Below are 72,089 nucleotides of genomic sequence, written 5' to 3' on the forward strand. Positions count from 1 at the left end.
GAGAATTTTACATTTTATTGAAGACAGTGAAAAGCAAAAAGACAAATGTTCAAAAAGGTCTCAAAAAGCACTTGAAGCAAACAAGAACGAGACCCATCAGAAAAATAACAAAGCTGATCTACCTAATACTCACACATTAGCATAGAATCATAATTCTGAGACATGCAGAGAGTGCGTCCTTCCAGGGACAGCATAACAAGACAAGAACTGAGTATAGCATCTCCTGAGAGGTAAGACCCTTCCAGACTGTCTACCAAGTTCCCTCGAATGTTCATGACGACAAGAGCACTTTATGCTCCATCCCTTCACAAAGCTGAAAACATCTTCCCATTAGTGCAGAACCAGAAATAAGCTGCAAGTGTTACTCCCTTTTCATTACTGGCCAAACATTGACTGCCAGCTAGCCTTTCCCAGGCATTTATGAAGAAGCCAGAATTTTCTAGATGGATTTTACATTCCATGTTCCCTCAATTACTCAATTTCTTCACAATAAGGATAAAGTGGGGAGGAGGAAAGCCATGTAAGCTTACTGGAGGAAAAACTGGATATAAATATAACCAATAATGAAATAATACTGAGATTGCTACCATTTATAAATAACTAGTACCACTCAATACCTTAATTAAAGGGGACTCCTGAGCAGATGCCGGAACAGATATGCATGGAAGTTTAGGATCGTAGCAGACGTTGGTGTTTCTTTCCTTGTATTTTCTCATCTGTAGCTTGTTTTGAAATTGGCAGAAGAAAAGCAACTGTGATAGTAGAAAGGGGAAAAGTCAGTTTTGCTCTCCATTGGGCAAGACGCCATGCATGCATTTTATCTTTCAAAACAACTACATAGCTGTGGTTAAACTGAATAATTATTTTTATCAAAGCCTGTCCAAGACATTTTGCTGGCTAAGACAACACAGCAAGTGGTACATGCTCACCCATTCACACAATAAATGCTTATTATTCCACATCAATCCAATTATTTCAGCATGAGGCAGAGAATCCCTCCCCGTCCCTGTCTGTAAAAATACACGAACAACCTAAACAACCTAGAAGTTAATTTTATGCCCTTGTTTGCCATCAAGCAACTTTGTAAGGGTGCAGACTTCAAAACTCATGTTACTGTATCTCACTAGACAAAGAATGCTTCTCATTATAGCTAGTTAACTGGGCTTATAATTTAGTATATACACTTGTTAAAGGTACAGATCTCTGTGATTAAAAATGTATAAGTACTGTAGTAGCCGTGTTACATGAATTTGACCCAACTCCGGGAGGCAGTGGAAGACAGGAGGGCCTGGCGTGCTCTGGTCCATGGGGTCACGAAGAGTCAGATACAACTTAACGACTAAACAACAAGCTGTGTTAGTCTGTGCTAGTATATCAGACAAAAACAAAATAGCAACAACTTTAACAACAGCACACATTCTGCACCGATATTTTACAGACATTTAAGTTCCTGAAGATTTGCACGCCTCTCTCTTAGAGAAGCAGATTATTAAAAGTCAGGATTTGGCTTTGGCCACTGATCAGCTTTGGTCATACAACCAAAGAGAGAAGCAGAAGGCTGGGGGGGCTGTGAAGTTCTGGAGTAGCTATGAACAGGGAAAATTTCAGGGAGAGGGCTGTTAAAAAGCTGGATGCTAGTAAATCTCCCCATCAGCCAGGCAGCGCTACTGCTTGCCTTCCTCCAGGCTCTGGAGTCACCCCGAAGCCTATCACTGCTAGTGCCCCTTACAAATGTTTTCACTGTGACACCTTGGCACATACAAAGCAGTTTTGCCTCCCATTTTCAAGGGGGAAGCCGAAACTTAAGCCTCTAGCCACTACTCCCCACCCCCATCCAGCCGACAATAAAGATAATCGATCAGTCTGCCAGGCCTGTTGCTCTACAGTCAACCGGAGAGGGAGACCTAGTGCTGGATCAGGATGACTACACAGAGGATAGTTCTTCAGGAGAGGAGAGTTTCTAACAGGTACAGGATTTACAGACAACGAGCTTGCAAGGAGTTAACATGGAGCCAATAGTTGGAGTCCGGAGAGGCAGAGGAGTGCAGCCAGCTGCATCTGTTTTGCACACCTACAACCAGCATAGGTTGTAGGTGTGCAAGATAATCTGCTTCTGTTCTCACAGCTGCTGCAGCCAAGCCACAGACTTTACCCCCCCCCCCCCCCCCCCAGGATTTCCAGGTAGTTGAATCAAACACTATCATTTAAAAGCAAGAGGCTGTGTTGGCTTTCAGGAAGAACTGTAAATATGTGAGTCTTTCAAAGGTGGTCCAGGAAGTTTGCATTATTGCTACTGTTGATAATGGGAGCCAATATTTCCTCGATTGCAAGGCGCTTAATTTCTGAGAAACAGATTGTGCCAGGACTGAAATATCCTATCCAGCCATATGATTGTAATGATAAACATAAGGTGCAGTGTGCACCCCTGTCTAATGCAAGGCTGCGTTATCAAGGCTGGGAAGGGAACAAATTTGTTCTGGTTCATGACTCAAATCAGGAACCCCATTTTCCTCTGGGGAATGATCTGAGATATCGACCTTAGCAATCAAAAAGAGCTAATATTTATAAAGTCCAAACTAGAAGTCAGATGCATGCAGCCAGACCTATTTCCAAAATGGTTAACAGAGAAACAGAGCAGTTCCTGGATGCAGAGGCTCCTCTCCCTGGTTCCCCTTTCAACCCAGCATTACTGGCCTCTGGTGGGGAGAAGAATGTATTGCCTTCAGAGAGTGCTGGAGTGAGTGATTTACATACAGAGGCTACTGAACAATTATCAAGTAATGTAAACCCTGAGACTGGAGAAGACGCAGTGAGTGAAACACAGGTGGCAGTTTCTGAACAAGCACAGCTTATTACTTTTAATGTCTGAATCTAAACAAGCACAGTTAAGTGATCCTTCATTACAACCCAACCACAGAGGGACCAAGCTGACAGTAATTTGCCTTTGTCTAAAGCTAAAACAGCCAGATGTTGCTGCTGGGATACTGAACTGTTGTACTGCAAATTTGCAGAGGATGCTCACCTTGACATAGCAACAAAATGCTAACTTGTTCCATAGCCTGACAGAGAAAAGGTTCTAGAGTTAGCTCATCAATCCCCTTTCTCTGGCCACTTAGGTGTTAAAAAGCCTTTGCAAAGAATTACTACTCATTTTCATTGGCCTAATGTGGCAAAGTAAGTGAAGAATTATTGTTCTAGCTGTGACATTTATCAGAAAGCCAATAATTTCAGAGCCTTTTGAAAAGCTGTAAATGGACGTAATAGGGCCTTTTCCACCTAGCAAGTCTGGGGGGAAGTACATCATTTGTTTTATTTGCACAGCAATCAAATGGAGAAAGGCAGTCGTTTTACCCAGCATTTCAACTACACAGATTTCTAACGAATGTCCTCTGTATTGCTGACAGGGTTGCTAGTATTACATCTGAATTAATGGCTAAAGTGTGTGAATTGAGTGGAACCCAGCAGAACTTTAATGTGGCTTATCAACCTCATGCTCGTTGCTTGGATGAAAGAGCGTAGAAGATGCTTCAAAATATTATCAAAGCCTGCATATTAGAGTATGGTCAGACTTGGTCCGAAGCTCTTCCCTTTATTTTGTGTGCTTATTGGAGTATTCTATGCCACAAGCTTATTTATGTGGTTTCACTCCCAGTGGTGTTTTGGAAAAACATCCGAGGCCCTTTAGACTTGTTGAAACTGATTTGGAAGGTTCTATACAGGACTGTTCTGTTCCTGTCACTGCATATGTTTATAAACAACTACAGAAAAAGCTCAGTGCAATACAGGAAATGATGGAGGAAATTGAAAAAAAAAAGATTCCGCTTATGCTTGATTTGGGAGTTATTAGGCCCAGAAATTCAGCCCGGAGCTTCCCAGTTGTTATTGTTAAGAGAAAACTCCCAAAGGAAAGGTGCAGGAGGAAGTTAGATTTTGTGTGGAGCATTGTAAGCTGAACTAGCTCACTGAGCTCTGTCTTTACCCTACAGGTGGTCTAACTGAGAAATTAGCCAGGACTAATTACATGTCAGTTTTAGTTATCAATGGGAATGCCAGAAACTTCTTTTACATGAGGAATCTTGTGGGGGAAAAACTATATCCATGACCCACTGTGGCCTTTATGAATGGACCTGTCTCCCCTTCGGATTAAAAAATGCATTAGCAACATTCCAGAGAAGGATGGATAAATTATTGGCAGGACTACTGTTTGCATCAGCTTGTCTTGAAGATTTGACTAGCTTTTGATACCCATTTGGAACTTGTGCTACGCAAGTTAAAGGAAGCAGATCTAACAGATCTACTCTGGAAACAAGAAAAAATTCAAAATGATCTAGATAGGCTTGAGCACTGGGCTGAAAACAACAGAAGGAAATTCAACATGGGTAAGTGCAAAGTACTGCTCCTCAGAAAAAGAAACAAAGGCATAGTTACAAGATTAGTGACAATGATCTTGGAGTTATCGTAGATCACATGCTGAATATGAGCCAACAGTGTGATGTGGCAACAGAAAAGGCAATTGCTATTTTAGGCTGCATTCAAATCCCATGAAATGCTAGTTCCTCTCTATTTGGCACTGATTAGGCCTCACTGTGTCCAGTTCTAGAAACCACACTTTAAGAAGGATGCTGACAAACTGGAACAGTTTTAGAGGAGAGTAACAAGGATGATTAGGAGACTGTGAGGAAAAGGCTGAAAAAACTGGGCATGTTTAGCCTTGAGAAAAGAAGACTGAAGGAAGATATAACATCACTTTTCCTTGAAAGGCTGTCATACAGAGGAGGGGCAGGATCTGTTCCCAATCAACCCAGATTGCAGGACACACAACAATGGGCTCAAGTTACATGAAGCCAGATTTCAGTTGAATATCAGGAAAATCCTCCTAACTGTTACAGCAGTACAGCAATGGAACCAATTACCTCGAGATGTGGTAAGTGCTCCAATACTGGAGGGATTCAAGAGAAACTTAGACAACCACCTGGCAGATATCCTTTGATTTATATTCCTGCATTGAGCAGGGTGTTGGATTTGACAGTCATATAGACCCTTTCCAACTTCATTATTCTATGATTCTATGAAGACAGGGAGGGATTTTCACTGCTGAGCAATGGCATGAATCCAAACCTTTTCAAGCAGCATGAACCACACCACCACATAACAAATACTCTTACAAAGGTGCTCCACCATTTCATACTGAATATGTTACATATTAATAAAAGGGCATGCTTTTTATGCACAGATGAATTTCGGGTTCAGGCAATAGCAAGGGAGGGGGACAAGGAGAGGATATAGGGCAGAAAATGGAGGGCATGAGAGGAAAGGAGGAAGAAGGGAGGGAACATTAAAAACTCAATCTGTATTACACTGAAATAAAACTGACTATAGGTATGGAAGTCTAGAGTAATTCAATCTGAATCAATAGGGGGTAAAATCCACAGCTCCAACACACATCGCTCTAAGCCACACAGCTTGTCTGAATAATCCCACAATTTATTTGTTCTTTCTGCTAAAGTCTAAAACTTTAGTTTCTGCTTCTTTGCTGTTTGTTTATAGTTTCTAAAATGGGTTTTGTTTTTACAGGCTGATATCCTGAAATGGCTTTTGAATCAAAACTGTGCCATCTTGTTGCGTCTTAGAAGACATACATGCACAAAAGTTTGTTTTGAAATAGCTTGCTTTAGTGAAGGAATGCATGTTACACAATATTTGTCATGAGGTGTTGCCAAGGAACACTTAATGGACATCATTTCATAGGGATGGCAATAGTTACTGCCTCAAACAACAGCAATGATACTGCAAGAAGCTACTTCCAGCTTAAATCATACTGTAATAGTTAAAGAAGCAGATTTATTTCTGGCCAACATCATACTGGAAACCCTCATGATATTTTCAAATACTGTATGGCTTGCTAGCACAATATTGTCCAAATAACTTCCCCATGCTACACAAATTCTAATTGTTTCACCGCTTATGACCCTTCATGAAAAAATAATAGTCAACTGAGGTACTCATTAACCTAGGTATCAAACTGCATATTTTAGCCCCCTCCTTTGCACAGCTGGAATTTGAAAGATTCAGTAATATCTGTCAATCACTGGCTCACCCCTGGAAGACAACAGGACTGATTCTTCACAAGATGATAATTAGATTGAATATCTCCAAGCGTCCATGATATCTTCCTGAGTTGTTGACAGTTATCCTAGCAACTGTGTGTGTGTGTGTGTGTAAGAGAGAGAGGTGGGGAAAAGGAGGGAGGGAAAGAACAAAATCAGACTTGACTAAGTGTCTGAAGCAACAAATAAGCTTCAATAGGGTGTCAAATTGCTTGTTAGTTTATTCATTTTGTTAAAGCATTTCTCACTAGCAAGGATTTGTCCATTATTGATTTGCTTTCGCCTAGCAATGAAACTTAACTATTGTCAAGCTTTTGTATTCTGAGCTTAAGATAATGTGTGCACAGAAAACTAAAGCTTATCTGAATGTGTGTGTGTCATTTGATGACTCAACCGAACATGATATTTGCATCTAGAAAGGAGAAGCCAGACACTGATAGTTTGGCCATAACTTTATTGAACAACTACATACATTGTTCCTCCTTGTGAAGACAGGAGAGAACCTGCATTGCCTTTTCTTACTGATGTTTGCTTGCATAACTAAGAAGTGTGGGTGGGGGGTGTCTGTCTGTCTATACAATATAATCCTTGGACCCCCAAGTATTCTATCAATTTAGGGTTATCCATTTAAGCCTTGGTATGTCATGAAACAGTTGCTCTTATCTGTCAGGCAGACACGTCTTCAGAACATCATACTAGGAGGGGAAAGCTGTGACAGATTTGATTCAAGCCCCATCTTTCTCGCAGAAGATGTTTTTTTTCTCCATGGGGTTTGAAAGTCATGACATTGAGGAATGCAAATACTCTGTCCATGGCACATGATCTGAGACTATTATTTCACACCTGCAAGTCATCATTTGATGTCATAATCATAAAGTAATGAGCATTAATGTGTAGACACCATAATGCATGAGTTTAGTAGCTTTTTCTAGCTCTAGCTATCTCACCCAGTGTGTATTTATTCTATCCACGTATATAGCATTCATGCTTCCTGACGAAGGGCCACTTTATAGGAAAGAATAAACTGAGAAATAAATTGGATTATGCTCAGGGTCAAACCCTTATCAAACTTGGAGTTTACACCTGAACTTCCCACCACATCTGATATTTGCACTACTCAGGTCTAAATTGTCTGAATCCTAATAGCTGCTCCTACTCAGGATTTCAAACCACATATGGTTGTCAGGCTGTGATTCTTTTCTCCATTCCCTCTCAAACATTAAAAGAAGCCATGGAGGCTATAAATGAGAGTGAAAGAGTGACAGAGAAAGGTCTGTTGAACCTTTACACACACACCCAGCCAGAGTGTTGGGGGGAGCCTCAGGGTACCTATATCTTACCTTCCACAGTAGAAGAAGGTTGGGACAGACAATGGCATGAAGACATAACTTTGAGTTCCACTGCCTGCCCCACTTCTTGAGTGTAGACATCAAGCCCTGCTTGCAGACTCCTCCTAAAAACAAGGGACGGAATCTCATTTAGTTTGGCTTTAAGATATTTTCCCCCTAGTTTTGTAACTCCAACCATGGACATATTAGAGTATTATGATGCCTTTCAAAAATCCTGCATACACTATGGATAGCTGGGCAGATAGCTCAGTGAGTGAGAGCCAGAGGTTGGGAGTTCAATTCTCCACTGTGCATTCTGGGAGAAAAGCCAGCCTGTGTGGCCTTGGATGAGCTGTACAGTTCCAGGGTGCCCCCAGAAGAAGAGAAGGGAAGGAAAAAGGAAAAGGAACCAAGAACAGTCCACCTAGACCCTTATCAGGATTACCATAAATCAGAATTGATTTGATGGTATACACACACACACACATACACACAGAGAGAGAGAGAGAGAGAGAGAGAGAGAGAGAATTCTTAATTGTTATACTTTCGGGATAGCAGCCAAGTAACAGATTTAGGAGAATTATGATGTTTGGAACTCTGAATAAGAATTGTAAATGAGCAGAAACCATTTTGAACCCAGATAGGATTGACATAGGAATCCTGCTGATTAGTTATTGGACTAACCATTTCTGCCCTTCAAAGTCTTGGTCTTCTGATTTTTTGGAAACTACAGCCAAGAAAGACTGAGACTTCAAAGGTCAGCAAAGAAGGTTACTAGAAAAGATAATAAAGTGTAAGGATATGTCACTGGAAACAAAGACCAACATCATCCGCACTCTTCTATGTATTTCCAGTTACCTTGTATGAGTGTGAAAGTTGGGGAGTAAAGAAAGCTGTCAGGAAAAAAATTGATTTGTCTGAAACGTGGTGCTCGAGGAGAGTTTTGCGGACACCCTGGACTGCTAGAAAGACGAACAAGTGGGTGCTAGATCAAATCAAGCCTGAACTATCTCTGAAAGTAACCATATTGAAACTGAGGCTGTTCTGTTTTGGACACATAATAAGACAAGATTCACTGGAAAAAACAATGTTGGAAAAGGTTGAAGGCAACTGGAAAAGAGGAAGGTCAAATACAAGGTGGATTTACTCCCTAAAGGAAGCCCCACACTTGAGTTTACAAGAGCTGAGCAGGGCTGTGGAGGACAAGACATTTTGGAGATCGCTCATTCATAGGGTTGCTATAAGTCAGGAGTGCCTTGACAGTATGTAACAGCAATAGTTGCAGGACTATCTTACAACTGAGAAATGAAGCTTAATTAACAAGGTGGGTGGAGGAGTGCAAACATATCTGGACTTCACCCATTAAATACTGGCTCCCTTCTGAAGAACACACAGACCAAAGACAATTTGTCTGAAATATAATTTCCTTTCCCTATTCATAACTGACCATATTTGGTGAGGTCTTTTTAAGTCCTTGTAATTTAATTGCAGTGACAGGAAGGCATTTGCACAACTGATGATGAGCTGCCCATATGCAGAACCAGATACGATTGTCAACATGAGAGGGTGAGAATCGGGAGAAAGCACAATACCCAGAACAGTTGTTTACCATTCTTGTACAACATTATGCGATAATCCTCCCAGTTAGGCTAGCATTCATCATTCAGCAAATATCAGCCAAGAATTTCTCATTGTATATACAGCTGAAGAGTTGATTTTATGGGAGCACAAGGTGCCTTCTAGTTAAAGAATTCTAGGCCTACTATGGCATTTACCTTCCCATGATTACCACGGCATTTGAGGAAGGACTGAGCTCTCCTCACTACCCTCCCACGTTGTAGGGATCTGTGCTGTGTACGTTGCTGTCTCCACATTGGTATGGGAAAGTATAAACATGTTACTATTTTCCTCCAATATCATTATGGGAAAGGCTGCTCTTTTTATCAGCTTCTCCAACTGATTTCCATATTTAAAAAGGGGGGGGGGACAGTGATATAGTGCACCACATGCAGTTATAATTGTACCTCAGCCCCTGAAATTCTTTAGAGTCATTTTAAAAGAACGTTTGGCTTTTCCTGAACACTTGTGAATGGCTAATCATCTACAGTAAAAAGAGGAAGATGCTATGGAATTGTTTCATAAATACAGCCACCTGATTGTTTGATTGTTAATTGTTCATCTTTGCAAAGCTGCCCAGATCTAGTAAAAAGAGCCTCGTGGTGCAGTGGTTAAAACGCTGTACTGCAGCTAAAACTGTGCTCACGACCTGGGGTTCAAATCCCAGGTAGCCGGCTCAAGGTTGACTCAGCCTTCTATCTTTCCAAGGTCAGTAAAATGAGTACCCAGCTTGCGGGGGGGGCAATGTGTAGCCTGTATAATTAAATTGTAAACCGCCTGGAGAGTGCTTGTAGCGCTATGGGGCGGTATATAAGTCCAATAAATAAATAAATAAATAAATAAACATTTTTAAGGCCAATGTGGTTCAGGAATGTTCCGTTGTTTAGTCGTGTCCGACTCTTCGTGACCCCATGGACCAGAGCACGCCAGGCCCTCCTATCTTCCACCGCCTCCCGGAGTTGTGTCAAATTCATGTTGGTTGCTTCGATGACACTGTCCAACCATCTCATCCTCAGTCGTCCCCTTCTCCTCTTGCCTTCACACTTTCCCAACATCAAAGTCTTTTCCAAGGAGTCTTCTCTTCTCATGAGATGGCCAAAGTACTGGAGCCTCAGCTTCAGGATCTGTCCTTCCAATGAGCACTCGGGGTTGATTTCCTTTAGAATTGATAGGTTTGTTCTCTTTGCAGTCCAGGGAACTCTCAAGAGTCTCCTCCAGCACCACAATTCAAAGGCATCAATTCTTCGGCGGTCAGCTTTCTTTATGGTCCAGCTCTCACTTCCATACAACACTACAGGAAAAACCATAGCTTTGACTATTCGGACTTTTGTTGGCAAGGTGATGTCTCTGCTTTTTAAGATCCTGTCAAGGTTTGTCATTGCTTTCCTCCCAAGAAGCAGGCATCTTTTAATTTCGGGGCTGCTGTCTCCATCTGCAGTGATCATGGAGCCCAAGAAAGTAAAATCTGTCACTGCCTCCATATCTTCCCCTTCTATTTCCCAGGAGGTGATGGGACCAGTGGCCATGATCTTAGTTTTTTTGATGTTGAGTTTCAGACTGTTTTTTGCACTCTCCTCTTTCACCTTCATTACAAGGTTCTTTAGTTCCTCCTCACTTTCTGCCATCAGAGTGGTATCATCTGCATATCGGAGGTTGTTAATATTTCTTCCGCCAATCTTAATTCCGGCTTGGGATTCCTCCAGTCCAGCCTTCCGCATGATGTATTCTGCATATAAGTTAATTAAGCCGGGGGACAATATACAGCCTTGTCGTACTCCTTTCCCAATTTTGAACCAATCCGTTGTTCCATATCCAGTTCTAACTGTTGCTTCCTGTCCCACATATAGGTTCAGGAATAACAAAACCAAATAATCAACTCAAAGCAACACTGAGGCCACTGCTCAGAGAAGAAATGGCAAGAGATGCCATTCCAGGGATCAGGTTGTTAACATAAACATTAAATAGAAAAGAAACTAGAATGCAGCCTTGTTTCAACCCAGTTGATGCAAATTTGTTGTGATAGAACACTTTGTAAGCCAGTTCTCACCTGCAACATATTATTTTGATGTAGTTGCTGTATAAGACAAAGAGCCTTTTGTCAATATTTGTTCTGGCCAATTTGTGCCATTAAACATTCTCAATCTATCAGATCAAAAGTGGATGAAATGTTTATGAAGACTTCAATGATGAACTCTTGGTGCAGACTCTTGGTATAGGATGAAGGCCTGACTTAACATGCTTCTGCCCTTTCTAAAGTCTGCTTGTTCCTTAAAAATGATAGATTGCTTACTATCCCATCCAAGGAATTTATTCACAAAATTTGGAAGCCACATCAAGAAGGCTAATAGGCAATGGTGCGGCTGGCAATGGTGCGGCTAAAAATATTGTAAATAAAGTAAATAAAATAAAATAATAGGTGTACAGTTACGGGGTTCTGATAGATTGCCTTTTATGAAGAGTAGCACATTGATACTATTTTGCCAACCTGGAGGGATATTACCTATGCAATTAATGTAGCTAAATGATTTGGCTAAAATTGGGGACCATCAGTAGAAGTCAATGGCAAACACCTGAGAGGGAATCATATCTTCTCTGGAAACCTTGCCATTATGAAGAGTTGAGATCAGGACCCCCATTTCTGCAGGAGAGGCAGGAGGCCATTTAAGGAGATTAGATCGAATCTCATTTGTATTCTGTGAATGTATGCCATTTCTGAAAATGCAGCTAAAATGAGATATATATATTTCCACGGTAATTGGGTTAGCAATCTCAAAAGCTTTCTAGGAGAAACCTCTCTATCCACTTCCCGAATTTTGATCCATTTCCCTCAATAAGGGCATGGCCCAAGGATTTTCAGTTATTATCAAAGAAGGCTTTCTTTTTCTCTCTGAGAAAGACTCTTTATTCTCTTCAGTTGTGTTGTTTAAAAAAAACATACCTGTACTGATGTGGCTTCATCAGTACAGGTATGTTTCACCTGTCTTGCCAGTTTAATCAGCTCCTTTTTCCTAGACTTTCAGTCCCTATCAAACCAGGCACCAGAGATTTGTTGTACAGCAGTACAGAGATTGACACAGGAAAATAGCTACATGTTCCCCAGATAGTCCACCCTTTTCTCATTAACTGAAACTGATCTCAGTAACTCACTCTGAGACATTTGTAGGAGAAAGAATAAAAAATATTTCATTATAGTTGTGAACAAATCAACAGCAAAGAAGTTTCTCTCTCACTTTCTCTGGCTCACTAGGCCACTTTGCAGTGTCAACTGAATAAAAGTTTTACAATCCAATCTCTTATTTTAATGAAACAATTTTTAAAAAGTTGTTTTTATTTTAAAAATTTAAAAGATACACTATTAAGACAAGGAGTGGATCTCTGTACAAATACTTTTCCTCCCTGAAACCGGAACTAGAGCAATTGAATTGTTTCATCCTTCTTGACAAATATTTGGCTTACAAGCAAATTCACTGTCTCAAACATATGAACAAACCTGTAAAGTGTTTTGTGTGTTTAATAGATGCCACCCAAGAGTACTTAATGACTAAAAAATTGGGCCTGGATTTAACCAAAGGGAATAATGAAAAGGATATTGTAGGTGTTTGATGGAGCTTGAAAGGATCACTTCTCACTGATCTTAAACATCCTGAAATAGAAGTTGTTTAAGAGGGTGAGAGTAAATATAGATCTGATCTTCTTTCTCTTTGAGGTCTATTTTTTACACGCGGCAGTTTTGCAAAGCTATATCTCAGCTGAATTTACATGGTGGTCCATATGATTTCATGTTTCTCATTCATCCATAAAAATGAGCATAACATGCAAACTAGCCCATCCTTCCTTCAGCCCTGTTAAAAGGGGCAAATTGCAGATCAAGCTGTGAGAGGATGCCTCCCCCCTGCACCTTTGCTCCAGTCTGGGCTACTTGCATTTGCTTGAATTTACTCTACATAATAACAATTTTTAACTGCATAAAGGAGTCATATGATCCCCCTCTCCCTAATCTTCAGTCCTAAGTGGCAGAGCCCAACACAAGTTTGGCATCTCAGTGAGAAGCTTGGTTACCACTTTTTAGGATTCTGGGTTGAGTTGCAGGGAATTGTTAAAGCTTGCTTAAGTATCCATGCAGGGAAACTACCGTCAGAGTGAATGGCACTGGAAAAGGAGACTTTATTTCTCTCTGTGAAATGGATAAAACATCTGGGTGCCATTTCCTGGCTCACTGACTGGTGCTTGGATGTGTGCTGCACATGTCACTCAAATGGAATTGGGACTGGGGAGAGAACTGGTGCATTCCAGCAGGGCGGGCCATAGGGCTCAGAGCTGAAGGAGGCTCAAGCATTGCTGAATGGGATGCCAAACTAAGCTCAGTGGCTCTGTGGGTGGGTAAACCCCTCTCTCCCCACATCTTAATGTACTATCTGTAGTGGGCTACCAAAAGGTAAAAAATGCTACAAAACAAAAACATATCAAGAGCAAACCTTGTGTTAGTTCTACTGTGTTGCCTAGAATATGGTATGAATATTTGATCTTTTGGCTTGTGTAGAGGCGTTGACCAACAACATTCTTGACAGTCATCTTTGAAAGCCTTACGCACACAAACAAAAGAGAGAATTCCCTAGGATCTTCCAACTGAAGAAGGAGTGCACAAAATGAAGAGCAGTGGATAAGGGACAGTTCACTTTGGACCTTCTTCACAAGCATTGGTGGGGGAAAGACTGGAGGTAGTAGTGCTTGCTTCACTTCTATATTTTACAATTCTGCCTGAGATTGTTCTAAAAGAAATGGGTGCACGCCAACATTTGATTGTCCCCAATGTGTAATCTACACTCTTGAAAGGAGTCAGAGTGGTTTATCTCCTTATCTATTCAATCTCTTTTCAAAATATGTTACAGACATCTGGATTACATTCAGATAAAGTCATGAAAAATGGTGACAATTAGCAAGTTGCTACCAGGTCAAGGTGGATTGCACTCAAGAACGGTCAAGTTATTTTGGCACCTGAAGTGGCAAACATCGCAAGCACCTCTCTCCTGGGAATAAAAACAATAAATGCAAGGAAAAAAATGGGGGGAGGGTCAGAATGCTGTTCTGTCATGACATCCAACTAATGGTGTGCCTGGCCCAGTGCACTAAACAAACCTGTTTCTGTGTTTCCATTCTGTGGCTCAGTATGATTTAGATGTCTGTTTGCAAAAGGTTTAAGAGATCAAGAACAAAATCAACAAGGGTGTCAGAGAGGATCCCACCCTCTTGGGCTGAAGGAAAGCTCATATAAAAATTGAACCCACTCTATTGGTCTCCTTATGCAAAGGGAGAAGTTCTCTGTTCACAGACATTAACTATCAATATTGTCCTTGCTGGTTGCTACTAACGAGACCACATAAGGAGAGGAACAAGAAAAAGATCTACAGAACAGGTATTTCTTCATCTGTACTCCATTTAAAAAACTTCCAGATAGCCTTATAATAATTTCTATTTATATCAGAACCACAGTGAATCTTCTACATAATACAGAAGCTTTAGATTTAGGCATTTGAATGAAGGTTAATTTGAGCTATCTGCCTGTCACTACATACACAATGGCAGTCTGTGGAGACCTTCTCCTACATGCGGAGCCTCTCTATGTGGTTTGGAATCCTGATTTTCCAAGATTTCATGTTACGCAGACAGTCCCCGTGTATAGCAGAAGCTTGTCTCTTCAGACAGACCCTCTTGCAGGGTGGTCCTTGTTCATGATCTCAGTTAACATCCTTTTGAACACCTGAGTAGGGCTTCAGAGTTCCATGCATCAATATTAAACTATTTAAGCTCTGCAAATAAATTCCTGAATTGTAGAGTTATGTAATTCAAAAAGAAGAAGAAAGGAAGGAAGGAAGAAGAAGAAAGGAGAGAGATGGGTCTCCTTTCATAGTTTTATCTACCCCAGCATGGCAGTGTGACAAATGCTTACACAAAATATTAAGGCAACAGTCATCTCTCGTTTTATCCCCCCAGTGTCTAGTATTCTAAGCTTTGTTCCTTCTGACTATGAAGGCTCCACTTGGCTCCTGTGGCCGATAGCTGATCTGTCCCTCATCTCATACTAGCCAATTCCATAAGTGAATTGTGCATCGTTATGAAGTGTCTTCTTTCTGCTTTTTCCCTTTTTGTTATTTCTATTCTTAAGTTACTGTCAATGTGTTTTACTGGGTGACCTCAATTTCTAGCATTATGCTAAGGAAACAGATCTTCACCCACTTAGTTCCAGGTCCCTCGTGGCACAGTGGTTAAACTGCTGTACTGTAGCCAAAACTTTGCTCACAACCTGAGTCCAATCACAGGTAATTGGCTCAAGGTTCACTCAGCCTTTCATCCTTCTGAGGTTGGTAAAGTGAGTACCCAACTTGCTGGGGGCGGGGGTGGGAATGTGTAGCCTGTATAATTAAATTGTAATTCACCCAGAGAGTATTTTAAGTACTATGAAGCAGTATATAAGAAGCACTCTTTTACTTCCCAATAGGTATCATTTTAAACTTCTGTCATCATGTCTCCATTTATCCATGTCTGTCACTATGCAATTTCATTCTCAACTTCAGCAATGGGAAGAACCAGTGTTCCCAGATACAGTAACAGAACTGGGGGTTCAAGTAGCAAGGTAGCATCTCCTCAGGGCTGGGGAAGCAGTACCCCATCAGAGCTGATACTACTGTACTACACGGCCAATATATTGACTCAAAATTTGGTAGTACGGCAGGCTCAAATACTGTCTTCATAGGCAGATGTGCCACTGTGAATAGCTGGAGGATCAATGTTCCATATTAGACTTCTTATCATGAAGTTTGAAGAGATCACCACATTGCATATATATGTAATTATTACAAGAGTACTTGTGATTAATGGTTCAAAATCTTGAACGTTTGTATAATAACACAATTGTATAACAGCTGTGGATGTCCAAGGAATTAGCTGATCGAATTACTTTGAAAACCTCAAATGCTAATTGTTTAATGCTAAATGTTAATTACTTGTTAAAATGAAATACAAACTGCATTTTAAAACATGAAGCTAATTGTTCACTGGTGATCTCCACGTTTTAGGTTGACGTTCTGCTATAACCAGGCAATGAAGCCACATACAGTTCTCTTGCTGTACCTGGGAACACTGGTTCTCCCCATTTCTGAAGGTATGAAATGCATAGTGACAAAAATGTGAGACTTCTCACCCAGAATTTCCCCTGCACTGGCAAGATTTCTAGCCTTCCTGTGAAAAAGAGACTATTTTTTTGTCTTTATTTTTTCATTGTACTAAATTCTATGCCCCTGAATACCCTTTCCAGGAAATCTTGCAAGGGCAACATGCCATTTTGCATAGGCATTGTAATATTTCTGTGAAGACTTGGGGGGTTTTGGGGGGGGCAGAAATTACCATGAAACCTTTAAGAAATCCTGTGAATTTTTCTGTGAGATTTTGCATGGTGGGAGGAGAAACTCACAAAGAGAAATCTTGCTAAGGAGAGAAAAGAAGTATTTCTTCCTCTTCATTTCTCATTCAGAAGAAGGACCTGCCGGATGAGGGAAGCTGGAGTGGTCTGGTTCACACTCAAAAGGTTCTTATCTTCAGTCTGATCTGATCACACTGATTCATAATGAGAATCCTTCCATTCACATTGAAGATGTCAATTCTCCCACCAGATGGGTCCAGACACGTCTTTGGACCACTGGTTTACTCATGAGAGAGTTCACCAGGTTTACTTGCGAGTAAGAAGGCAGCAGCAACGAGTGGTGGAGAATGGTGGCAGCAGTACAGGCGTGACAGGAAAACATTGGGATCGAGGAAATAGAAGGGAGGCAACACACACACACCTCTTTTTTTCATGCCTTTTTCTTCCATTGGGGCTGTGCTGAGACACTGCTTCCTTGTGAGGGCAGAGCCCATGGAGTCAGTTGGCAAGTCTTTCTCTCTCTCTGTGAGGTGGCAATGAGAAAACACTGGTGGCTCCTCTGGCAGACTCTAAAAACTCTAAAAGTCTGAATAGGTGACCCAAAGATAGCACTTTATTCTTCAGGAGTGTTTGTGTGGTCAAGAGAAGCCAGTCTACAATCCAGCTGATTTTCCCAGTGATGGATTTTATTTATTTTTCACACATTTCCCCCAACAAGCAACCATTAAGCCAAAAATAATGGGGGGGGGAGAGGGAGTTTGTTATCTATCAATGAATTGAGGAGTGGGGGCCAAATACCCCCCTCCACACTTTTTCCTGCAGCTATCATTCAGCAGGTCATGGTGAACTTCCTTTTTTAAATTTTTTGGTTAAAGTAAGTGAAACATCATTACATCTACTTAGCATGGTGCTCATAATACCACCAATGTATCTTGTTTAATTAGAATAGTGCTGTATCACAGAAAATTTTAAAAATCAAAGCAATAAAGAAATCGAAAATAAAAGAGGGTGGTTTCCCATTATTCATTAAAATGTCATAACCTACCTCATACATCACAGTGTTGTTACCTCAGATAACATAACCCACAGCTCCCTTTGGGTGCAAACTAACCATCTGCACTGGCTACCCAACAAGATAAACAGGAGCACTCTGAATTATGTCAAAAACACAGAATCCCTAGTGTTGTGCCAGAGAGGAGTGGGGCAGCTCTAAAAGGGTGCGGGAGAGAGAGCTCTAAGTCAAAACATGTATGGACACCGTAATTCAACTCAAACCAAACCGCACCAAAAGCGATCCAAATAGTGAGCTCTATAACCATCTGGATAGGCCCTACGAGCATTGAAGACACACATTTCTACGTTGTAATCTCATCTGTCTCCTGATACCATTTTGTTTTCTAGCGGTTTTCCCACAGCTAAATTTGGTGGGGCATTAGTCCAAGGAAAATCTGCACCTATAAATCTGAAGAAAGAAAAAAGGAGCTGCATCTTATACACTCATTCATTTGGCTTTCCCAGTTGACATGCAGATCTGTAACAGGATGAAACAAAATCTACCTGGGATCTCAGTCTGAAAAGACTGGATGGAAAGGGGAGCATGTGCATGGTGTTAATATAACACTGGATTGAGAATAGTCATGTGCGATTGGGCTAGCAGAAACAGACTTCTCTGTCCTGCTTCTCACTCTGATAGCCTCTGCAGCCCCACTACAACATGAGGCAGAAGACTGACAAACTCTGCTGAGTGGAGCTTCTTTGCCTCACCTGATCCAGATGTTGCGTCTGAGTGGACACCTGCTGGAAGAAGCGGCGCTCAGAAGCACCAAAGACCTGTTTGGCCACTGAACAAACCAGCACAGACAGCCAAATCAGCAGTCTGTGCCCATCTCTACTCCAACAGTCTCTGTAGTCTGGCTGCAGGGATTTCTGTGGGGAGCAGTGGTAGGAAAGATATGCCTAAATCTCAATACAACAGGTGCCCCCAGTAAGTGGCATTTAAATGTAAAAACATACAAAACTTATAAGCTGTGCCCCTACCCCTGTTTTCCTTGGCAACACAGAATGCAACAAGGGAAGCTTTGATCTTTTCCTCCCTAGTCATGGTAATAATGAAAAATATTATCGCCCACCTTTCTACACCTTTCTTTTCCCTCATCTTTTGGGGGAGAGCTTCCATGGGCAGCAATGGAGTGAGTTTTCCTAAGTATTTTAGCTGGTTAAATCTCTCTTCTTCACATCCTGGAGGCCCACTGAAAACTAGGGTGCCCCATGCCATTTCATTTTTTAGGAAATAATTTCATTTAAAAAAAAAAAAAACATCAGAGACAAAATTGTCACTCACACTTAAGAAAGCAACACCTGGTTTGGTTTGGCCCCAAGTTCCCTTACATCAGGGATAGGCTGTATCTGTGGTTCTTCAGACGATTCTGGATTATAACTTCGATTTGTTCTCCATTAGCAGTACTGTTTATGGCTGGCAGGACTTGCATTTCAACAACCTCAGGAGGGCCGCATGTTCTCTGCTATATTGAAGAGAAGTTATCTCCACCTGGTTTAATAACTGTTTTTTATTAGAGATGGTTCATATTAGTATTAGAAATGAAGCACAGCACCACAGGTGGTGCTGATTTCCATCCTGCAGGCCCAGAACCAGCCTGCCCACTTACCCGGCTCTGTGTGGTGCAGGGGTCCACCTTCAGTGCTGGGACACCAATCTGGGAAGAAGCCTGGCTAGCCATTGCCTCCTCCCCAGGCAGCCAACCATTGCAGCGCAGAGTCTCCCCACTCAGCCAATGAGTGGTCAGCCATGTGGGGAGGCAGGGAAGGGCCAGCCATACTCCTTCCTGGATTGGTGCTCTGGCGCTAAAGCTGGACCCCTGTGCCATGTGGAGCCTGGTAAGTGGTCCAGCCAGTTATGGACATGTGGGATGGGAATCAACACTACCTGTGGTGCCGCACTTCATTTCTAATATGAATACGAAGCACCCATCTCCAGTTTTTATAGCACAAACACTTCCTCCTTTTTTTCCCTTCATATTTATTTATGCCTTGTTTCCTTAAAATATTTATACCTATCTCTTTTTAACTTAAAGATGTTAGCTGCCACAACAACAAACAAACACCTTTGCAATGTTGGATACTTTTCCTTAATTAGGGAGATGAAAGATTTCAGTTCCTTTACTACAAAGGAGGCCATTTATATTGACCTGGTGATTCTGACAGCTGACGCAAAAGATCCTAAACATTTCATGACATGAGAGTTTACTACAGCATTCCACTATAGAATTTCTTTGTTTGTTTCAGGCAATGAGCTTCCCGAGAACAAATTTCGTGAGCGCCGGTTCTTGTTTGGAAACATTTTTGGTGGGGATAACGACCCTTCTCGTGTGACAGATAAGGTCCCAGTTTTAGATGACTCTTCTCTGATAGACTCAGAATCCTTTTGTCAAGGTGGTTGTCGTGATGGCTGGATCAGTTATAAGGGCCAATGCTACATGTATGTTCTGGATCAGATGACATGGGAAGAAGCTGAGGTAATGATAAAAATTAACTTGCTTGCTTGTTTGTTCGTTTCTCTGCCATATTTTCCTTTCTTGGACCTTGATACATTGTAAGGCTGACAGAATCCCACTGAATATTTGCAAATATTATCATCATGGACATGATTGAGCAAAACAAGGAACCTGCTTTGTAATACAGCACCTCTGCTCTAGGGCTAAAGAGTAGGAGATGAAATGCATATGTGTGGCACATTCAGCCTCCTAAATAATCCCTGCAGGACACAATTTGTATGCCTTTGACTCATTGCTTCCATGTCCTTTCTGCCTTTTGGCAATCCTACGTTGAATAGATGGGAGAAATTAGTAACTGAGACTTCTCTCTTAACTCTGCAATGCATGGTATATGCTATGAATACAATATTTTCTGAAGCAGTATTTCTGGCTGGACAAACATTTGTTATATTCACATATACTGGATATGTTGAGAACTCAGAAGAAATTCCCAGAAAGGCTGCTGAGATCTAGCTCCTTGGGATTTATGAATTAGTAAAATATTTGCCTCAGGCACAAAGAAGAATTAATAAAAGCCACAATGTAAGTTACAGATTACCCATCATTAAAAGCGGAAAACTATTCCTGTTCCAGAGGTATGGTTCAGGCACACACTCGTGACTGAGGAAAATCATATGTTTAAATAAAACTTGGGTTTATTTCCTAATGATTAATCACAAACCAAACCAAGATTATTTGCAAATTGTGAGAGGTGCGGATGTAGGAAATTGTGGTAACTGTATTAACAGAGGTAAGGTAAGATTTGAGCTATGACTCAGAAGTAGTCACAGGCTGTTCTTGGTAAAGCAAAAGGAGAATGTGTATCTATTATTCCAATAAATTCATTCATGATAAAACAGGATTACTCGACCTTTACAGAAGCCCTTAGAGATGGCTTCCATGTATGCAAATATACTGAAGTCCAATATGGAAGCATCTTCACAGTTAGCTTCCGTTACAGATGAAGGGAGAAACAAGAGCACACTTTTCCCTTGAAGAGGGAGGAAGTAATCTAAGGAAGCACACTTTTCCCTTGAAGAGGGAGGAAGTAATCTAAGGAAGAAGTGACCTAAGACACATGTCTTACAAGTCTACAAGTGGTCATTTACAAAAAGTCAAGAGAACTCAAGGTGCCCTATGCCACCTGTCTATCTGTCTATCATCCTGTCACATACACTGTGATGACTGTTATTATACCACTGCTACACTTATTTTAGCTATGTAAGTCAGATGCTCTTGGAACTTGAGGAATGCCCTCTTTTAATCAAAGGCTACCATATTTTTCGCACCATAAGACACACTTTTCCCCCACAAAACAGGGGGGTGGAAAGTCTGTGCGTCTTATGGAGCGAAGAAAACAGATATTTTCCTATTTTCTTTTCCTAAAAAATTGGTGCATCTTATGGAAAGGTGTGTCTTATGGAGCGAAAAATATGGTATTTGTAGTGTATATTGGCCCTAAGATACTGTTTGTCATAGCTGTCCATGTTATATACCATACTGCTGCTCTCTCAGGTTGGAGAGTACTGTGGTGCCAATACCACATTTGCCACCCAGAAGCATTCCCTTTGCCACTATCAGCAGCTGTGTCATTAAACCCCTCCCTGAAAAGGAGGCATCCAACCCTCATATATTGTTGGCAGTACCTCTATACTGTTCCCCACATCCTGCCAGCAGAGAAGGAAGAATCAAGTGGTGCATCATGGTCACTGGTTCAAATTTGAGCTGCCTTTTTTTAAATGCTAGGCTCTGAAGTGTCCTTTCAGAGCCAAATTAATCAGGAGGGATGTAAAGATAAATTACTTTAGGGGGGGGGGGAATCCAGGCTGTAGAGACCAATCCTCTTTATATATATATATATATATATATATATATATATATATATATATATATATATATATATATATATATATATATATATATATATATATATATATATATATATATATATATATATATATATATAAAGAGGATTGGTCTCTACAGCTTGGTCTCTATTATGCTTGCTTGGAGCATCTCTATTTCCTCACAAATTTAGTATTCCAGTAATCCAAGGAAGCCTTACATTGGCAAACCTCCCACTGCATCTTGTTCCACTTGATCTTCTCCTTCCATTGAAGTAGCAAGCTGATTCCTCTTCTTCTTTTCCTCCTTGCCCAATTTCTCCACCTCCTGCAGCCAGTGTTGACATTTTGTTAGTTCCCAATCTTGTAACAGCTCTAATCCTTGTTCCGCCTGTGTTATACAGTTTCCTATTAAATCGGACTTTCATGTAAACTGGATACACCCAGTTGTATTTTATGCTATTCTTCATTAAGACCACAGTAGCTATTTTTAGACTATGTCTCCAAACAACTGTTGGAGGGCACAAATCTTGATACACCTGAACTGAAGCATGTTTGTAAACCATCCAGCCTTTTTCTCTGGCTGATTTCATTGATAATTCCTTTTTCATAGAAATTAGGAAATCTCATAATAATATCCCTCAGGAACATCTTTCCATGTTTAGGATCTGACCTATGCAATCTCTGCAGGTCCTCATCAATCCAAATCTGTCTAGATGTTACTGATTGGAAGAAGATAAATTAATTTGTGATATATGGATTAAAGATAAGATTAAAACCAGTTTATTCCTGGATGATTCATTATTAACAATAGAAAACCTCTTAAGTGCGATGGATAGGGTAAAACTACATTTAAAAGAGTTTGGAGAGATAACAGGTAAATTGGAATTTATGTTTTATCATAATAAGGAAGAAAAAGAACTAATTAGGTAAAATAATATTAAGATTGAGAAATTAATTCATTATTTAGGTGTTTAAGAATTTAAGCAGATAAGGAGAAGAAAATTTTAAGAAATTGAAATGTGAAGTTAAGAACAAGTTAGGTGATTACAGGAAAATTAAGTTTATCATGGTTTAGTTGAATAGCTGTGGTTAAAATGAAGGTTTTACCCAAGACTAATTTTTTTATTAGGATGCTACCAATAGAAGAGATATAAGATTGACAGATTACGATTGACAATTTTTTAATGGGAATTAAAAGGTAAGGATTAATAAGAAGAGATGGTATAAGGCTCAGAAGGTAGGAGGGCTAGGACTTCCCTAATCGGAAGATTATGTTTATAATCAATTAAGACATTGTTCGATTTGGTACTATGGCTGATTTCCCTTTTCTCTGACATTAAGTCCATCAGACACAGACACCATTTGCAGTTGTAACAGTTGAACATTTATTTTGGAAATATTGAAGAAAACAGTTGTCATCAACTTGAACATAGTCTTTCTCTCTTCCCTCCAATGGGGTGGGAAGAGGCTTCCACTCTTCTAAACCAAAAAGATTCCCAAAACTCGAGTTCCAAAAGCCCAGCTGCTCGGCAGGTGACCATTCCTTTACTGTCTTCCCCGTCTGTATAGGCAACAAGGGCATGGATGCCTCTCCCAAGAAATCCTCCCACTTGGGCTGCTCCCCACGTTGCAACATCTCCCAGGTCCTCTTGGTTCTGACCTCTTTCTCATCTCCTATTCTATTCACTCCTTTCTCTCCTCTCCTCCTCTACCTTCTCTTTCTCTTCACATAATCTCTTCCTCCACTCTCTTCCCTCAGCTTCTCCCCAGGAGGATGGTTTCAGGGGGATCACTGCCCTGATCCCAGATATAAATTAACCTGTAATATTAAAGAAAGGATAGCTCAAAAGGCATACTTTTGCAGAAATTTGGGGAGACTTTATTGATCATGTATTAAGGGAAAGGGAAGTGCACCATGACAAGAAATGTTACAATTTTGGAAGAAGGAGAATCCTTGAAGGAAAGATAATAGCTTAGATCTCTGGTGGTCTCAGGCAGGGGGACAGGGCACATTATTATAATTTTTGAAGTTTTGTATATAAAGACTGTCTCTTTTTTTCTGTCCCCCCTCCTTTCTTTACATTTGGACTGTGTGAATTAAAATTAAAAAGAAAAAAAGCTCTGCTTTAAAGAAAGTAATAGAGTGACAGTTCTCCAGAAAGGGGGACATTTTCAGAGAATTTTGTAAGGCATATTCAGACTATTTCCGTTAAGGTGAAATCTTAGGAATTATGCACTTTTGTAAATTAATAAATTTACAAAAGCACATAGCAGTTATGTTTTGTCCAAGCACTTTCAGTAAGCATTCTCCAAGGACTTCTGTGACCAAGTAGTCTCCTGACATAAGGGGAAATCCGCTCTAGGTTGGGGGAGATCTGAACCTTTGAACTTGCCAGCCAGGACCTAATTAGCTGACTCTCAGTAGGAGAACATTTTAATTCCTTCCTGGCCTAACAGGCTGTTTGTGATTCTTTGCAAGAGGATTCTTTGTCTGGTTGTAAAAATGAAGATATAGATATTAAAAAACAAAGCAGAACAAATATTCAGAAGTTCAGTCATTTAAAATGTGAAATTACTAATTTTTGCTTTGTGGATGGGGATGGTCTTACTTGATGTTATTTATTTATTTATTTATTTATTTATTTATTTATTTATTTATTTATTTATTTATTTATTTATTTATTTATTTATTTATTCAATTTATATGCCGCCCAAACTACCCAGAGGTCTCTGGGCGGCTTACAATAATTAAAATTCAATATAGCAAAAGATAAAATAATTAAAATACAATTAAAATACAATTAAAATTGCCATCAGACCCACAGCTAATATAATTTCAATTAAAAGCCTTCTGGAACAGGAAGGTTTTGACCTGGCGCCGAAATGTCATCAGCGTCGGCGCCAGACGAATCTCAGTCGGGAGGGCATTCCATAGTCTGGGGGCAGCTGCCGAAAAGGCCCTTTGTCTGCAAGCCGTCCCTCTTACCTCCTTAAGGGACGGCTCTTTCAAAAGGGCCCCCTGGCTAGATCTTAACTGCCGGGTAGGTTCATATGGAAGGAGGCGGTCCTTCAGGTATCCAGGGCCCAAGCCGTTTAGGGCTTTATATGTCAAAACAAGCACTTTGAATTGGGCCCGGGCAGCAACTGGTAGCCAATGTAACTTATACAGAATCGGCTTGATATGTTCCGTGGCAGCTGCACCACTCACCAGCCGCGCAGCTCGATTCTGGACCAGTTGCAATCGCCGGACCGTCTTCAAAGGCAGCCCCACGTAAAGCGCATTGCAGTAATCTATGCGGGATGTTACCAGTGCATGTGTGACTGTCATGAGACTCCGCTCGTCCAGGTAGGGCCGTAGCTGGTATAATTTCCGCAGCTGAAGGAAGGCGCCCCTGGCCACCGAGTCCACCTGGGCTTCCAGTGTTAGACTGGGGTCCAGGAGCACCCCCAAGCTGCGGACCCTGTCCCTTAGGGGGAATGTAACCCCATTCAGGGCGGGGAAATGGCCCTCCAGCCTGTCCGGCGAAGCAGCCACTAACAGCACTTCCGTCTTGTCTGGATTGAGTTTCAATTTATTAACCCTCATCCAGTCCATTATCAGGTCCAGACACGAGTTCAGCACAGAAACTGCCTCACCTGGATTGGTGGAAAACGAGAGGTAGAGCTGAGTATCGTCAGCATATTGCTGACTCCTCAGCCCAAACCTCCTGATGACCTCTCCCAGCGGTTTCATGTAGATGTTGAACAGCATGGGGGACAGTATTGAGCCCTGAGGAACCCCATGACATAACTGCCATGGGGCAGAGCAACTGTCCCCCAGCACCACCCTCTGGACACGGTCAGCCAGGAAGGAGCGGAACCACTGTAAAACAGTGCCCCCAACTCCCAACCCAGCCAGCCTATCCAGAAGGACACCATGGTCGATGGTGTCGAAAGCCGCTGAGAGGTCCAGGAGTATCAACAGGGTCACACTCCCCCTGTCTCTCTCCCGGCAAAGGTCATCGTACAGGGCGACCAAGGCAATCTCTGTACCAAAACCCGGCCTGAAACCCGATTGAAATGGATCCAGAAAATCCGTTTCATCCAGCAGCGCCTGGAGTTGCCCGGCCACAACCCGCTCCAACACCTTGCCCAAATAAGGGAGGTTCGCCACTGGTCGGTAGTTGACCACCAGCCTTGGGTCCAGGTTAGGCTTTTTAAGGAGTGGTCGAATCACCGCCTCTTTCAAGGCGGTAGGGACCACTCCCTCTCTCAGAGAGGCATTCACGGCCTCCTGGACCCAGGTGCGAACCCCCCTGGCTGATCTTCCAATTAGCCAGGATGTGCAAGGGTCGAGCGGAGTGGTGGTAGAACGGACAGATCCAAGCACCCTGTCCACATCATCAGGTCTCAACAATTGAAACTCATCCATTAATACTGGACCTAAGCACGGCGCACTGGACACATCCTCTGATTCTGCAGTAACTGTGGAGTCCAACCCACTGCGAATCTGAGCGATTTTTCCCTCAAAATGTATAGCAAACTCATCACAGCGAGCTGATGAGCAGTCCGGGACCTCCACCGGATTTCCCGGTTGAAGAAGATCCCGGACCACCCGAAACAGCTCTGCTGGACGACATTCTGAGGAAGCAATACGGCTGGAGAAATATTGCCGTTTCGCCAGCCGTATTGCCACGAAATAGGCCCGATAATGGGCTCTAAGTCGTGTTCGATCGGACTCCCAGCGGGATTTCCTCCACCTGCGCTCCAGCCGTCTCCCCTCTCGCTTCATCGCCCGCAGTTCAGAAGTATACCAAGGAGCTGTCTGGGCTCAGCGAGCAGGGAGAGGACGCTTAGGCGCAATCGTGTCAACTGCCCGGGTCATCTCCCTATTCCATAGGGTGACCTGAGCTTCGACAGGAGCGCCGACCATATCAGACGGATAATCCCCCAGAGCATTCAGGAATCCATCTGGATCCATTAGTCTCCGAGGGCGGATCATCTTAATAGATCCCCCACCCTTGCAGAGGGAAGAAGACGCTAATAGACTGAACTTGACCAGGAAGTGGTCTGACCATGACAATGGGGTCACGACCAGCCCCTCCACATCCAAACCACCATCTTCCAGTCCCGTTGAGAAAACCAGGTCCAAGGTGTGGCCCTTCTCATGCGTCGGACCGATGACACATTGAGACAGCCCCATGGTTGTCATGGTGGCCATGAAGTCCTGAGCCGCCCCAGTCAAGGCAGCCTCGGCATGGATGTTGAAGTCCCCCAGCACCAACAGCCTGGGAGTCCTCAACATCAGGTCCGAGACTACCTCTGTCAGCTCAGGCAGGGAGACTGTTGGTACGCAGCAGGGTGGGCGGTACACCAACAGAATCCCTAACCTGTCTCGCGAGCCCAACACACAATACAGGCCCTCGAGACCTCCTCTCAAAGGGACAGGAAGCCTGGTCAAGGAGATAGAACTCCTATAGACTATAGCAACTCCCCCTCCCCGACCCTCTGAGCGACCCTGGTGCTGGACTGAGTACCCAGGCGGACATAGCTGGGAGAGGGGAACACCACCCTCCTCTCCCACCCAGGTCTCAGTAATGCACGCCAGGTCAGACCCCTCATCCAGAATTACATCATGGATGAGGGCAGTTTTATTTTGTACTGACCTGGCGTTCATCAACAGCACCGTATGGCTCGAGGGTTTGCTGATATGGTCGCCTGATACCATCTGGTTGGGGGTAGAACTAGAAGAGGGGATAGATGTAAGATATCTAACCTCTCTTCTCCTACGCGGGCATGTCCTACCCCCACCGCCATTCCTTCCCCTACCCAGCACCACCTCAATGGCTGCCCCCTCCAACACCCTCCCCCCTTCCTGTTCCATTAGATCCACTGTGGGTCTCTTCTTCATTGATGGCAATTAATAACAATTTAAAAACATTTAAAACATATATAAAATAAAATTACGGCTTTTGTGCTGATATTCTGCACTCCAACCATTCCAGCTGTCTAGTCAGTCTCTCAGGTTAGTCATGTAATTTCATGTCTGACTAGATAAAGCACCCACTTATTTGCCTTTCTAGTGATATGTGGTATCTGGAAGACTCTCTTCAAACACCATATCAATATTTATTTATTTTTAATCTTCTGAGGTAGAAGGAAAAAGATCTAAAAGAAAAGTGCCATTTATAACTACAGCTTGGAATTGCTACTATGAGTCATTTCACATCTAAGTGCACCAAAACAATTGGCTGGCTGTACTGCACATCAAGGTTACAGAATTTATTAACTTCTGTCAGCAGAACAGTTGTATATCTTTCATAGAATAATGAAGTTGGAAGGGGCTTATAAGACTGTCAAATTTAACTCCCTGCTCAATGCAGGAATACAAATCAAAGGATATCTGCCAGGTGGTTGTCTAAATTTCTCTTGAATGCTTCCAGTGTTGGAGTTGTCACCACTAGAGATGGGGACAACTCACCATTTTGGCGAGTCATCCAGCTTCGTGAGTCTTCAAAACTTGACGACTCACAAAGCACGAAGTTGCCCCCATGAAGCGATGAATAATGAAACTATTTGTTAATTTGTGGGGGTGTTATTTTTAAAAAAACACCACCGCTGCTGCCCCCTCCACTTTTTGTAGGAGAAAATGATCAGCCAATCTTTGCTAACTCCCAGTCCTCCTTTTTTTTATTTCAAAAGGCAAGAGGAAATCTTTTGGAACACATGCGGGCAACACATTTATAGAGCAAAGGGTTTTGAAATTGAAAGATTGCTTTCTAGTCTGCATTCTGTGGAATGAGCACAGCAACATTAGTTTACCTAAGAAATTTAAGGGTGTGCCTGTTCCTCCGTTGTATGTTTTACACTCATTCACACTTTTGCTTTACCATTTCATGAAGTCCATTAAGTCCAAAACAACCCTTTAAAATATTTTGGTGCAAAGGGACTGCAGCCACATTCCAGCTATTCTTGGTTCAGCCCTCCCTCATCAACCTCATACTATCATCTCCTGGGATCCTCTGGCACTAGCTAATCCTGTACCACTGGTTATCTCTATGTGAGATAAGTTGCAGTTGGAATTTGTGTGTACACAAATTTAAGTATACTTAAACATCTGTTTTTAAATCCCAGGAATTTTTTTTTTCAAAAAAACCCACCCTCTGATTTATGAATTTGGGGTATTGTGCTTCTCTATCCAAGATTCAGAATGTCAAGAAATGGACTGATATTGCTGGACAATAATATACTTATGTTTCTAACAAAATAAAATGCCAAATTTTACATAGCAAAAGGTAGCTTGAATGTTGATGACACCAATGTCAGCAATCACAATGGTCTACAGGATATCATCTTCTGCTCAGTGCCATTCACAAAGTGACACAACACAAAGGAAAATACCAGAAGCTGACTACTTTCTTCATATCTAGAGCACTTGTTGAAAAAATAGCCCTCATAAATGCTTTGGGTTTAGATGAGAAGTTAACTGATGAAAAAATGGAGTTTGGTTCTGGGATTTTCCCTTGTTTGGTATCGGTTGCAACATTGTGCAATAAAATGGCATGTCCTTGCCATTTTAAATCATAAATAAACAAAACACTCCACAATCAAAAATAAGAGGTTTTTTTAAAAGAATTGAATTTTAAATAACCAACCCTGTTGAGTTAAATTTGAAATTAAAAATAGATGTGAAAGCAGACATGAGCAAGGAGATGGCAAAGGGGGAGGTGGAAAAGGCTGGTCAAATGACTGGCAGGAAAAAAGATGGTCCTGTACCTCATGAAATTGCAGAGTATCTGTAAAATGCAAGGTAGAAGAAACCAGACTTAGTGCCTTTTAAACCACAGTAGGGCTTGAGGTCATGTGACATGACAGGAGGCAGTGAGAATTCAATCCAGTTTTAACCTGCGGAGCAGTTAGAACCTACATAGCATCCAACGGTCTCAATTTGCATGGCTAGAAATTTGATGAGTTACACCCTTGCCGCTAACAATGCAATAATTCAATATACCAGTGGACCCTTGACTTACAGACTTTTTGAGTTACAGACTTCTCTGGCCGCAAAATTAAGGTTTGACTTGCAGACTGAGATTTGACTTACAGACCAGAAAAAACCTGAAATGGAACAAAAACGGCCTGTTACGGGATTAATCGGTTTTCAATGCACTGTAGGTCAATGGAGACTTGACTTACAGACTTTTTGACTTGAGAACCGCCTTCCAATATGTATTAAGTTCTCAAGTCAAGACCCCACTGTAACTGTATATGACAGTCCACCTATTTCCTGATTAGTTGTTGCCCTATTCAGACATTCCCTTCATAGATACTCACCACAGTTTAAAGGGAATGCCTATCTCCTTTCCTCTCCATCAGTACTATCTATGGGTGGAAAGTGTGAAGGACAGGTCCCTGTTCACATGTTGTGTCTCTGTGTAAGCAAGAACCGTGATTTGTCCAAGGCTCTTGCTTACAGTCAAAAGCACCAGTAAGCATGGCCCTCTCTTCTGCAGATGTGTTGCTTTCTCCATATATAGGAAATGGTGATGGAAAGAGAAGTGGTAAGGTCTTGCTCTCAAAGAGTGGTATCCTTATCTGTCAAGGGAATCCCTGAACAGGAATAATGAGTCTCTTTATTTAATTTCCATTTTTCCTTTACCCAATTTTATTCAGTGTCTGTTTGTTTGACTGTATTCCTTTATACCTTCTCATTCTACATCCTTAGTGCAATTACTTGTTCTCTTGTGTTTTCTTCCTTTTTTGTTAATTTCACTCATTAAATGTTTTTATGATTTATAAAATCCTGATTTTCTGATCAATTTTTAAAAAAATTTGCTGAAAATGTAGCACGCATATCTACACTTCTTGCATAATCAGTCCAGCTCTTCTCCGAGTCACCAACTCCCTTTATTTTCTAGAGGAGTTGCCAAAGCTATGCAATAGGAGGACACTTGACTAGCATCTCAAGTGCAGAACATAATGACTTTCTTGTGAACCTAGCCACACATCATGGAGAAAGGACGGCCCAATTCTGGACAGGCGGAAGCCACCGAAGGGTGAGTGCAGCCATTACAACACTGAAGACTGGGGGTGCGGCTCCTACTAGTTGTGGTCTGCCAAGAAGCACTGTGCCACTCTTTCCATCTTTCCTCCCATGACATTTTTTTTCTCATAAGAAAAAAGATGGAAGAAGCAGTGAGAAAAGAAGGTAGGCTAACGAATGAAAGACAATGATGTCTGGACTCTCTTTGAAATCCCATTTTAAGCCAGAAACAGTTGTTTTTCCAATGGAAGCCAGGCTGGCCTCCTCTTTGCTGTCCTTGTACAAGCAGACAAAGACCTTTCTTTTCAAGCAGGCCCCTTCTTAGTGACTGTCTAGAGCAGTGGTGTCGAACTGTGGCCCTCCAGATGTTCTTGGCCTTCAACTCCCAGAAATCCTGGCCAGCAGAGGTGGTGGTGAAGGCTTCCTGGAGTTGAAGGCCAAGAACATCTGGAGGGCCACAGTTCGACACCACTGGTCTAGAGGAAGTTTTTTTAAAATATGGTTTGCATTTTGTTGCTTCTAAAGCTGTTTTAATAACATTTCCATATCATGTTATTATTTCGTTTAATATTCAAATAATTCACTATTTTAAGCTTTAATATTGTATTTCAATGATGTAAGCCACCTTGGGTCCTCTCTTGGGAAAAAGTGAAGTATAAACAAATAAAAAAGCATGCACGCACGCACACAGACAAATGTGTGAGTGGATTATGTTTTCTCTTGTCATAGCTTAGTTTCTCAACTTAAAAAGAAGCATGCTGGCTGGGTGGGTGGGGAATCATGGTTGCTTTCTTTGATATTTAAAGCAGAAGTCAGTCTAACACACTCAGTAGCAGAACAAAGCTTCACACTACACCTAATTAAAAGGCTCAGGTAGCATTCTTGTAATAAACACCGCCTGCAGAACACTGCTGAGTAACCGATTCCAGAAAATCTCCATCTGTCTGCTGACAACTTCTTCCCTCTAATAAATGAGGCACCAAACATTATTCATACCACTCTAAAGTAGAAACCTCATTGCAGGCCACAGACCTCTGTGCAGATTGGAGTGAAAATTCCCCTTACTCATTTTATTTTAGTCCTTTGGAATCTGAAAATACCCCCCACATTTTACTTGGTGGTCTCCATTAAATTCCTGTTTTGTTTTTATGCAGGGGTCATCTCTAAGATGGACGGATGGCTCTGTGGCAAATTTCATTCAGCGTCCACTGAGCTCACTTCTTCATGTTGTTGGAGAAACTATTAACAGTATTCTGAACATCCGCATTTGCTTGAAGTTAAATCTAAGCCTAGGAGGTATGATACTCTCCGCAAATGTAATCTCTGTTCCTGCACAGTGCTTCCTTAATTTATTCCAAACCTCAAAAGCTGTTTCCCACACTTTTCGAAGTACTAACTAGTAGGCGGTACCCGATATCCTGGGCACCTTCCAAACCACTGAGGCTTGAGTCCTGTCGGAAATGTTTAAGCCTAAAGTGTGTGCAGGGGGAGTTCTCCACATCTGCCCCAAGAATCTCTGGCTCGCACTTATGCAGACGTAAAGACTGAAGCTGTATGCATTCCAAATGTACATAACCTGAATGGAAACTACATCCTTGGGATATTTTTCATATCCGTGAGCAAAAAGGTACAACCTTGCCTTAAGAATTGCTCGTGTGAAAGCAAATCTTTCTTTTTGAAGTTGAGGAGGTTCTAAAGCACTGACTGGCTGACTCGTGTTGGATAACCATGAGATCAGCTTTCCTCTCCATTTTTCCAGGACATATTTTTTTAAAAAACTGAGTTTTCCCCCTATGTCATAGGAAACAAAGATTTAGTTTACTTTCAGAAACTTCCAAGATTCTTTCTTTTATTTAAAAAGACGGCAGCATTTTATGGGACAGATGGCGTAGACCAGTGGTTCTTAACCTTGGGTTACTCAGGAGTTTTGGACTGCAACTCCCAGAAGCCTTCACCACCAACTGTGCTGGCTGGGGTTTCTGGGAGTTGCAGTTCAAAAACATCAGAGTAACAAAGGTTAAGAACCACTGGCGTAGACAAAGGGGAAGCAGAAGCTAGCAAGTACACATGCCAGTCAAGGAACAAAGATTGATGGAGAAGGTAAGCCAACGGGGTAGATGGGGGGGAACCCTCCACCTCCCTATGTCTAGGTATGTTTATGAATGCTCCCTCATCTATTGTAAAATAAGTTTTTCTGTGACAGAAAAACATTTTTTTAAAAACTACTTTGTAAGGTGCTGCAAGGCTCTTTGATGCAAGGAAAATATTTTTCTACACAGTTCTTGGGGTTTATTTTGTACTCACATTTGCTTCTTTTCTTTCTAGGCCAGGGTAACTGGGATGGCTCTGACTGTAGAAAGAAGCTACCCTTTGTCTGCAGCTACAAGCCTGATCTGACACCCCCCTAACCTACTGGAGGAAGATAATCAGTTACACTTAATCAGTCATGTAGTTAATTTACAAATTATTCATTTATTTTCTATGCACATGTATACATTCTTATTTTCAAAATGCCAAAGTGTCATTCATTAATGGAAGAAAAGAATTGACACAAGCCATTATTTAGAGCACCACAGAACTTGTACTACTTAAATAAAGCCTTATTTGTCTCAAGTGCTTCACGAGATCTCTACGCTACTTACACCTTACAGGGATTTAACGAATAATGGTGAGAAACCTTTAATTCAAAAATAATTACAAGTCACTCATTAAACATTACTTATTTCCCCATTTAGTGACATTTTAAATGCTAAAAACCCTCCTTACAATGTCAGGTAAATTCATGAAGAATTAATTGAATATTGCTGTTTGAAGAATGGGGGGTGTAAAAGAAAAGGGGGAAAATCCATTGCTTCTCCATAATTTCAAAGAACAGTTAGGTAAAGGTAAAGGTTCCCCTTGACATTTTAGTCAGTCGTGTTCAACTCTAGGAGGTGGTGCTCATCCCCATTTCCAAGTCATAGAGCCAGCGTTTGTCCGAAGACAGTTTCCGTTGTCACGTGGCCAGCGCAGCTATACACGGAATGCTGTTTACCTTCCCACCGAGGTGGTACCTATTTATCTACTTGCATTTACATGCTTTCGAACTGCTAGGTTGGCGAGAAGCTGGGACAAAGTGATGGGGAACACTCTGTTGTGTGGATTCGATCTTACGACTGCTGGTCTTCTGACCCTGCAGCACACAAAGGCTTCTGCGGTTTAGCCTGCAGTGCCACCACATCCCCAAAGAACAGTTACATAACTATAAAAGTAAATACAACCAAGAAAAAAATCACAAAAATACAAAAAATAAATATATATCAAAAGCATTGCCCACTGCAAACTTAATATCATGCTTATGTTTTTTAAATTGCTATGTATTATACGTCAATGTGTCTGGTATAAACCAACACCATATTATAATGTCTGTATCACAGGGTCATTTGTTCAATGTAACAGAGCTGTGTCTAACTGTGTGAGGCACACTTTGCCAGGAAATTTATTTATTTATTTTTATTTATTTATTTTATTCATATTCCGCCTATCTGGTCAGTTAAGACGACTCTAGGCGGCTAAATTGTCCTTAACATCATCCAATGGAAAGTACACCCATCTCTTTATGTAGCATTCTGTTGTTTTCATATATCTTGCGGAGAAAATTCCATTGGATTGTATTTGTAATCAATAATTAGTAAATAATCAAAGCTGAGACTTGCAAAAATTAGTAAGGCTCAAAAACGCTTCATATCATTGACAGAACTTTGGTAACCCTCAGTAGCAGTGGCCTACCCTTGAATTTATAGACCATTCTCAGGCATTACTGTTGTATTCTTGACTCTAGGTTCATGCTCATCATGAGATCACTAAGGAGCAACTTGTGAATAGAAACATTCATACTTCATTTGATGGTTCTCAATAGCATACATCTATGTTTATAGATCACACAACCTTTATTGTAGTCTTTGTTGTAATCTTCTATTTGAATATGTATCCAGTCATGACACTTATCCCAAGAAGTCCTTCTCTCACATTTATAATTCAGCCTTTAAAAATAAGTACATCCTTGTGATAGCACTAATATATACACTATAAATAAATTTCAGTCACAACATTTTGCTATAGCCTCCTCCAAACAATCTTGAAAACCCAATTCAATTCTCAATGAAGGAGTCTCAAATTCTTTGTAAGGCAGCCCTTCAGGTCCTTGCATCTTCTTACTGAACTGCAGTACTCATGGTTCTTTGGGAACAGGCATATCACAACTGAACAAGTTTAAACCTGTTTACGTTAAGTATTAATTTTATTGTACAGTCACTTCTAGCCTGATACAACACTCCCATACCTTTTACCTCATTATGGCACATGGGAATTTTACTGTAGTGGCTTCTGTACTAGCAGCTTAGTATGAATGTAACATTTTGCTCATCCATGTGTGTGTTTTTAAGATAATGTGGCTAGGTCAGAACTTGCAACCTTGTGGAGGTTGTTGAAATCGTAATTCTCAGTTTTTAAGCAAAAGCATTCTGTAGTTTCAGTTTACCTAACCTCTGCTGTGGAAGGTTCCAAAGACAGAGTTAGCATGCAGAGTACAACCCTCTTTCATCCACTGGTTGATTTCAGGTAACAGGCTTCTGAATAGGTACTCCGAGGGTAGACAATACTGAGCTAAAGAAATGAATGGTCTGATTCAACACAATGGAACTCTATATGTACTGCTTATTATTATTATGGGACAGCTCTTTAGCTCTTAGCCCAATCATGAACTAATTATAAGTGCCAGCTTTTCTCATTGACTTCTGTGGAGTACAGTTCTCTGTATAAATACAATGGCTTTCTCTTTTTATTCATCTCTCTTCTTGAGGCACCACATGCCTCCTTAGATCCGCTGTAAGTTGCCTTTCAAATTTGCTGGCATCCAGGCAAGCTTAATTGATTACCCCAGCTAAACATTCCATGGTGAAAGTCTTGATGTCTGTTTCCAGACAATACAACCCATTGCTTTTCATGCGTGGTAAATATGGGCCCTTTGGTTGAATGCCTTGTTCTTTGTATTTTTCATGACCAAAAATTATGTATTATCCTATCATTAATTCATTTTTATTTTTGCCAGAGGTACAGGAAGAACAGAAAACAGGTGCCTGCTCCAGACCATTTCCAGATACCCTAGCTTGAAATCTGTGCAAGGGAACAGGGTACTTTTTACTTCTATATCCTTTCCAAAGCATATGAGAGAGTAGATAGCTGTAAAAATAATATTTGTGGTCATATTTGGACCAAAGTAATAATAGATTCTGTGTACAGTAATATATTAACATTTTACAGTACTCTAGTCAAGATCCAACCGAAGTCACTTCATTCAGTGACTTCTGCATTCAGTGAGAAAGTCAGACGTGTGCTTATGTGTCTCCCTTTGAAATTAAATAAATGTATATGTCCACAGCTTTGGTGGGCTTGGATGTCCTCAGGAAGACTCCAGTTCTGTACAATTTATTTCTCATTTAAATGAAATGAAGCAGGTTTCTCCTTGAATAGAAGGTGAAACTTACACATGAGCAGTATTTCAATTCAGAAGTTGAGGAAGCTCTGACATGATTACAGATAGATAACATAAACATTTTTCATAAATCGCTTTCTTAAAAGTTACTGGGAAAGGAAGGGGAAGGGAGAATGATTCACAATCTGAAGGGAAGAATCTACATAACTATGGCAAAATATTGAACTAGGCTTTCATTGTGCTCTCTTATTAAAGATTACAGATAAGAAAGACAAGTACAGGCCTGCCCAATCACAAGGGAAACCGTACCCCATTCACACACCCCAATAACAGGTCACCCAACCAGCAATATATTATATATCTAGGAGCTAGATCAGAGATGCAGAACATGAGACCCTGTGAAAGTTGGAGTACAACTCACATTATCCCCCACCATCAGTTAGAATTGCTATCATTGACAGGAACTGGGGTCCAGTGACAACTTCCCTACCGCTGAGCTAGGCAGTGGCCCACTAGGATGTCTTCTGACTGTCTTGCCATCTAAGTGCTCGTGAACAATTTTCATAAGCAAAAAATAATTTTGATGAAAAGAAGATTCCTTTGAACTACTACCTCATGGGATTTAGAGAGTGTGCTCTGAGTTTGCTTCCTGTGAGCTGGAAGTACAAGCAGTATACCCCAGTCACAGGTTTATCATCTTAATGAGAATTATGTATGAATCTTCATTTACTGAGGAACATCCCAACTTCTCAGCCTCTCCGTGCACTTCGAACTTATAAAGCCAGATGCAGTCATTTATCCCCTCAATAAGAAGAGAGCCATGGTTGCTTGAGGGCCCTGTTCTGATGTGGCTTTTGAAAATGTTTTTATGTATGCTCTGCATCCAGAGTAATAATGACACAAAATGCTTTTTTCTGCGCGCACACTGCTATTGTTGAATTGTGAAGAAAGTGAACTCAAAATTGTTTCCAGCATATTTAGTCTACCAAAAAAATAAAGGTCAAGTAGAGGTTGATGTGGGGAATCATAGTCTACTCTTAAGAATCATACTGTAAGCAATGTGTGATGTAGACATTTAGTACAAAAGTATTGGTCAACTACAGAGATTAAAGGGCAATATTACAATTTGAGAACATATCCCTGAACTGCCAGATGCAGTACTTAAAGAATTAAAATAACATTGGAACATAGGAATCACTGACTGCACATTTTAATTCCACCACAGCAAAAGGAGGAACAGATTATATAAAACAAAACCTGAGAAGATCCCCCAAATTAACATACCACCAGAGCAGCTAATACAAAAAAAGCTGTTGTTACTAAGGCAACAGTGTTTGGATAGTCAAGGAAGAATTAGAAGCTACCCTTTAGAAAGTCTGCAGAGTGCATAAACAGAGCATGATTCAACAGCCAGAGCACAGCTTTCTTTTTCACTCTCTTTGCCTTCAGTATTGTCGATATTAAAATATCTCAAGCTTTAAAATGATTATGTGGCTTGACGTTTCAATTCTTGGGAAAACATAAAAGTCAAGTTGCTGAGGGTCAGCAGTTCTTTAGTGCAGTCCTCTGCGTGCCCTCTTTACTTCACTTTGAACTGTGCACAATCTCATAGCTTTGGCTTTCTTCCTCTCTTCATTCTGCTGAAGTAAACAACTAAGTTATTGCTTAATATTCACAAATGAGAGGAGACCCTCTACAATTTGGTCATTAATTCATATCCTTTCAACTTGGCCTAATGGAAGAGAGGAACATTTTCACAACCAACTTGGTAAGTAAGAGCTCCTTGTAATATGAAAGCATAGAGAGTTCCATTAATGTATATATAATACAATATGCATTATAAGCCCAGTGACATCTGAAGACTTTGGGCAGCCAATAGAGATATGAATTAATCTAGTTAAAGCTTTTGTTCTTGTTAAGACAAGTTGCCTTGAAAAACTGAAAACAGCTTGTAAAATACTCATCAAGCCCTGAGTTCTCACTTGCAGCTCAAGAATGAGTCTAGCATTTCTCCTCACATTATGTACAAAATATCTCTGAAGAAAAAAAATTACATATTGTCTCCTGCAAAGTTCTCTTGTGGAAGAAGAAATGTGTAAAGGTGCAGAAAATGTGTGTTCCACTTAATATCTAGTTTGATTCTGATGCGAGCCAATGGAACAGCTGAAATTCAGGAAATTTGAATTTCCAGCCCTTTCTCCCTGTCTTTTTGCCTTCGGAGCTCTCAAAGGGCTTTTCGCCAAACATCAGAAGAAGCCATTTGAGAGCTCCGAAGGCGCCAATTGCAGCGGCAGGGACCCCCATGGAGGTCTCCTATGGTGGCAGGCAAGCCCTGGGAGACCTCCCTGTGGGTCCCTGCCGCCGCGATCAGCACCTTCAGAGGTCTCAAAGGACTTTCCCCCTGACATCAGAGGAAGCTGTTTGAGAGCTCTGAAGCCAAAAAGGCAGGGAGGAAGGGTGGGAAATCGGAATTTCCAGCCCTTTCCCCCTGCCTTTTTGCCTTTTGAAATGCTGGAACAGATTAATTATGATCCTATGCATTTCAATGAGAAATGGTACTTCGACTTACGAACTTTTCGACATACGAATGTTGCTCCAAAATGGATTAAGTTCGTAAGTCGAGGTACCACTGTATAAGGTCATCTAGTCCAACCTCCTGCTGAATGCAGGAATCCAAATCAAAGCAGATCTGACAGATGGTTGTTCAATTTTCTCTTCAATGCCTCCAACACTGAAGTGCTCACTACTTTCTGAGATAACTAGTTACATTGTTGTACTGCTCTAACAGTCAGGAAGTTTTTCCTGATATTCAACTGAAATCTGCCTTCCTTTAACTTGAGCTCAGTATTATGTGTCCTGCATTCTGGGGAGATTAAAAACAGATCCTGCCCCTCCTCTTTCATGCAGGGAAAGAGAGGCTGTCCCTTTCTTTTCTGTCCTAGAAGCAGAAAAATATCTTTCTCTTCAGGCAGCCTTTTCTACGTAACTGGGTGGTATGAGGTTGCATGTCTTTTTAATACTTCTTAAAATTCTTTAAGCTGTTTTTAATATAATGGTTTAATTGCTTTTTAATATATATTGTAATATATTCTATTTTTACTTTTCAATATTGCTTCTTTTAATACTGTACAGTAAGTCTTTGATCTTCTTCCGGAGAAAGGCAGAATGTATATAATAAAATTAAATTTTAAAAATTTAAAAAATGAAATCTTACTGCACCAGCTAAATAGGCATGGAAATTTGTCTGCAAGTTTTCAAGATCCTTCTTTAGAGAAAGATGTTACAAATATCAGATAAGAACAAAAATATGGGGAGGATTATTTGATGTTACATCAAGTGAAGTTCTGTTTTCAGCATGTATATTATAATATAGGGGAGGAAGGAGTTTCACACTCTGAAAAGACTGAGAGAAGGGCCTCCTGGAAGATCTTAAAAAGCAGATGGAGTTGGGTGTCATCAGCACATTGGTGGTACCGACCACAAAATTCTAGATAGCCTCTTTCAGATTTTTCATGTACAGTATATGTGAAACACAGTAGTATGGCGAAACATGGAACCCTGAGACACTACACAGACAAATGGTCAAGGTGTTGAACAGGAGACTCCCCGCCCCAGGACCACTACCATTCAATAAGAGACACAATGCAAGGGAAAATCCCAGAAGCTGACTCCTTTTTCATCAGTTCACCACCTCTCACCCAAACACAAAGCAATTGTCAGGGCTGTTTTTCAACAAGTGCGTACCAGAGTGGGTAGAAGAGGGTATCCTGTAGACCAGTGGTGTCGAACTGTGGCCCTCCAGATGTTCTTGGACTTCAACTCCCAGAAGCCTTCACCACCACCTCTGTTGGCCAGGATTTCTGGGAGTTGAAGGCCAAGAACATCTGGAGGGCCACAGTTCGACACCACTGCTGTAGACCATCTTGACTACTCTATGGATATGTTGTGTATATGTTTTTCAAACTATGTTCCTGTGCTTTTTGAAATTAAAAAAAAAGAAAGGAAGATGTTGGGATTAGCAAACAATGTCACTAGAAAGCAAGGTCAAAATCATGCATACTTTGTGAAAGGAAGATAGTGAAGAAAACGAGGGACAAAAATCCAGTCATTTGACATGTGGTAGAGATACTAAAGACAGCCGGAAAAGCAGGAAAGTGGGTGCTCGATCAACTCAAGCCTCAACTCTCACTCAAGCAAAAATGCATAACCTGAGTCTATATAATAGAAATGTGAACATTCTAAATGACTTATTTAGCATAGCATTCTAAACAATCAGAATATGTCTGGAGTCATGATTTCTATGTTTTAATCTATGAGCACAAATGGGCCTATAACAGGACAGTGGTTTGGCGATCATTCTAGTAAACTTATGTATAAACTTACTCATGAGTAAACCAAGTAAAATAATGCCTTTAGATCATTCAAAGCCACAAAGGGAAACAACAATAATTTTATAGCTTAAATGAGTGAGTTGCTGCATATTATTATCTATTTTTTAAAAATAGCTTTAAAATATTCACAGGCAGGAGCTAAAAATGTGTGGCCAGAAAGGAATTAAATGCTTTTTTTCACACTGAAGGTCATGGCAGGGTTAAAAGTGACAGACACCTGCTCTGTGGACTGACTCCGGACACAATCTGATTGGCTAGAATGGTACGGTATGCAAATAGTTCCTCTGGAATTCTCAGAAGTTATTTAAATAAGAGTGATTTCAGAAGTTTTAGGGGTTAAAAAAGCAGTAATTAAAGGGTCTGAATTAGAGCCATGAATGGTCTATTTCCTCTGGATGAAAAAAGGGGTTACAATTGAGGGCCCCCACCCCCCAGGTATGAAAATTTTATCTTACCTGTGTTTTTCATCTCTTTTCAATGAGTTGTAGATTTATAGTCACTTGTGTCTTTTTAAAAATCACAACTCGAAAACCTTTTGCCCAAACATCCCTAAATTTGGCACAGAGCAAGAGCAGATTTTCTGCTACATCTGTGCTAAATGTGGTGCTGATCTGAGGTCCAGTTTCATAGTTATAGTTTTTTGTTTGGGGCACCCCATCTTTTGATTTTTCTTGTAGAATGTTTTTTCATGTGCATCCATAAAGTATACGGCTACATTACCAAGTAGCCACAATCAAACCTCTTCTGCACACTATAATGTGATTTTCCCCCAGAAGAGGGAAAGTAGAGCTTGACCATACAGAATGCAGAATAAGTCAGTCTTACTAGTTCTCATGAATTCTAGATAGTTTCCATCCTGACTGGTTACAATTGACATGCAAGTCTGTAAGGTCTGCTTGCTTGCCTTTGCGGTTCAACATCTCTGAATTTATAATTGCATACTTTTCTGAAGCAGTTGAATTTCTGTCAGACAGCTGCCATAGGCCAGGATCCTGTTGCAGGGGGGAAGGAAGGACACCCCACACAGAACTTTAAATATGTAATTATAGGAAAAGTACAATAGGTATCAAAGGAACTGGTTTCAAGTCAATTCTTTTCAGATTACTGGTATATAATCGGATTCATGAACTAAATGTCCTTTCTTTTCAACAATCTTCCTTTTTTATTCATCCCATCAGGCATTGCTACATGTCATGTGATTCTTACACACCTACCAGTGAGTCATCAAGCATTTACTCTTGGGATTGAGTTTAATTATATAAACCTCGTGGTTTAAAAGATTTAGCCAAATTTCTGGAGTTCTGTGCTTCTCCCTGCCCCTGCAAATGTTCACTCCTTAGCCTGACAAAGAACTGTTGAACTCAAAAGCTTACACATTGATCAAATTATAGATGATTATAATACAGATAAGAATCGGTGTGCTGTAACACAGTGGTACCCAACCTTTTTGCATCCACAGACCGGTTTAGTGGGCAGGGCACGGAGGGGCGTCCATGCGTATGTGGTAGGGGTGTGCATGCCTCTGTGCATGTGGGGGGCTGATTTGTCTCTGCGGCCCGGTCCAGGCAAGACCATGGACTGGGAACCCCTGCTGTAACGGACTCAGAGAACAAAAAAAAAAAAGCAAAGCAAAGCATATTGTATATATAGTGTCCCATAACATTTAAAGCACTCTCTGGGCGGTTTACAAGTTAATTATGCAGGCTACACATTGCTAATTTTACATGTTCTAAAGTATTCTGTCCTCAAGTCTGTTTTTCAAGAATATTGGGTAGTTTCCATCCCTTTTCTCCTCCCAGCCAGGATGTCACAGAAGTGAGTAAACCCCCTCACATTTCATCAATATTTTAGTATATATTTTCATGTGACAACACTGAAGAAATAACACTTGGCTACTATGTAAAGCAGTGAGTATACAGCTTCTATAACAGTATAAATGTGCTGTCCCCTCAAAATAATGCAACACACAGCCATTAATGTCTAAACTGTTGGCAACAAAAGTGAGTACACCCCTAAGTGACAACGTCCAAACTGGGTCCAAGTAGCCGTTTTCCATCCCTGGTGTCATGAGACCCGTTAGTGTTACAAGTCTCAGGTGTGAAGGGGGAGCAGGTGTTATCACTTTCACTCTCTCAGACTGGTCACTGGAAGTTCCACATGGTACATCATGGTAATGAACTATCTGAGGATCTGAAAAAATGAATTTTGCTCTACATAAAGATGGCCCGGGCTATAAGAAGATTGGCTAAACCTTGAAACTGAGCTGCAGCACGGTGGCCAAGACCATACAGCAGTTTAACAGGACAGGTTCCACTCAGAACAGGCCTCACCATGGTTGACCAAAGACACTGAGTGCCCATGGTCAGCGTTATATCCAGAGGTTGGCTTTGGGAAATAGATGTATGAGTGCTGCCAGCATTGCTGCAGAGGGTGAAGGAGAGGGGTGGGGTCATCCTGTCAGTGCTCAGACCATATGCTGCACACTGCATCCAATTGGTCTCCAGGGCTGTCATCCCAGAAAGAAGGCTTTTCTAAAGATGATGCACAAGAAAGCCCACATACGGTTTGCTGCCTATAAGCAGACTAAGGACATGGATTTCTAGAACCATGTCCTGTGGTTCAGTGAGATCAAGATAAACTTATTTGGTTCAGATGGTGTGTGGCAGCAACCAGGTGAGGAGTACAAAGACAAGTATGTCGTGCCTACAGTCAAGCATGGTGGTGGGAGTGTCATGGTCTAGGGCTGCATGAGTGCTGCTGGCACTGGGGAGTTGCAGTTCATTGAGGGAACCATGAATGCCAACATGTACTGTGACATACTGAAGCAGAGCATGATCCCCTCCCTTTGGAGACTGGGCCACGGGGCAGTATTCCAACATGATAATTAACCCAAACACACCTCCAAAACAACCACTGCTTTGCTCAAGAAGCTGAGGGTAAAGGTGATGGACTGGCCAAGCATGTCTCCAGACCTAAACCCTATTGAGCATCTGTGGGGCATCCTGAAATGGAAGGTGGAGGTGCACAAGGTCTCTAACATCCACCAGCTCTGTGATGTCGTCATGGAGAAGTGGAAGAGAACTCCAGTGGCAACCTGTGAAGCTCTGGTGAATTCTGGAAAATAGTGCTGGAAAATAATGGCGGCCACACTAAATATTGACACTTTGTGCCCAATTTGGATATTGTCACTTAGGGGTGTACTCACTTTTGTTGCCAGCGGTTTAAACATTAATGGTTGTGTGTTGTATTATTTTGAGGGGACAGCACATTTACACTGTTATACAAGCTGTATACTCACTGCTTTACAAAACAAAACAAACAGAAACCTTTATTGGCATGCTGCATAAATAACATAATAACACAATAAAATACTGGGGAAAGATTCATTGCAGGCAAGAGGAGGTGCCAGGAAATCGTAATTGGAGCCCCTCGTTTTGGGGAAGCATGTTGCGGCGTCTCTGAATAATGGCCTGGACGTATCTAGCAGTGGATAGAGTGACTTCCTTACTAAGGTCACATAGAAGGTATTGTATTTTCCTCAGGTCTGCCCATCCGGAATGAGAGAGGAGAAAAACCGTCAGATGTGACAGACGGATGTCCTTGTACAGTGTGCAATAAAATAGCATGTGTTGCAGGGATTCAGTCTTTCCCTGGCCACATGGGCAAACTCTCAGTTCTGTTGGTAAGCCCTTGTACCTACCCTGCGCTAGACTTGATGGTACTATGTTACATCTAGCGAGGGTGAATGCCCAGCGGTCTTGTGGCTGTTCTAGATGATGTAGGTAACTGGGTCTGCGTCCGAGGGTAAGGGGTAGCTGAAAGTGCAGCGGGGAGCAGACTTTCAGGGCCGCGCTAAACAGCGTTTGCCCTTCTATGTCCAAGACCCTGTTTTTGATGGTTTGAAAGACGCTGGTGGGGGGAATTGAACCCATTGAGTCTGGTGACAGCCCTAGGGTCTTAATTTTTTTGAGGAATAGGGCCAGGCCTTTGGGTAACAGACTGTCAGCAAGCAGAGCTTGGAGTAGGATGTCCTTGGAAGAAAAAAAGCAGATTTTGACCCAGTATTTTAAGAATCTAAGCCAGGCCCTAGTTTCAATTCTCTGTTGACCGCCTTCAAGACATAGGGCAGCATATGGAACGCAATGGGGGAGGCCTAGGATTTTGTATAGAAATACAGATTGGACTCTCTCCACGGAGCTGTGTAGTGAAGACATCCAGATGGGGACGCCGTATAAGAGCTGTGAGACTGATTTCGCGTTGAAGATCTGCAGGGCTGCAGGGATGTAGCCGTGGCCCCAGGTGTGATGGAAGCGTAGGATGGCTTGTGCTGAGAGCTTGGCAGACTTAGTTGCTGCCTGTTGGTGAGTTGTCCAGGAGTGTCGGTAGTGGAAGAAGACACCCAGATACTTGAACTCTCTGACCTGCTGGATGGAATTCCCGTGGAAGGACCATGGGAAGGATTTCCAAGCTTTGCTGAAGACTATGATTTTGGTTTTCTCGAAGTTTAATTGCAGGTTGTTATGTGATAGATAGTCAAGGCAGCAGGTAATTAGCCGCTTTAGACCAACCCTTGTACGGGAAAGGAGGACCATGTCGTCCGCGTACAGTAGGATTGGTATCTGTAAATGGCCTAATTTGGGACTGTGTCCGATGGTATTGCGTAGAAGTGTGGCGAGGTCATTAATAAATAAATTGAACAGGGTAGGAGCCAGGACGCAGCCTTGCTTCACTCCTCTGTTGGCGAGAATGGGATTGGAAAGAGCCCCCTTCGACGAAATTTTTATACGGAATGTGGAGCCTGCATGCAATCTTTGAATTAAGAATAGAAGTCTCCTATCGATGCCCAGCCTAGCCAGCTTTAGCCATAAGATGTCTCTGTTGATAGAATCGAAGGCCCCTTTTAGGTCTAAAAAGGCTGCATAGAGACGGGTGTTGGGTTGTGAGGCGTATTTAGAGATCATGTGAGATAAGATCAGGCAGTGATCTAGTGTGGACTTTCCCGCCTTGAAGCCCGCTTGTTCGGGTCCCAGGATGTCTTGATCTAGAAGCCAATCTTGGAGTTGGTGAAGTAGGTGACTGGCGTACATCTTCCCAATAATGTCGAGCAGGCTTATAGGTCTGTAGTTGGTTGGGGATTTCTTGTCACCCTTCTTGTAAATCGGGATTACTATAGCCTGTGTCCACGTCCTAGGCATCAAACCGGATTCATTGACGGCCGTGAATAAAGCAGCGAGCACCGGCGCCCACCACTCGGTGTATGCCTGGAGCAGTTCCGAAGGGAGGGCGTCGGGGCCTGGGGCCTTTCCAGTTCTAAGTTGGCCTATGAGTTTTGTTATTTGGCTAGTTGTGACTGGTGCCCAGTCTGGGAGATCGCAAGGTGGAGGCGAATCAGTTGGCACTGTGGGCTTGCAGCTGTCGTGAAAAGTGGCCAGAAAGTGATGTTCCCACGTCTCGGCTGGTATATGAGGGAGGTCCTCTGAGGTCTTCTTAAAGATGAAGGAACCGGAAACCACATCCCAGAATTTTTTGTTGTTGCCTGAATTGATCGCCTCAGCTAGATAGGACCATCGGACCATTGCAGAGCGGAGCTGAAGTTTCTTTAGGGCTGACCTGAGGTGGGTTTTCAGCTCAAAGTACTGGGAGGGGAGCTTAAGGGCCTTAGAGGATCTGTAGTTGTTGTAGATCCTCCTCATGTCCTGCTTCAGGGCGATGCAGTCCTTGTCTAATCTAGGACGTGTGGGCAGGGTCTGTCTTTTCTGAAGTTGTTGGGGGGGCCGCCCAAGGCTAGCTGCTATGAAGTCTATTAAGTTCTCGAATCCTTGGATGAGGTCTTCGGGCTTTGGTGAAGATAGCCAGTTGAGGGAGCCTTGCGGTGTCAACTCTAGATTGATTATTTTTTCAAAGTATTGTTTGGTTCTATAATTCCATTTGATTCTGGGCAGGGTCACTAGGGGCTCCTCAGGGGCCAGGTTGGTCAAGGGTGTCGAGTCTGTGTTGGGAGCAAGACTACAGCATAAGGGGAGATGATCACTGGCTAGAGGCTCACCCACCCGGAACTCAGCCACACGCGGTAGCAAGGAGATCGGGATCAGAATGTAATCTATTGTACTGGATCCGCGTGGGGAGATGAACGTGAACTCACCCTCGCAATCAGCCTCTGTAAGGCCGTTTAGCCAGATGAGGCCTCGGAGTAGGCAGAGTTGAGCCAGGTGGATCCCCGCGTCGTTGATTTGGTGGTCTTTGGACAGCCTCCCTGAGACATAGGGATGTAAGGGGGAGGCGTCGCTGAATGAGTCCATAAGACGGTTGAAAATGGCCTCACCCTGGCCTACCCTGGCATTGAAGTCCCCAGCCAACAGCAAAGGCATCCCTGGGAACTTGAGCTCGAGATTGTCTAGGGCAGAGCTCAAGGATTCCCATTGGCTAGATCTGTGGGACTTAGAGGATGCTGGAGGCATGTAAACATTGACTACTAGGAGCTCTTGATTCCTGGATTTAAGTTTTATGCCCTGAATTTTGCAGTTGCCGTCAATTGTAAGTATGGAATTTGAGGTTATTAAGTCAGCTACTAATATTGCTAATCCCCCAGATGGGCGGCCCTTTGCCGTGGGCCTTTGTGCTGGAAGAGAGTGTACGGCGTATCCAGCTAGGGCTATGGGGTGAACTGCCCACGTTTCTTGTAGCAGTATGATGCTAGAGCCTCGAAGTAAGTCACTGAACTCAGGGTCCTGCATTTTACTGTACCATCCCGCCACATTCCAGGAAATCAGTCTTAGATTGGAAGAGGGGGCAATAGAGAGTGAATTGGCAGTGAGTCAATTGGTAGACAACAGTGGGGCGCGTGTCGTTGGATCCAATGGGGCGCACATCGTTGGGTCCGGAGGCAAGCCTTCAGTGTGGGAATCCAACCTGGCTAAGTTGTCTGCGTCCGGAATGTCCGAGGGTTCTGACAAATCCGGCGGAGCCGTGGGGCAGTCATTGGGCTCCTCTGGATTGTGAATATCCACAGTCACTTTAGCTGGATTGAATGAGGAGCAGTGCATTTGCAGAGGTGTCAGGAAGTCTTCGCTCTGGCTGGGCTCTGGAGTGTTGGGTAGTTGGGAGAGAGTTGGAAGTTGAGCTGTGTTGCTGTGACCCCTTCCATCGCATCCTGGCAGGTCCTCCAGCAGTCTCTGGGCTGCTCTGTTGAGCTGAACACCAGTAGGCAAAGGGGAGGATAACAGCAAGTGGTCTGCCGTTAAGTGAGTGGTTGGGGGCAGCTCTACCTGAGGGCATTCCTTGTATGAGGAGGTTCTGCCCTTGTCAGCTGTTGCCCATATCGTGGGCTCATTGGCAGTCGGTGTATTTAGAGCTTTAGTCCCCCGAGGGGATGAGAGTCCTACGGGGGGGCTCTTAGGTTGGAAAGATTCGACTAGGGTCCTCAGTTCCTGCCCTAGTGCCTCAACCTTCCTGAGCACCAGGTTCTGATTTTCCCGTGGCAATTCTTTAAACCCATCGATGGCCTCATTAGGCAGGGACTCAGTGTCTATGTCGATATCGAGCTGCAATAAAAGTTCTCCTAGGTCAGGACCATTGGTGGAGCTAGAACTGGGCCGTGCGTAGGATGGGATGGGCAGTAACTCAGTCTGAGGACACATGTCGATGGACTTACAGGCGAGATACTCCAGGGTTGGGGTGGCTTTGGGCTCCGTCGGAGGCGGTGTCTCCCTCAATGTAACTTTCTTTAGAGAGTTGTCACATGTCCCCGGTTGACCCGGTGTGTCGGCTGAGGGACTAGCTGGTGGTACTGGTGGCGTCAAAACTACTGGTGTGGCTTGGTCGTGGGTAATCGGGTGCTCACTGGCAGTCAATTGTTTGGACGATAGGCTTGAAGCCCTTAATCCAGGGAGTGTATTACCCGAAGCATCAGCTGTTAGCTTGGATTCTAAAGGGGCAGGAGGAGAAATGTTGCACAGTTCATTACTATTCCGCTTCCTTTTGCCTTCTCGGATGGCCTGAGCGCTGCTTGAGCTGGAACAGAGCAGAAATGTTTCGACGCGTGGCTCAGGATGAGAAGATTTTAGCTTAACTAGGGAGCTTTCAATATTGTTGGTTGCTGCTTTTAGTTCAGATAGTAAGGAAAGCACTCCTGTACTCTTGCCAGGTGGAGAATCAGCTTTGGAGCTTGTATTCTGAAGGCCGTTGTCTCTTGGCTGCGGGCTGGGCAGCTGTCCAAGACTTGGCCTTGTAGATAGAGAGGAAGATGATAAGGAGCATTTCGGCACGTTCGTTGGGATCAGAGGTTTAATTGGCATGTCGCTGAACACTCTGCGCAGGAATATATTGTAAAATTCAAGAAGATGTTTTTTCTCGTAAAGTAATCGAGGAGTTCTGGGGCTTTGGAATTTCAACAGCACACGGAAACAGCGCGTTCGCCAGGGAGACCGTGGGAGACGTGTCATTTCCAAGAGATCGATCTTATGGCTGTCCAGGGATAGAAGACTGCCCAGTGAATTGAGCACGCATTGCTTGTTGGACCATCTACCCTTGTTTAAAGGAGTATCCCAGACCTCTAGCACAATTTGATTTCTCATTAGGGAGCGGCTTGACCCCTTGGGGACCTCTGCACGCGTCCGGTTGTCGGGTACGGTAACTTTTGCAGTTCTGTCCGGGCATTTAGGATGGAGTCCGGTGTTTTGTTCAGGACGTGGGGATGTGGGCTGCATAGTCTTATTCAGCTGGTCCAGCTGGGCTATGATGGAGTTAAGCTGCTGACATATAAATGTAATCGTCTTTCCGGTGATTAAGCAATGCTCGCCGAGCAGAGATAAAAAGTGATTGCTAAAAGCGCTCTCATTCTGTGAGGGCTGTTTGACTTGGTAAGTCAGGGAAGAAGACAGCTGATCTTCTGCAGAATCTCTGCTTGGGGAGCCAGGAGAGCCAAGTTTGGTAAACTCACCCCCTGGATCTGCAGCGTCTGACCATGTCGGGCAATCTTCCAGCCGCCTCTGTTTAGATGACTTAGCCGGCGTGTTCCCTTGGCTGTGAGGGTGTTTGAATCTTCTCCTCTTCCCCATATTTCCACGAAATATTATACCCAGAGAGAAACAGAAACGAGGAGGTAGGGAGGCAGCTTCTGTTGTTTTAGTAATCTGCCAAATATAGAGATTACGCCGGAGCTGTGCAGGATGTGTCTGCTCACGGCGCCATCTTCCTCAGGCTCCCTCACTGCTTTACATAGTAGCCAAGTGTCATTTCTTCAGTGTTGTCAAATGAAAAAAATATACTAAAATATTGATGAAATGTGTGGGAGTGTACTCACTTCTGTGATATACTGCATGTAGAGGAGAGAAAAAACTGAAGGGAGAAGTCGAGGAATTGAACAGGTAGATGATGATTGGTTCTCCTCTGTGATGCTTTATTAATTTTGGAGACTCTGTCCACTCAACAGTGGGTCCCAGGAAATCCCCAACCATCCTGACAGCTGATGCCCAGCCTGGCTTAGATTGAAATCCATATAACGAACTAAAATATAGAGGTTCTCCAATTTTCCCTTTGATAACTACAACAACAACAAAAATAATATATAATCTTAGAGAGGAAATGAGTTTCCTTCTCCTTCTTCCTTAACTAGAAGATATACTTCAGCCCTAATCACACTACATAACAGTGGATATTACTAATAATAAGAATTATTAAATCTAGAGAACTTAATCATTCTTGTTACAAGACTGCAAAAGCATTAAATTGAGATGTTATTTTCTAAATCTGTATGTTGAAAATAAACGACCATATTTTTATTTTAATATTTAACCAACAAACAATATTATTTCTGAATTACAAATTTCCAGCAGCATTCATTACTAGATTTCTATCTTGGCATTATAAATCTCACAATAATGAGTTTTTTAATGAAAACAGGGTGAACACAATGTGAATTGTAGCAGAGCAAATTAGCTAACTGCAGGAGAAAGTTAATGACAAGTTAATGGAAACTATTCACTTTTTTTGACTAATCCTTAATTTATCAAAAATTTCATCATTTAAAATGCACCCTAAATGAGAAACATTGTATTCAAAGAGTGCCATATTACAATTTGGAAAGCAGTGAGACATGACATATTGGTAGGCTCTGTCTCAGGAGCAGTGCATCTATTTCAAGTTGTGTTGGTGGAAAATAGAATGTGAAACTCATTTATGGTTTCATTCTGAATAAGAACACACCCAGCATTCTGAAAATAGGATCCAGAACAAGGCATGTTTCTTCCCCAGTTTCCCTTTCTTCTAATCTTTAAGGATGCTGCATTGTACTCAGAGCCATTCTGGTATAGTAGATACTGTGCAACACCTGGGTTCAGATCCCCCCTTGACTATGGAAACTCACTCAGGGATGGGGTGACAAAGATAAACCGCTCCCTGAACATCTCAAAAACCCTATTATAGCCCCCGTATCTCAGAAGTGACTTGATGGCATATAATAAACACAACACATCTTGCAGTAGAGACGGAATTCCTACCTTGGCCTAGAGTCAGACATAGCCCTATTTAGGTGTTTGCCTGACTACACTGGACAGGACTGTATGGTACTTGTTTTATACTTTTTAGTACAGTGGTGCCTCGCTTTACGATTGCCCCGCATTACAACGAAACTGCATTACGACGATCTTTTTGCGATCGCAATTGCGATCACAAAACAATGGTCTGAATAGGGTTTTTTCACTTTGCGATGATCGGTTCCCTGCTTCGGGAACCGATTCTTCGCAAAAAGATGATTTTTCCTTCAGCTGATCGTCAGTTTCAAAATGGCCACCAGGTAAGTAAAATGGCTCCCTGCTGTTTTCTAGGACAGATTCCTCACAAGACAGCCACCGAAAATGGCCGCCCTATGGAGGATCTTCGCTGGACAGTGAGTTTCCAGCCCATTGGAATGTATTGAAGGGGTTTCAGTGCGTTTCAATGGGCTTTTTATTTTCACATTACGACGTTTTCGTTCTACAGAGATTTCACTGGAACGAATCAAGGTCATAATGTGAGGCACCACTGTATTCTTTTCTAGTTAGTCTATCTTGCATTTTGTCTTCTTCTTTTCCTGCTACCCTCCTCTGTTTCAGTTTTTTGTTTGTTCCCAGAGATATTTTGGGACTAATTTGCTCTAGGACCAACTTGTCTGTATTTCTAGCAGTACAGGATATCTGCAAACAACCTCACCCCCTGTAGGAAAAAGAACCGGTATGGGCCTGCACCTTCCAAGTCCCAACCAATTTGTTCTGGAATATTTAAGCTATGCTATCTGGTCCTTTCACATACCTACAAATGGATTTCATTTACATGCTAATGAATTTTTCTCATTGTTTTATGGCTGAATATTTTTAGGATGGATTGAAATGTTCTCCATATTTTTGCAAGCAGTGTCTAAGGCGTAAGACGGCACATACTTCATATTATCCCTAGTCAAGCATAGGGTTGGAAAGACACAATGCTGAGGAAAAAGGAGACTGGGAAAGAAAAGTGCATATACATGGAGCTAAAGATTAACACCACATGAAATACTATTTCATGAGAGCCCCTCCAAGGATCCTAAACTTGCATAATTTTGAATCTTGTATCTGTTTACTTTGTTCTCTGTTTATAAGGCTGCTAAAGAACCTATCACCAGGTACTTCGCTGCCAATTCCAGCTGATATTTCTTGTTGAGATATTGAACCTGGAGACCAAATCTTGATTAAAGGACAGGAAAGTGGGCTGGTCCAGGTATTCCTCACAACTAACATGGCTGTTCTACAGGAGGAGATGAACGAACTACTGTAGAATTTTTACAACAAATGTACATAGCAGGTCATGTAGCATCATTTTGTGGAGGAGCCATTTAACGGAGCCATTTAATGGAGGCAATTTCAAGTGCCTTCTCTGGAAATATCCTAATGTCTTAATTTTCAGAAGACCATCCTGAGGATCAGATGATACATTAAGTGAAATGTGGATCTGCTGCCTATGAGCCTGTCTGCATTGGCATATAATTGTGGTATATGGTTCCCTGACAGCTCTGTTCGGCACTGGAAAAAAAAAACCTCAACTTATGCTTCTACTTAAAACAATCCCTACTTCCCTATTAAAAGTTGGTCCATGTCTTTCTGGCACAGGTTTTCTGGCACAGTCTTTTTGGGATGATTCATTGAGATGAAAAAATGTTCTTGGTTCTGCCTTTGTGGATAGGTACTTGAGTTAACATAGATTGCACTAAACATAGATTGCACTAAAGCTAAGTATCTTTTATGCACCAGCCAGATTTCAAAGTGTGAACAGGCCCTAAGGTAATGGTTCCCCTTGACATTTAGTCCAGTCGTGTCCGACTCAAGGGAGCAGTGCTCATCCCCGTTTCCAAACCATAGAGCCAGCGTTTGTCCGTAGACCGTTTCCATAGTCACATGGCCAGCTTGACTAGACGCAGAATGCCGTTACCTTCTGACTATGGCGGTGCCTATTTATCTACTCGCAATTTTACATGTTTTTCAACTTCTAGGTTGGCAGGAGTTGGGACAAGTGAAGGGAGCTCACTCCGTCGCGTGGTTTGAACTGCTGAGCTTTCGACCTTGCAGCCCAGAGGCTTATGCAGTTTAACCCGCAGCGCCACCACATCCCTGAACAGGCCCTTAGATAGACATATATCCTCTCTTGGGCTCAGCCTCTCACAGCCTCTGAATGCTATGAGAGGGATTAAAGAGTCGGGTAGCTGCCAGAAAATGTATAGAATGTTGTTGAGGGTTGGGAGAGAAAGAATGGGAGGTTGAGTGGTACAGTGCTAAAGAGAGCAATTCGGATAGTTCAGGAAAAGGTTAAGAAAAAACAGTTGTAACAAAAATCGAATGTTTGACAATCAGCTTTTCTTTATGTTTGGTTGAAAGTTTGACAATAACATTTGACTGTTTTGTGTTTTAATTGCTACCCGAGTCTAGGGCAGAGGAGCTGGCATTGGGTCAGAAAAACTATTGGCTTTCATCCACACATGGACAGAGCACAGGAAACACAGCACCCAAACTTTTGGTGGAACTCCCTCAGAACCCTGGGGTAGATTCTGGAGAAGAGAGAAACTGGGGGTGTAAGAGTTCCAAGCAAAAAAGAAATAGCTGCCAAACGGATGTCTGGTCTCATGCCTTTACAATTGTTTTTTGCCTGACAAAGCAGGCATGCAAATACTTCAAAGCTGTGGGTCTAAAATATCAGACTTACCATTAAATGCCATGTTTATCTTCCAATGACCAATTACAAAGCAAAGGCAAACCAATGTGAAAAAATGGGAATTGAGACAGGCAGTCTTTAACTTCTTAAGAGAGCTGTCCTTCTAATGATGTGCTAATTAGATTATCCAGTTCTATCCTCAGCCTTATGCCTGCATCAGGGCAATGTATCATTGGAATGGGATGCTATGGGTGTGGCTTTTGATCTCTGCTGTCTCTGATTCCTGTGAGATCAACATTAGCTAGAGAATTTAATAGAAACCTAAATTGTGGTTTAAAGAACATAAGAATGATTAGAAGTAATGTAGAGCCTATTAAGAGATTATTATAAAAAGCAATTTGGAAGGCTTAGAATAGTAAATATTTAAATAGCTTTACATTTCTAATAGGAAGGAAGGAAGTCTATTCTAACACTTCCTTGGTAATCTAGATTTAAAAGAAATTTTTGGAGATTTCTGCCATTTTGAGTAGTACCTTTTTATGAGATATTTGAGTCACAGAGACAGCCTTTCTCTTATTTCTTCATGAACTTTACAATACTGTCATGTCATAATCAGAACATTGAAAAAGTAAATTAAATGCAAAAATGTTGTTCTGTAGTCATTAAGTTGTGTCCGACTCTTTGTGACCCCAGGGACCAGAGCACGCCAGGCCCTCTTATCTTCCACTGCATCCTGGAGTTGGGTCTAATTTATTTTGGTAGTTTCGGTGACACTGTCCAACCATCTCATCCTCTGTCGTCCCCTTCTCCTCTTGCCTTCACTCTTTCCTAACATCAGGGTCTTTTCTAGGGAGTCTTCTCTTCTCATGAGATGATCAAAGTATTGGAGCCTCAACTTCAGGATCTGTCCTTCCAGTGAGCACTCAGGGTTGATTTCCTTTATTACATGTAACAAATCACCTGTATGAATAATATAAATGGAACATTGTTACTTCAGAAAAAGAACATTAGAAGCTGCAAATTCATTTCTTTTACTCACTATGATTGGCATTTCCCTTACTATTGTTGCTGGAGGAGAAAAGGGGAATTGGCAGAAACCTTCCTAACCATACAGGTGTTTGGGTAGAGAAGAAAGATGCACAAAGTAAGGTGAGGCAAATGTTGGTAGTGCAGCAGTGATGGAGATTATATACCTGTCTGTAGTGCTTAAAGCATTCTGTGTAATTTAAATTTTAATTATGCATGCTGCATGTTGAATCCAGGTCATGAGAAGACCTTTCACTGCAATACTGCAGTTTAATCACTGCACCATGAAGCTCCTTAAAGCAGTCTCCCTGCCATCTTGCAGAGGAAATCGCAACAACCCAACCCCCAAATGTAGAAGTGAAAGTGAAAGTATAATCCCTACAGCTAAACCAACCTGGGGTTGGGCTGGGGTATGTTTCCCTCTGGATCATGTGAATGCCAGCAAACAGATCATACCAGACTGCTTCACAAGCAGATTATGTTGTATTTCCCCATTTGATCACTGTGGTGAACACCCTAAGACACGGGTGGGCAATTAATTTCTATAGGGGGGCCACATGAAAAATGTGAACTCTGTTCAGGGGCCAAATCACCTTTATTTCAAAATAAAATGAAACAGTGATGTTACGATTGTTTTTATTTTAAACTTGTTAATCTTCACAAATACTAAATAAGTTTTTGGCGGTAAGTTAAAGATAAGTGTGGCGATCCCCCTTTGCGCCCCTTATTTCTTTGGGCTCCACAAAGGTAAACTCGCCCTTTTTCACTGCCACCAGGTATTATCTTAATACCAATTCAAGTCCCACACATAGGAGCTGCTCATATAACTTAGGAATCAGGGGTTTTGATCAAATATTCTTTTATTATCAAACAAATCATAAGGAGAATCAAATATATAACTGGTTCAGGTGTTCATGAATAATAAATCATGTGTTCAATCACTGTTTTACTTATAAGTTCATTCCTGCCTGTTACATGTGTGTTTTAATCTTTCAGTTTTTTTTCTGAACTCCTTCTTATCTATTCCTAAACCCTAACACTTTCTCAACAGCTTTTGGTCCCTAACTCTCTCTTATCTCTCCTTGATTCCAACTGTCTCTAACTGTTCCTTTCAACTGTCTAACTGTCCTGTTAGCTCCGCCCCTCCTGCTCTAGCCTCGGATTGATAGGCAGGGATGACGTCATCGTTTAGATTCTGCTACAATAAGCAGCTGATCAACTTTAGACAAAAAGCTATAAATGGTTTTGATGTTCAAAACTGTTCATGGGCCGGACAGGAGCGGCTCGCGGGCCGTATGTCTGCAAGATATGCATTGTAAATTATGAATTATTCATGGTATATGGTAATGTGGTTAAGAGGTGGGGCCGAGAGAGATGTTAAAAGGCAGAGTCTGAGAGGAGGAGTGAAGTCAGTTAAGTCTAAGTAGCGTCTGTGTTAGGAATCAGGGAGAGAAGGATAGTTTGGGGTCTGAGGAGTGATTAGTCTGAATGTAAATTGTGACAATTATAGAAGTTTAATATTGAAGCTTGATGAAACTTGAAGATTGTGCTTATGAATTGTTCCAGAAACCAACTATAATCAATAAACCTATTAACAAGTCAGTACTGAATGGACCTTCATCTTTGCTAACTAAAATATGTTGATGAAGGGATCAACTGGTGGCAGCGTGTCAAGTGGTTTTTAGTTTGCCTTTGTGAGCTCTGTGTTTGGGGAGACAAACAGGGGCCACGAGGGGCGAATGCCACAATCACTCTCAGACACCGAGACTGAGAGGGCAGCTACATGGGCAAATACAAAAGGATTTGCTCCACTTATAAAGTGAATGAATTCAAAATATGTTTTACTGTCTGCATGACATGTCAGGCTGATTAAACTCCTCCCAACCTTTTTGCTGCCGAAGTGGCTTTTTTTCGCTACCTCTAAAGGGCTTCAACTTTTTCATGACAGGAGGATACAATCATGTTTTTCCCCTGCAGATGTTTCTTAAATATGGGGCCATGTCTGTAGTTTCCTGAGGGAGGATGAGCTTGAGGGGACATGCATGCAGGCCTGTGCACACACAAACACATACACAGGACCAGCACTCACCTCTCTCCATAAAGTCTCTCCTCCCCAGCCACTTAAAAAAAGAACAGCCTCCCACCTGTTTGGCTATGACATGCTGGACAGGGAAGGGTCATGCTAAAGCAAAGCACAGTAAGTATGCAGAGAAGACGCTTTCTCATTTAAAACTTCAGACTACATTTATGAAAACCTTTTCTATAGAAAAATAACATGGAAAAGATACTTCCAGAACAGAATGCAGAACATCAAAAGTTTGAACAGTAATTTTGCAAAATACATCATGATTCACAAGTCAGAATGATTCCATTCAGCTCAACCCCTTCCTGCCACCCATCTGTTATGCCTTCCCTTACTTTCAATGGAAATTACAGCAAAAAATATTGATCTCTGGTGACATATAGTTTTAAACTAGCTTAAACTAGCTTAAACTACTTTATGTCACCAGAGATCTGTAATTCCTGCATTTGCTAATTGAAAGTAAGGGAAAAAGAGTAACAGATGAGCAGTGGAAAGGGGGTCATCCCAAATGAAATCATTACGAGTTGTGAATCATAATGTATTTTGCACAATTACTCTTCAGACTTTTGATATCCTGTAATCTGAGGCAATGAAGTTCCTTTTCCATATTATTTTTCTATAGAAAAGATTCTCATTAATGTAGTAGTTGGAAGCTTGTGCAGGGATGATCCCCACATTGGCAGAGAGTAAAGGAAGTTCTACCTGGCTTGTTTGTAAACACCTGGTACATTTGTGCTGGCATACACCTCATCTCTGGGTCCTCCTAGATGGTATCAAGGGACACTTGCAACTCTTCCCCCATCCCCAGCACCCTATCATACCACAAACACATTTACCACCCATGTGGCTCTTTCCTGGCTGCACATATAAGCATCCTTCCCTGAGCCTCTGGCAAAGTCTCACTGTACTGCTCCGGAGGCAACATTTTTCTTGGTTCTTAGATGCACCTCCTCACCCTCTTTCCACTTTCATTCAGGGATGACTCCTTTGGGCTGCAAACCACTAAAGGATCAGCTGAGGCAGGACCAGGAAGGAAGAAAGGAATGGGAGTTTGGTGGCTGAAATGCTACTTGCATCACAACAAGTATGAACAGTGAACCCTCGAATCAATCTGCAGCCCCCGTGTGAGCACTGATTGCAACTTCAGACAAAATACAGACTAACAGCTGGATCATTCCAATTTATCTCTCCAATGTAGTCACAAGTCTCAGTGAGGTGATGCATTTGCTTGGGGACCCTTTCCTGGTGACGATGCTCAAGCTTTACCCACTTACTTAAGGATCTTCCCAGTTGTCCCACTTCAGTCTCAGCAACACTTCTCACCTGCTTCTGGCTGGTGAAATCTTCTCCACAGTCTTCTTCCAAAGTTTCCTTTAGCATCTTTGTCTGTAAAAAATAAAAGCATAATCTGTCCAATCATTTTCTTCTGTATAAATTTTCAAACAATTCAGTTGAAAAAGCATTGTTTAAGTTTAAGTTTAAACTTAAGAAAAGCATTGCTAATAATAGCCGTGTGGGTCCAGCATCATCACCAACCTTGTTTACAAACTTCAGTTAAAGATCATTAGGTCTTTCTAGAGCTTCAAGCACCACTATAAACAGTGCATCTGACCTGACATATATGTGTATTCAGTGTACACACAGGGAAAGCTTATAATGTCACATTTTGCTGCTTTTGGGACTGCCTCTTTGCCTCGGCCTGTTGAACAAGGGTCTCTTCAAATTGGGAGAGGCTGTGTTGCACTGCCTGCCTCCAGGCTGAACGCTCAGATGTCAGGGTTTTCCATCTGTTGAGGTCCATTCCTAAGGCCTTCAGATTCCGCCCGCAGATGTCCTTGTATCGCAGTTGTGGTCTCCCTCTGGGGCGATTTCCCTGCACTAATTCTCCATACAGGAGATCTTTTGGAATCCAACCATCAGCCATTCTCACAACATGCCTGAGCCAGCATAGATGTCGCTGTTTCAGTAATGTATACATGCTAAAAATTCCAGCTCATTCTAGGACACTAATCTGCTGTAGGACCACTACACCATACTGGATTTTAAATGTGCCTGACTGGTTGATTGATTGATTGATTGAGTGAGTGAGTGAGTGAGTGACTGACTGACTGACTGACTGACTGACTGACTGATTGACTGAGTGATTGATTGATTGATTAACACCTAATCTTTATCTCAGTACTGTGTCCCAAGGTGATTACCTAGTTGCAATTTTGCACACTTTAGTGAGCAGTAGTATATTTCCACTTAAATTACTATAATAACACTAATTGTGATAAAATTTGCATATATTAGTTTGACATAGCATATGCAATTTTAATGCACAATGTCCTCCAGATTTTTAGAAGAATGTCCTCCTTATTGCTGATGTGTGTCCTCCGTTTTAGTGACGAAGCAGTGTCTACCTTATTGTCAATTCTAGTGAGCATGTCTAAAGAAATGTCAGCCATCCTGAATTAAATACAGTGGTGCCTCACTTAACAGGCGCCCTGTTTAATGACGAAATCGCATACCAATGAACTTTTTGCGATCGCATTGCGATGTTTAAAATGGGGGAAATCGCTTTGCTATGATCGGTACCCTGTTTCGCTTACCGATTATCGCAAAGCGATGATTTTCTAACAGCTGATCAGCGGTCCCCAAATGTCCGGCAAGTAAAAAAAATGGCCGCCCACTGTGTTTTCGCGCAGATTCCTCACTTAACGGGCAGCAAAAATGGCCGCCGTATGGAGAATTTTCGCTTTAAGGTGAGTTTTAAGCCCATAGGAACGCATTAAACGGGTTTTAATGTATTCCTATGGGCTTTTAAAATTAGCATAGCGATGAAATCACTTTGTAGCGATTTTTGCTGCACAGATTAACGTCGCTATGCGAGGCACCACTGTAATGCTTTCCTGTGGTCCACAGTAATCCCCATCCTTTTGTTTCCATTATTAGGTAAAAGAACCAAGGAGCTTCCCCTAAATTCCCAACACAGTTGCCACACTTTTTGTTTATTTGTTTGTTTGTTTGTTTTTGATTTCCTGGCACCTCTGTTCAAACTGGTATCTCAGGTAGAGGGTCTGGGAAGAGCTTCTGCTCTATACCCTGAAGAAATACTGGTAGTGATGATGAGGATGGGCAAACTCATCTTCTCATAAATAGTCAAAGGAACCCCTGAAGCTTGAAGAACAGTAAGCCACATTAGGCCTATGGGCCACACAGGTTTCATTCCAGTTTAAAACAGAGGCTATTTTTACTTGAATGGGTGATGAATCCTGGGATAAGCTACCTGTGACAGTTGCTCCACCTCACTCCTGTCACTCACAGTCTGGTCCATATTTGCATGAGCCTATGAAAGGAGTGGAGAGGCGGAGTCAGCAGAATATAAGAAGGTGGTAGGGAGAAATAGAATAAGCAGAGAGAAGCAAAGAAAGAAGCAGAGAGAGATAGAGGGATAGTCAAGGACATAGTGCGAAGAAATAATAATAAAGATAAGCTGGTCAAGATGAATAGATAGAGCAGGTGGTGAAGGTGGCAAGATATATGATATTTGAGTGACTTGATTATATGCTTTGAATAAATAACATCTGTGATTCCGAGTAAAGTTAACACCTTTCAATAAATCTGTTCTGTTGGCAGCAACCTGACAAGTGTCTGAATAAAGTTCTTTATACGTTGTGGATAAAGGAAATCCACTGGTGGCAGTGAGAAAAAGGGGGAACGTCCCAATTGTTATCTGCTGGTGGGCAGACACAGTGTGAGCCCTTTGTTTGGGGTTCGTGATAAACGTCACACTGCCTTTCCTGAGACACTGGGAAACTTCTGCTGCCAGTTGGAGAAGGCAGTGTTGCACTTGATTGGCCAATGGTTAGATTAAATACAAGGGCACCATTTTAAATTGTTCTTGCCAAGGGTGGTATACAGTTCTTGTTGCTTGTTTCCATATGCATAATATGTACTTGCACGAGCCTGACAACTATCCGTTGAATGAATAAGATTTTTTTCACCCTTTCTGAATTCCTATTAAGACCGTAACTGCAGACTTTATAGGAATCTTCAGAGACAGAGTGCCATCTTTTGGTGAATGGTTAAAGTACATGAAAGTGTATCATAGGAACATAAAATCATAGAAAAGGGGAGTAAATTACAAACGCTCTTTGTGTCCACTCTGAGGTTTTGTCCCCTCAGAACAGAAATGTATCATTGCAACTAGAGGCTCCAAGATTTTCCACGGTTCTCCCAAAGCAAAACACTGCTCTTCAGGCTGACATCTCTTGGCTCATGGCAGTACTGATCAAACTGAAGCATAAACTGATGGTCATTATGTTGTTCTTATGTGCCATCAAATTGGAACTGACTTTTAGCGACTCTAACAGGGCTTTCAAGGTAAGTGAGGTATTTAAGGAGGGCTTTTACCGGTTCCACACCCCCATGAATTTCCATGACTGAGCAGGGAATCAAACTCAAGCCTTCTGAGTTCCTGGACTCTATTCACTATACGTACCACACTGGTCACGATAGCTCAGTGGAATTTCCATTGTTCTTTGGTAGCACACCAGGTACGAGGCTAAACAATACCAAATACTGAGTAAAGTCAAACAGTCACCTCAGGTGGCAGATGATGGGAGAGGGCCATTTGTCCCTTCTGGTAAGTATTCCCATAATTATGAGGTCACATTTTGGCAGGTGTGATGCTTACTTTTCGCTAGCTTAAGCTGACTCTCTTGGTCAGCTTCTTCTGTATAAATTTTCAAACAATTCAGTTGAAAAAGAATTGTTTAAGTTTAAACTTAAGAAAAGCATTGCTAATTATAGCCGTGTGGGTCCAGCATCATCACCAATCTTGTTTACAAACTTCAGTTAAAGATCATTAGGTTTTTCTAGAGCTTCAAGCACCACTATAAACAGTGCATCTGACCTGACATATATGTGTATTCAGTGTACACACAGGGAAAGCTTATAATGTCACATTGAACACAGAATTCGGCTACCATGAATCCCAGCTTTAAGGTTCTAGTCCTTATAGTTGAACATACATAATTAAAAATGCCATGTCAAATAACAGAAGCCAAAATTGTGAGCAAAATTTCATACATCAGTGCTTCACAGTTTCTTGATTCAGAAGCAAAAGAAAATTGGCAAAAATATACAAAAACTATTTAACAGGCATATTTTATTTCTATTGTAGAACTTAGCTTTTCTTTGGTGCAAAATTCAGTTTGGGGATTTTTTATCTAATCACATTTAAAATACCAGCACTTACTGAACACTTCCCTTTGAAAATTATTCCCAAGATGGACACTGACACTATCTTGTGAACCTCAAACATGTGAAAAATAGTTAAGGATAACTTGAGGGTGGGGGCAAATGCTGATAGTTTATGAAATGAATAATAAATGGAAGCTGTTCATTGCACAGGGCTGCCACCCATGAAATCAAATTTCAATCTGAACTTGTCAAATGGTTTTTATTTTCAAAGCAGTGCTGCAAATTCATTTTGCGCTGTAGTTCAACTCTTTTCCAGACACATCCATTCACTTTAGAGACACAATAAAATGTTTACTATTTTCAACACTGCCGCATAGGCAGTACATGACAGCTGCTGCACAGTAAACAGTATCACAATCTTCTTTGTGCAATTTCAGCAAAATTACTAGTGTCTTTGTAAAACAAAGGTTCGGTGTAACCAGTGCACAGATTTAATAACCAGATAATTGTTGATTCCTGAAAGGCTTTCTTCCCCTCCTTCTTCTTTGTTTGTACATCATTGCTTTGAACTGATAAAACCCAACACCAGTAATTTGTCAGAGGTTACAAAAATATTCTTGGTTGAGAGCAAACATAATAGCCATTTGGGGACATAGAAGGATGAACATCAATCCTCCCACATTACAGCTAAAAGGTGACTGAGAGGGAGCAAGAACAAGCCATGTAAAACTGTTCGTGAATTGAAGAAAATGGAGGGAAGTTATTCTCTGTCTGGTGATCCACTTAAATTGATAAGATATCTCTCCATTCAATAACAGTGTATGATCATTCACCATTTATAGTCTAGTTCTACATCAGTAGTCAAAGTTTTGTCATAGTGGAGACCTCCCAGCCTATTAGAAGCTCAAATGTTAAAGCCTGCAAGATCTGCTAATCGCAGACCAAGCTCTTGGAGAGCTCAGTGCCTGCCCATCACAAGATCAGAGCAAAATTCCCCCTCCCTACCAGCACTAGCAGCTATCACAATGTCAGTATAGTACAATACAAATGCCTATTCATTCATAAAAACTACAGAATATATACTACTTACACCCTTTTAGGAATTTTATTACTATTGAGTATGTTATCCGGTTCTCTAAAAGGGAAAGCTCTAAAAAAATTAGAGAACTGAGACATGAAGGCTTTTGATTGAGGTTTGTTTATTGCAAGTTAAAGACGCTGCTGCAGGAGCGGGGAGAAAGCAATCACCTACTTGAGGTGATAATGGGTTTCTCCAAAGAACAAAGGAACTGGTACAATCTCTTATAGCCTGTCCCTTCAGGGCGATTGGGGTGGGCTCACAATCTCCTTAAAAGGTCATTAAGTTAGTTAGCAATAATTCATTGGATTAGTGAAAACACATTTTAAACATGCACAGAACAATAAACAGATCACTTTCCCTAAATCGTCTTTTGTCTTTTGTTAACCTCTGCATTCCATTCTTATCTACTGTAGAGATGTTGCTTCTCAGGAAGCGTTAGTCCTTGAGCTGCGAAGAAAGAAAGGGAGGGGGGGTCGGGCCTGCTTTTACGAGGCTGGATAATCTCTCTTCTGAATAAGTCTTTCTAACCGCCTGTTGCAAGTGAGAACAATAGCCTGCTTTTACGAGGCTTCTGCCTAAATGAATAAGTCAAACATTTTTACTACTATCAATCCCCCATTTCCTTTTTCTACTTACTTTGACTTATTCACAATTATCACACATCATTAAACCTAACAAAGCTACACAGAGGAAGAACAAGGCTTGCTTCCAGTTATTGAAAATTCCCCTTAACCAACCTGAGGTGTCCAACATACCAGTCCAGGTCTGGATAGGGACATGTGCTACTTTTCTCATACGCCCAGTAATTTCTGCAATTGCTTCCAGTGTATCTCCAATTTCTAGGCAGCAGTTGGTTGCTGAACCCAGTCTATTCCACCACATTTAATTCTAGTCCAGTCTCCATTACCAATTGCCGCACACACATCGAAAATCAAGGAAATAGGGTAGTCCCCTTTTCGCTCAACTCGCGTTATCAATTTACCGTTAACACGGAGTTCAATCCAAATTCTCTCAGGGTTTTCTTTACGGTCATAACAAGTTTGAGTCCCCGAGGAGTCCTGACAAATTTTGTACTCTACCTTGTCAAATGTACAAGAGGTAATATTACCAACACAGTTGAAAATGGACTTATAGGTTAAGGTCTGTTGTTCCCTGCTTCCCTGTCTTGTCGTTATTACACAGGGGCAGGTGGATCCTGTAGCTTGTAGCACAAGGCTCAAAAGAGCCCTAACACTATCATTATTTTGCCATCAACCCTTGGTCTGCCAATAAGCATTTGCCTGATATTTCTCCAAGACACTAGAGGGGTTGGCTTTACCTTCGCCTGTAGTGGGAGTTCCATTCCTCGTCCTCTGAATCTAGACTGGGCACTGACCAGGGGCTTTCGTTCCTGCACTTCCAACACGTCTCGCGGTGCACCGAAGATGCGTAACGGAGCCATCCCTTGGGAATGGCCTCTGCCTGCGCCGAGCTATCAGATCGAGTTCTCCACTGATAACTTGCAGTTGGCGTTTCCACAGCCCACAAACTTTCGGTCCACAACCCTTCAGGATATCCCACCTTCAGCACATACCACCTCAAAGTCGGGTTCTCGTCAAATTTAGTTATTCTGGCACTCCAATGGTGAGGGCAAAAATGGCAATGCAATAAACAGTAAGGCTCAAAAGGATCCAATCCTATCAGGGGGTCTTTTAAGTTCCGGATATCACCTGATACTCCGAGTAAACTGCCGGGAGGTGAAAGTATGAGAGCAGAAAGACCACTCTCTTCGGGGAATGACCTAATCGGAGTCTGACTCCGATCCAGGGCTGATGTTGCTATCTCTGATTTTAATGAGGGGGCACCGCTTGCAGTCTCGGTTATGCCAGAACTCTAAACTTGAGGCCAACTCAGTGCTAGTATACAAGGTTCCACAGCCCTTACCTCGTACCTCTTTGCATACCACCAACTGGTTACCGTAAGCCAACCCTTCGTATTCAGTGTCCCAATAGGAAGTAGTTTGTATTTGTACCTTCCACACTTCCACCTCCCCCTTTGGTGTTCGGCTAATTGAACAGGAAAACCAGGGACAAACTCTACCTGTTATATAGGGAGTTATAGACATTACTCTAACAGCAATTACCCAAATAGTGGTAACCTGGGCAGGACAATGAAATAACTATCAGTGTCAGTACTTTCACAAAGTTCTTGATCTTTCGTAATGGGGCAAACCTTGCAGTACTGATTGTGCCACCACCGAGAATCCCACAAATCTGTAAAAACTCCGTTAAAGATTTTCCTTTCCTCCTCCCAATCAATGGTCCCCTCGTCCTCCAACACTACTTGATCACCAATTGAATATCCTTTAAAGAAATAGAGTCCCCACCTGCTTCTGTCTACTTTTAAATTCACCTTCCAAGTTTGGACCAGATTATTAACTTTTCTTACCTCTATATACACACTAAAGAAAGGACAATATTCATGCGCTAACCGACTAATGGACATTACGTATGTCGTTTAAAAAAATAGTCTTTAGTCCGTCCTTGAACACAGGCACGACTTTCCACCGTCCCTTAGGGTTGACTGCGTGTTTGGCTCGAGTATGATGAGTCCAGCCTAGTTATAGCAGTTTCAGTTGTCAACAGTATCTGGAACGGACCAAGCTATCTTGGGGCGAGCGGCTCACTCTTCCATGCCTTGATATGAGCCCAATCTCCGGGGTGGAAGGAATGCACTGCTACCTCCAATGGCGTTCGTTGCACTGAGATGCCTCGCTCCCTGTTATCGGAAAGAATAGAAAACAGGGCCAGCAAATATTTTCTTATAAAGGCATCCTTGAACAAATCTAGATTAGGGCTCACTCTCTGTGTACTAACATCCCAAATTCCCATTCCGTACAGGCTTTCAAAAGGCGAGAGTCCTGTAATGCTATGCGGCTTAGTTCTTATAGCGTATAAAGCTAGGGGCAAAACCTTCGGCCAGGGCAACTGCGCTTGTTGCATCAACTTATTAATTTGTTTCTTTAAAGTCTGGTTCATCCTTTCAGTTTTTCCTGAACTCTGAGGATGCCACGCAAGTGTGTAGCTTCCAAGCTATGCCCAAAGTATCAGCTACTCGCTGTAGCACCCTCTGAGTAAAATGCGTACCTCGATCGCTATCCATTGATTGGATTAACCCATATCTACTAATAATTTGTTCCAATAAGATTTTACACACTATCCCTGCCGTTGCCCAAGCCGTAGGGTAAGCCTCTACCCAGCCAGTGAGCTGATCAGTTATCACCAAACAATGATTCGAAGGTCCTGACTTTGGCATATCAATAAAACCACATTGCAAATGTTCAAAGGGGTGGACGGCCAGAGGTCGTCCTCCCATTTCTACCTTCCTTGGGTTATTCTTATTTACCTTTTTGGCAAGGAATACAGTGAGCCAAAATGGTGTTGGCATGTGACCACACTTTCTTCCCTATATATTTTTGCAGAAAGGCTGAGACCAGAGCCTTAACTCCCCAATGTCCTCCCTCGTGCAATGCCTTGAGGACTTCCCTGACTACCCCTTCAGGCAGCCATTGTCTTCCATCTCTCAACTTTAGTGTGCCGTTCACCATTGTAGCTCCCTGCTCCTCTGCCAATTCAAGCTCCTTTTGTGAATACACCAAAGGGGCAGTGATCTCTTTACTGGTAGGAATAAGGGCTGCTAAGAGGGCGGGAGTCAATTCTTTTTCCGCCGCTTTTCTCGCTATCTCATCAGCCAACCGGTTTCCTATTACTTCTGGGGAGTTTCCTTTCTGGTGCCCTGGAATGTGGATAATAGCTACCTCGGACGGGAGGCTTAACGCTTCCAGGGTATCCAGTACCAACTGATGGTGGGCCAGATTCTTTCCCTGGGATGTAAGTAATCCTCTTTCACTCCAAATTTTTTTCAAAAACGTGTACTACTCCACATGCATACTTAGAATCCGTCCAGATATTTACAGATTTTCCTGTGCTTATTTCTAAAGCTCTTTTTAGGGCATATAATTCTGCAGTCTGAGCTGACATGGACGGGGGAAGGGGTCCAGATTCAACTTCAAGCCCCCCCCCATCCTCTACCACCGCATATCCCGTTATTCTTTTCCCATTCACTACTCTAGAGGAACCGTCAGTGTACAAGTTCCATGCCCCCTCTGTTGCCTCTTCCTGTAGGTCTTCCCTAAACTTTGTCTGTAGATCAGTCAGGGCAATACAATTATGCTCGTTACACAGTATGGGTGAGAATGGTTCTAAGCTGGTGCGAAGAATGCAGGACAATCGCCTCAAAGGGATACAGTTTTCAAGTTAGTTTTACCAATTCGGCTGCTGCCGCACAAGCTTGCAAACAGGTAGGCCAGCCCAGCACTACCGGATCCAAATGTTTAGACAAGTATCCAACCGGTTGGTATCGTCCTGCCTTCTTCTGAGCTAAAACTCCTTTTGCTACTCCCTTACCTACGGTCACAAAAAGGTGGCTAGGTTTCTTTGGATCTGACAAAGCAGCATGCCCTCCTTTCCCAGTACATTATGTTCCTATGTTGCATTTACTCCTGGAACAATCTGTTCCCATTATATATATATTTCTAATGATTTCTGGGCTTGGGCTTGATGTAGTTGTCTCAATGAAAATGCCACACATGTTCACAACAGCCAGCAGAAGATTCCCTCAACTGATTGGCCTGATACACTTTCCAAAAGTATACCCTCTATTAGTTTTGATCCAGGTAACCTCTTCCTCTGTTAAGACTGGTAGTGGCCCCTGAATGCAGAAGTGATTTAACTATCAGATCTAAACATGTCACAAACAATCTAGCATCCCCTGGGATCTTAAATTTCCCCTATGCTGCCAGATTATAGATCCCATGTTTTTGTTTTCTAATTTCTTTACAGCAGCATGGCAGCCCTAGGCTGTAATGTTGCCCTCCTGTGTTGCTTTTTCTTTTCTTTTCTTTCTCCGAAGGATCATATCAGCCAGTTCCTCCTTCAATTTTGGTACTGATTCTGAGTGTCCATTCGCTTAACCTTCTTTTCCTGTCCCTTATTATTTCCTCTTTCAAAGGACAGTCCTTTGTCTATCACTGCTTGCATCAAAACTCTGTATATTTGCCATGAAATTGTACCATATTTTCCCCTGCATTTTTCAAAATCCACCATAATTTGTTTCTTAATTTCCTTGCCTCCTGTAGCTCCCTTCCCTCTATTTTATTCTTATATGCTGGAGCATTTGAATAGGTTGCCTCTTTAACTTTGTTTCTCCTATCTGAGTTGGAATAGATATCAAGCCTGTTAAGTACATTCCTCCATATACTTTCTTTATATAGGAAACTGGATCTTCCCCTGGTTTCTGTAGCCAATTGATCAGTTCTCTTTTACTGTCCTTTCCCCATTTTCTAAGACCCATTCTCTTAAGGCTGCAACAATGCCAAATCTGTGAATCAATTATTGTTATCAATTGCTTTCCATAGTCCAACTACAAATTTTACAGGTCCAGAAGTGTAGCTTTCCAATAGGCTTTTACAGCCCTTTTTAGATGGAAAAGAGTTACCCCTGATAATCATCATCACTAAAGTCAGAACAAAGATCATCCTCATTTTCGATTTGCCTCTCAATTCAAGGCATTTCCTTTGCTGACACGTCTCAGTGTCCCTGCACATGAGTATCAGCTTCAGTTACTATGTAAGAGTCTCTGCATGTGTTTATACAGTCGATACAGAGTGTCCTAACGCTGGCCGGGATCTCCCTCCCTCAACACCAGGCGATTTTTTTTTCTTTTTCTTTGTGCCTACTCTTAACCCTTTATACCCCAGTAAGTTTAACAAGCCAAAAGAGCTTTTCCTCACTCCCCTCCTACTTAACACTTAATGGTTTCCAAATGGGAACCTCCAAAGAGACTCCATTCACTCCCATTTCTCTTAGGACTCCTCCTGAGGATTCCATTTCATGTACACTTTTGGACAACATTCTCTGTGTTTACTGAGAAAGTTACGTTTCCTTCTTCTCTTTTGATCCTTTTTCCTTCAGCTAACTGTAGTGCTCAGCTTGGAGCAAACAGTTCTGCTGTCCGAGCTGGCATGCACTATTAATTTTATTAAGGACTCCTTTAGTGTGGGTCCCTGGTGTAATGGCTCCTGAATCTCCTTTCTCCTCTAGCTCCCCTTTCCCATTTCCCCTCAAAACTTCTTACCTGATCTTTCTTTGCAACAACTTTCCTTGCCTTCTTTACAATATTTCCAATTACTCCTCTACTCCCTCCTTTCCTCACTCTCTCTCCTTGCCTAGCTTCACCCAAGTATTTCCTGAGCCACCTTAAAAGTGAACACAGTCAGGGCCCCTTGCCCCCCCCTTCTTCATCCCCTTCTCTTCTGGGCGGGTAGGGCAGAGGAAAACTCCTCTAGTTCCCCTTCGTTCTTTCTACTTTCTTCTGACTTTCCTCTACCTCCCTGGTTCCTCTCCCACAGCCCCTTCCACGGGTCTTGGTCCATGGAGGGTTACTTCCGGAAATCTTTTTATCTATCACTTTCTCCACCATCTGCGTCATCAATTTCAACTTTCTCTTCTCTTTCTCTTCTTCTCTTCTAGCCACTACTTTCTGAGCTTCTGCTAACAGCTCTCCTATTTCCCGTGCTTTGGAGCGGGTTGCTGATCCGGTGGGCAGCATCCCATCCTTAATTCTATTAATAATTTCCTTGCATTTAGTAGTTAATTCCTTAACCTCCTTTTCTTTTAATGGGGTGGAGCAGTCCACAGTCGAAGCAGAGCTTCCAGGACTCCTACTCCGGAGAGGACTCAACTGTTCTTCCTCTCTCAGTACCTCGTTATACCCTGGCGGCTGAACCAGAGCTGGGGCCTGCGCGGCCGCTTGTGCCGGCACCAGCTCCCGTTCCAGCACGACTCCGGGTGGGGCCGTTGGAGGTGGAGGCTAATGGCTTACAAACTCCAATGGGTCGAATTTTGACATTTCCTCACCTTGTAACTTAGAACTTATCAAGTCTCTACTTACTGCCAACCTTACTCCTTCTCTGAATTTGATTAGGTACCACATCCAAGAATCTACATAAGGGGTACGGGGTCGATGGGCAAGGTAGACACCATCTACCCTCTTGATGTCTTCAAAATTATTAGAGCCAAATTTTGGCCATTTAGGATGAATATCAAATTGTGTCCAAACTTCAGTGCACATACGGACCATTTCCTGCTCTGTCTGAAACTCCTGTATTTTCACCAATTCCCAATGCAGCAACAGTTTCCCCAGCGGACTGTTGCTGGGAATTCCTAACTCCCTTCCGCCTCTTGGAGTTGGAGCCGGGGCGTCCCCCTCGGAATTCCGGTCCCCACTGGACCTCCCCTTTTCTTCTGGTCCCCACCGGACCTGGTCCCCACCGGACCTCCCTTCCTTTTTCTAGAAACTTGGTTTCCCATCCCACGGGAGACAAAAGACAATAGGGAAAGGGGTTTTGCGGCAAGAGTAAGGGGTCTCTTGAACGCAGACACAATAGGGTTATGACAATCACTCTCTCGACCTGACCCAGGGTACCGGATCACACAAAGGTTACCGTAGGGAAATGCAGGTTCACTCAATCCTTCATTCATTCAATGACAACCAACCCTTTCGGAGTTTCCCACCTTAACTTACCAATGTCCGTTGGCCCGTTGGTCTGTTGGCCGGCCGGCTTGGAAGACCTCTTGCGTTCGTGCCTCTTTCCGAGTTCTTGATGCCAAGCAGCCAAAGCGTCAGCAAGGAAGCGGCTGCCTGAAAGGAGGCAGAGGCGCCCTCCGATTCACTTTACCGCCGCCTGTTCTGCCTGACCTCAACTGGACCAAAGCCCAGCCCCAATTGGGGCGTTTAGAGGATCCCGGACGAGCCCCCAAAATTGTTATCCGGTTCTCTAAAAGGGAAAGCTCTAAAAAAATTAGAGAACTGAGACACGAAGGCTTTTGATTGAGGTTTGTTTATTGCAAGTTAAAGACGCTGCTGCAGGAGCGGGGAGAAAGCAATCACCTACTTGAGGTGATAATGGGTTTCTCCAAAGAACAAAGGAACTGGTACAATCTCTTATAGCCTGTCCCTTCAGGGCGATTGGGGTGGGCTCACAATCTCCTTAAAAGGTCATTAAGTTAGTTAGCAATAATTCATTGGATTAGTGAAAACACATTTAAACATGCGCAGAACAATAAACAGATCACTTTCCCTAAATCGTCTTTTGTCTTTTGTTAACCTCTGCATTCCATTCTTATCTACTGTAGAGATGTTGCTTCTCAGGAAGCGTTAGTCCTTGAGCTGCGAAGAAAGAAAGGGAGGGGGGGGTCGGGCCTGCTTTTACGAGGCTGGATAATCTCTCTTCTGAATAAGTCTTTCTAACCGCCTGTTGCAAGTGAGAACAATAGCCTGCTTTTACGAGGCTTCTGCCTAAATGAATAAGTCAAACATTTTTACTACTGTCAAGTATGAGGCCAAATTCTTATAAAACAAATGCTTGCTCTTCATTAATCAAACAGCTTAAAATAACATTCAACTTTTTCTCCTATTCTGTAAAATCTTTCTCTCCTATTGTATAATGTCTTGTTTTTCTCATTTGTTTAACACAGGTTTTCACATCTATTTTTGTGATATCTCTTTGTTAATTAAGATGAAAGGTAAAACACAACACAAGCAGCATTATAAACTGCACTCTCACTTTTTTACTCTTTTCACATTACATCGATTGTTTCTTCGAAATTGGCAGGAGGTGGGGGGGCTGGGTGACCACACACTGATACCTGAGAGACTGAGACAAGGGCTTCCTGGAAGATCTTAAAAAGCAGATGGAGTCAGGT

The 72,089-nt window shown here is 42.2% G+C and overlaps 1 protein-coding gene across 1 annotated transcript; it reads left to right on the forward strand.

Moving 5' to 3' along the window:
* Nucleotides 1-10,950: 10,950 nt before the first annotated feature.
* On the forward strand, nucleotides 10,951-35,241 carry LOC110084677 (snaclec bitiscetin subunit beta). Its single transcript, XM_020804239.3, has 5 exons — nucleotides 10,951-16,211; nucleotides 19,773-20,002; nucleotides 30,762-30,899; nucleotides 32,041-32,182; nucleotides 33,212-35,241. The coding sequence occupies exons 1-5, from the start codon at nucleotides 16,151-16,153 to the stop codon at nucleotides 33,292-33,294; spliced, it is 654 nt and encodes a 217-aa protein (XP_020659898.1). The 5' UTR covers nucleotides 10,951-16,150; the 3' UTR covers nucleotides 33,295-35,241.
* The last annotated feature ends 36,848 nt before the right edge of the window (nucleotides 35,242-72,089 follow it).

The sequence above is a fragment of the Pogona vitticeps genome, chromosome 3 (genome assembly GCF_051106095.1).
Source record: "Pogona vitticeps strain Pit_001003342236 chromosome 3, PviZW2.1, whole genome shotgun sequence".
Taxonomy (NCBI): domain Eukaryota; kingdom Metazoa; phylum Chordata; class Lepidosauria; order Squamata; family Agamidae; genus Pogona; species Pogona vitticeps.

What these genes read in the sequence shown, in the direction of transcription:
- LOC110084677 (XM_020804239.3), top strand. Translation starts at nt 16,151, where the DNA reads ATGAAGCCACATACAGTTCTCTTGCTGTACCTGGGAACACTGGTTCTC. An exon ending in TGACATGGGAAGAAGCTGAG is followed by an intron (nt 20,003 to 30,761) that starts GTAATGATAAAA and finishes TTTATTTTCTAG; the next exon opens with AGGAGTTGCCAAAGCTATGC. An exon ending in GTTAAATCTAAGCCTAGGAG is followed by an intron (nt 32,183 to 33,211) that starts GTATGATACTCT and finishes TTTTCTTTCTAG; the next exon opens with GCCAGGGTAACTGGGATGGC.